This window comes from Zingiber officinale, chromosome 1B (assembly GCF_018446385.1).
Source record: "Zingiber officinale cultivar Zhangliang chromosome 1B, Zo_v1.1, whole genome shotgun sequence".
NCBI lineage: Eukaryota > Viridiplantae > Streptophyta > Magnoliopsida > Zingiberales > Zingiberaceae > Zingiber > Zingiber officinale.
In genome coordinates, this window is record NC_055986.1 from 161,407,224 (window position 1) to 161,464,792 (window position 57,569).

At 37.0% G+C, this 57,569-nt stretch overlaps 1 protein-coding gene across 3 annotated transcripts; it reads right to left on the reverse strand.

Moving 5' to 3' along the window:
- Nucleotides 1–23,335: 23,335 nt before the first annotated feature.
- LOC121986923 (YLP motif-containing protein 1-like) lies at nucleotides 23,336–53,611 on the reverse strand. 3 transcript variants are annotated; one of them, XM_042540853.1, is made up of 13 exons: nucleotides 51,888–53,600; nucleotides 48,043–48,220; nucleotides 38,990–39,102; nucleotides 38,804–38,908; nucleotides 34,117–34,186; nucleotides 33,572–33,627; nucleotides 29,878–29,928; nucleotides 29,002–29,106; nucleotides 28,842–28,886; nucleotides 28,621–28,729; nucleotides 26,226–26,431; nucleotides 24,630–24,707; nucleotides 23,336–23,853 (listed from the first exon to the last, which is right to left on the reverse strand). In XM_042540853.1, exons 3-13 carry the CDS (start codon nucleotides 39,020–39,022, stop codon nucleotides 23,677–23,679), a joined length of 1,035 nt encoding a protein of 344 aa, XP_042396787.1. In that variant the 5' UTR covers nucleotides 39,023–39,102; nucleotides 48,043–48,220; nucleotides 51,888–53,600; the 3' UTR covers nucleotides 23,336–23,676. The 3 variants fall into 3 exon arrangements, with proteins under 3 accessions (XP_042396787.1, XP_042396793.1, XP_042396783.1); XM_042540859.1 differs by lacking the exon at nucleotides 48,043–48,220; XM_042540849.1 differs by lacking the exons at nucleotides 23,336–23,853; nucleotides 24,630–24,707; nucleotides 26,226–26,431; ... (6 more) ...; nucleotides 38,804–38,908; nucleotides 38,990–39,102 and having other exon boundaries at nucleotides 48,045–48,220; nucleotides 51,888–53,611.
- Between the last annotated feature and the right edge of the window lie 3,958 nt (nucleotides 53,612–57,569).

Sequence of the window (57,569 nt, forward strand, 5' to 3'; positions counted from 1 at the left end):
GAAGAACCAGAGCCATATGTCCAACACCAAGGCACAAGCAAATGTTGTGACTGCTAGTGACGGCACCAGCGATAGGTTTGTGTAACGACCCGCCTTCTACTACTAGGCTGTAAGGCGAATCGTCACAATAATTGCTAAACTATACTGTGCGGAAAGCTGGGCTAATGAAAATTTTTCTACTAAACTGATCAAAACATAATGCTCTGGGTGTACCTAGGAGTTGTACACTTGCTAGGGGAGACAACCTATGCCTCCCGGATGACCTGCTAGCTGTAATCATGCATTTCAATCGATCCACAGATCGATTGAGCTGTCGGATCGATCACGGGATCGATCCAGCTTGATACTGGCACGGAAGAAGTCTCTGGATCGGTCAGCAGACCGATCCAAAAGCTTTCTCTTCTTCTTTCGCTTCTGTACGCACCTGGATCGGTCGACCGATCCAGGACCTCACTGATCGGTCGGACTGACCGATCAGTGAGCCTCCGTGCGTCTGATGTGTTGGGCGCAGCTGGATCGGTCTACCGACCGATCCAGGAGCACCCTGATCGGTCGGTAGACCGATCAGTTCACCTCCCATGTCTCTGTTCGCCTCTGGATCGGTCGGCTGACCGATCCATGAGGATACAGTAGCATACTGTATCTGTCTGGATCGGTCGGCTGACCGATCCAGTGACACAGCCAGGCCCTGATCGGTCTGGAGACCGATCAGAGTTCTGATTTCGAATCTGAACTCTGATTTCAGCCCCTGGGTTGTGCCAAGACTCCACCTATCAACTATCCCATGCATGATAACTATTCTAACAACATGTAATAACAATTTTAGACTTAAGCTAGAGTAAGGTTCACTGGTTCATGACATTTTAAGTTACTAAACACATTTAACAATTGAAAGTGTATGAAAGTAAAAATTTCTAGAGTTCTAATTGGTTAAACTTGCTAAGTCCCCTAAGGACCTTTGATTCTAGTTCCTGCCACACACACCATCTTTGCATTGCCCTCCAGCTTCCTCTGTTAGTCCATCTTTCCTTTACCTTTATCTGCAGTATAAGGAAAAGTAGAATCTGTAAGCTTAAAGCTTAGTAAGAAACCATCTACCTCACAAATCAAGCATTCGATGCAATATGTTTTTAAATCATGCTATTTGAAAATATGCGCTGAACTTGCTAAGACATGGCATACTGAAATCGTAAGGCATAACATATAAGCATGGCATAAGCACTGAATCATGGCAAAGCAACCAAATAAACACTGAACTGAATATAGGCTAAACTAACTGGAACTAAATCTGTAACTGGAAACAAACTCAACTAGCATCACTGATTTTGAGTTTTGAAATCTAATACATAATAAGTGAAAATACTAAACATGTTGTTGGGCCCGGCAACTGTACTTGCTGTGCGCGCATCCCTATTAGACCCGGGGTTGCAAGTCCCGAATTTAGCAGGGTTGTCTAGGCTATCTGAACCTAGGGACGACTGTGGGAGTCCAACCCAATGGATATCTAATCCAGTACAGTGCCACTGAAAATAAAATACTGATATCTATAGCTAACTGATATAACATGCTGTTTCTAGGTTATCTGAACCTAGAGCTAGGTTATCTGAACCTAGAGGCGACTGTGGGAGCCCACCCATTGGACCGTAGTCCCATAAAACTGAACTAAACTAATGTGCTGGTTTAAATGCCTCTAATGCATCTAACTGAGCTATTAAACAAACTGAGGTGGTATTTAGCTACACTAACATTTTACCAAACACTTGGTGTGCTCCAACTCTCTCCTCTAATAGGGAGATCACCTCTAGGCACCCGACAACGTCTAGAATCTCCAACTAAAGGAGAACAACGTGTCCGGCCCGTCTAGAGGTGTTCAACTAGATCCCTAAATCCTCGAGGAGGGTTAAAACACACCCTATGTGCCGAAAAACCTGCATATAGCTAAATCTAACAGTATGCAATCAAACGAAAGCTATTATACTGCAGGTGAGGGGTTTCTTACCTCTTGATCGTAATTTCTTACGATTCTATTCGCTAGAGTTCCGGTGGAGGTGATCCTCTCGACGATCCGATCACGTCTTCGCGTTCCTCTCCCGGAGAAGAACCTCTTTCGTGTTGGAGTCGTCGCCGGATGGTGAACCGATGGACCTTGGGCTTGGTGTGCCGTGCGTGAGGAAGAGGAGAAGAAGAGGTGTGGGCGGCGGTGAAGTTTTGAAAGAGGAATAGGTTACGGTGAAAATAAAACCAAATAACTCTTCACCCTATTAATCTTCCTATTTAAATCAAGTGATTAATTCGTCCAACCCAACTATAAATATACATGATCCTCTTTCCTTTCAGCACGGCCCTGCTGGGTTCAACCGGTTACTAACATTATCCCGAAACCATAGGTCTCGGGTTCGATTCCCGCCTAAGCTATTTTGCGGTTCTAATTGTTTTTGCTACCTCCGATACTCGGAAAATTCCGGAAAAATATCTAAAAATTCCAGAAAAAATTCTAAAATAGTTTTGAGAATTTTCGGGCGTTACAATTTGTTACCTTCAAACCCGAACTAAACTTGATCTATCAACCCAATGAATGGTTAGTTGATACAAGTGCTAATGTGCATTGTTGTGCTGATCGCTCTGCCTTCCTTACTTATCAGGTAATTGAAGGCACTTCCGTGACCATGGGGAACCATTCTGCAGCCAGGGTGTTTGGGATATGACAAGTTGACCTGAGGTTCACCTCTGGAAAAGTCCTGTCACTGCATGAGGTGCATCATGTTCCAGCGGTCCGTCGGAATTTGATTAGCGGATCAAAGTTAGTCCGCGCTATTTATGAGTTGAACTTTAAATGTAATAAAGTTGTAATATTACATTTAGGAACCTTTATTGGAAAAGGTTAGCTTAATGAAGGTTTATTTAAACTCAATGTAGAAAATACTATCTTAAATAAATCTACTGATATTGGTTGTTCATATAACATTGAGTCTTATGATATATGGCATGATATATTAGGACATGTCAATTTTAATACCGTAAAAAGAATGATGAATCTAGACATGATTCCTAAGCATGCTATAAATGATAAGAAAAAATGTGAAGTTTGTGTGCAATATAAACAACCCCGTAAACCTTTCAAATCAGTTGATAGAAATTCTGATATTTTAGAATTGATTCATACTGATTGTTGTGAGTTTAACGGTGTAATAACGAGAGACCATAAACGGTATTTCATTACCTTCATTGATGATCACTCTCGTTATTGTTATGTTTATTTGCTAAAAACTAAGGATGAAGCTTTAGATAAATTTATGATTTTTAAATCTGAAGCTGAGAATCAAACAAATAAATCTATTAAGAGGTTAAGGTCTGATAGGGGTGGAGAGTTTACCTCAAACTTGTTTCAAAAATTTTGTCAAGATGCAGGTATAATTCACGAGGTAACTGCTCTATATAGTCCTCAATCCAACGGTTTAGCAGAACGAAAAAATCGAAACCTTGAAGATATGATTAATTCCATGTTAGGCAGTTCTGGGTTACCCAACTTCATGTGGGGGGAGGCTCTATATACTGCATGTCATGTGTTAAATAGAGTCCCCATGAGGTCTAGGGATAAAAGCCCATATGAGCTTTGGAAAGGCCGGAGGACAAGTTTGAAATACCTTAAAGTGTGGGGGTGCCTTGCAAAGGTACTAGTACCTGAACACAGAAGGAAAAAACTTGGTCCAAAGACCATAGATGATATCTTCTTGGGTTATGCTCAAAATAATATTGTATATATGTTTCTGATTATTAAATCTGAAATTTCTGGAATAGAAGCAAATACTATTGTAGAACTTCGTGATGCTACATTTTTGAGGATATATTTCCTATGAAGACGAGAACACCTCAGTCTATATCTGGTATTCCTACTAGAGATATGTCTGCTTCCGTAGAGGGCCCATTATCCGTAGAAGGTACACCTTCCTCAAGTCACTCTAGACTAGATGAATCTAGTGAGCATACAGAACTAAGAAGGAGCAAGAGGCAATGTGTGTCTACGGATTTAGGCCAGGACTTTATCACCTATAATATAAAAGGTGACCCTGTGACATATAGAGATGCTATGACTTCTCCTGAAGCTAAACACTGAAAAGAGGTCATTAAAAGTGAAATGGATTCTATTATCTCTAATGCCACTTGGGAGTTGGTAGATTTACCTCTTGGGTGTACCACTATAGGATGTAAATGGGTGTTTAAGAGAAAACTAAAACCTGATGGGTCAGTAGATAAATTCAAAACCCGCCTAGTTGCTAAGGGATTCAAACAGAAAGAAGGGATTGACTATTTTGACACTTATTCTCCTGTTACCAGAATTACTACAATCCGAGTGTTAATAGTATTGACATCCATATATCATCTTGAGGTCCATCAAATGGATGTTAAAACGGCATTCCTAAATGGAGATCTTGAAGATGAAATATATATGGATCAACCTGAGGGACATATAGCCTCTGGAAATGAGAATAAAGTCTGTAGGTTAGTCAAATCTCTTTATGGTTTGAAGCAAGCCCCAAAGCAGTGACACGAAAAATTTGATAGAGCTATGCTATCGTTTGACTTTGAAATGAATGACTCTGATAAATGTGTGTATGCTAAAATGAAAGCTGATAATTGTATTATCTTATGTTTATATGTATATGATATTCTACTTTTTGGTTCTTGTAACGACCCAATTTTCCCTATTTCAAGTTTTAAAAGTCCATAAAAATATTTGGAAATGCTTTTAAATTATTCTAGAGATTTTTAGGAATTTTTAGAGTATTTTTACGTAATTTTTGGAGGTCGTTTAGTAGGTTTACAAAAAGAAAGAAGTTTGGACAAAAAAAACGTGGAAGTTGAGACTCAAACCCAAGACCTCCGGCCGAACTCGACTTAACCGAACGCAGCCAACCAACTGGGCTGCGCGTGATTTGTTAACTAAGTATGTAGCGAGATTTATTTAAGTTATTGTAAGGGGCAAAAATAAAACCTAGGTTATAAAGGGTTAAGTGTTTTTCCCCGAACCCTAAATCCCGTTTCCTCTCCTCTTCTGCGCGGCGTCGCGATTTCTGCTCGGGCGAAAGAGGCGGCGGAGCTTCTCTCCAGCAGCCGGCGAAGGCTTCTTCCGGCGAATCTTGCGGATCCGAGCTCTCCTCGTCAAGGGGAACACGCGGAAAGGAAGGAATCACCGAGATCTTCATCTTCACCCGAAACCTAGAAGCTTTAGAGTTCTCTTTTCCGGTTGTAAGTTCAAAACAGCGAGGTGAGTTGCTACTCACCTGCAGTAGGATAGCTCCGAGTTTTTGTTTTCCTTGCTGCCGTGATAAAGGATTTTGGTTTTATGATTTTGCCGTGAGATAGAGTTCTGAAGCATGTGGTAGGAGGGGATTTCGGATTTTGTTCTTCTTGATTTTGAATCATGCTGTAAAGATTATGCTTGTGTCTTTTGAATTTTGAAGTATGCTGTGAAATCACTTGTGTGTTTGCTGCCGTGCACTTTAAAGAAGGGAAATAATTGTATGAACTAGGCATTCTTGTTCCTTTAGATATAGGGCAGTTGACATTGAATAGGGGAAGAGTTGTAGTTTCGGGTTGCTTGTGTTGGGTGCTGCCAAGTTGTTCCCTTTTGATTAGGGTTCTGTTTAATTGAAGTTTAGTAGCATGCATTCTTGGTTTTCTTCCTTTTAAATTCTGTGGCAGCTAGAATTAGTATCCTATTGCTAGATATGGGTTTTGATTTTGGAACGAAACAAGCTTTATATAGGTTCCAAGTTTCCAACAGGTTTAGTGGAAGAATTTAGCAAGTTTGATTCAAGTATCCTGTTTCAAGTATTCTATTGATGTTGCTAGTATTCTGTTCCAAGTGTTCTGTTGCAAGAATTCAGCAAGCTTGATTCTTTTATGTTGCAATTTATTATGCAGTTTTTAATTGCTATAAGTTGAGCATGATCAGTTTTCTTTATTACTAGATACACATGAGCAGTTTCTTTAGTTTTCATTTGCTATTTTAATAAGCATGAACAACCATGTATGCTAGTGGGAAAATAAGAGTTCTATCAAATTCTTTTAGAAGCATTAACAAGTAAAAAGAAAGAAAAAGAAAAGAAAGAAAAGGCCAAGGCCTTAAGTAAATCCCAAAGTCAAGACTTTAGGGATTTTGGCACATAAGATGCTATTAAAATGCCAAGGTATTTAAAGAAGAAGTAATTAAGATAATAAGTATTTTACTTTTAAGAAGAGGCTAGTACCCGACTTCCAAGGTTGTCGTTAAACAAATCCAGTGTCCAATTCCAAGGTCTTGGCACAAGGCCTAGAAGTCTCTTGTAGTTTCGGGATTCGCTACCCCAACCTATTAGGAAGCGCAAATTGGTACTAAGCCGGGCCCAAGAGAAGTTGATTATTATTTTCAAGTATTAAAGTATAAATTTTAAACAAGTGAAATAAAAGAATAAGTTTACAGTAAAAGAAGTAAGTTTCACTTTGTTTTAAAGATCAGCAAGTTTAGCTTTCTTTTATGCTAGCAGCTTTTACATGTTTAGTTTCTTACATGTTTTTTTATTTGCTAGTTGATGAGCATGTTTTGCTTTATATGTTAGCATACCAGTTAGTTTGCTTTCTTTATTAGTTTATGAGCATGAGTAGTTATACTTGTTATCTTTTCTGTTAGTTGATTTCTTTGCTATTTATGAGCATGAGTAGCTTTACATATTAGCATTCAGTTTTAGCATGTTTTTATTTGCATACATGCATATCGAGTTTTTGTGAGTTAGATAGCGCTCACTAAGCTTTATGCTTATAGACTGCACTTTCTCCTACTGAAAAAGGAAAGCTAATATGAAGGAAGGCGACAAGGAGATGCAAGAGGGGTGTGTGATGTCTGCACTATGGAAGTTCTAGGGATCCTTGCGAATAAGATGAATTATGATTTGTTCTTTGAGTTAATTAAGTTTTTATGTGTTAAGGAAATTTGATAACTGTTTATAAGGACACTTGATACTGTGTTTGCTATTCAGTTGTGGTTGTGGATTAGTTTTCCTTTATTATTGCTGAGTTAGATTTATTATACTGCGTGGTTGTTAGTTATGTGTTCCAGCCGCTTGTGGCTGAGTATATATATATTGCATGTATTGTTGAATATGGTCACCGGTACAGGGGAGATTCTGCCGAAATTTTTCGGTAGGGTTTCCATGTGGTTTTTAATCACACCGGTTAAGTAGAGTTAGTAGTTAAGTAACGGTCATCTTTAGAGAATAGTAGTAGTAAGAAGGGTGGTCGTTACAGTTGGTATCAGAGCAGGTCCCATTCTCCAGCATCACACACATCAGCATCATCCTTGCCGTCTTCAAGTAAGAAAGTATTTAAATTCTTTCTTTATTCTGCTTTCCTTATTATTAATTGTAATATAGAGTATTTGCTTGTATGCGCTTTAGTAAGATAGAAGTTTGTTTTCCTTTTATTCATATACCTAAGTTTGGTTAGAAAGGATAAAGAATATATCAAGTCTTTCTTTTCTTTGCATAATTAGATGTCAAGAAGAGGACGCCCCCGTACCGCTCGTACTGAGGACCAGGCTCAGGAGAACGAAGAGCCCAGAGCAGCTGAACCAAATCTCTCTGAAGTTGTTGCTCAACTCCAGAGACAAGTAGCAGAGCAGCAGCAAGTGATCGTCAATCTGATGGCGAATCAGCAGCCAGTCCCTCCCACTCCTCCAACAGTAACTGTGGAGACTCCAGGGGTAACCGAGGTTCCACCAGCTGCCCTGGGAGTCGTCACAGCACCTAGAAGACAAGAAGCCTACCTGATACAGTGGCTGAAACTGAAACCAGAGAGCTTCTCAGGCACGACTGAGCCCTGGGATGCCCAGGCTTGGTTCAAGACACTGGAGAGCACCATGGAACTTCTTGACTGGCCAGAAGTTGAGAAGGTCAAGTGTGCCTCATTCTGCCTATCTGGAGATGCTCGTATGTGGTGGGAGAGAGTTAAAAGCAAAAGAGCAGTTAATCAGATGAGCTGGGCTGACTTTGAAGCAGAGTTTTATGAAGAATTCTTCCGTCAGCGGATTACCAATAAGCATTATGAGGAGTTCATAGAATTCAGACAAGGTGACCTGTCAGTGAAAGAAGCAGTAAAGAAATTCAATAGGCTAGCTCGTCTCTGCCCAGAGCTAGTAAGCACGGAGAAAGAACGAGTCAGACTGATGCTCAGGATGCTGAGGCCAGTGATAGCACTTAACGTGAGTAGTGGAGCTCATCAGGCTCAGACTGGCGAAGAGCTGGTTAGTAGAGCATTAGTTGCTGAGCACTATCTGGACAGCATCAGAGCACAACGAGCGCAGCAAAAGTCAGTCAAGATCGAAGATAAGACAGCTGGGAGTCAGAAACCTCAGGCAAATAAGCAGAACTGGAAAGGCAAGGGTAACAAAAGAAAGCAGTGGAACTCAGGAGGTAACCAGAAAGAAGGACCAGCAAATAAGCAGACCAAGATCCCTCTCTGTCCTAAATGTGGGAGAACACATCCAGGAGCCTGTCTGTTGGGTAAGACTGGATGCTTTGCATGTGGGCAGGAAGGACACATGGCTAGAGAATGTCCTAACAAGCTCAAAGCACCTCAGCCACAGCCAATACAATATGGAGGCAAACCTCAGCTACATTATATGCCTGCAACTCTAGAAGGACCTCAGATCAGTCAGGGAAGGTTGGAAGCCCCACCAGTTCCAGCCAGTGCCAGAGTATTCTCCCTCACCAAAGAAGAAGCTGCTAGTGCCTCCACGGTCGTAACAGGTCAAGTAGTTATTTTTCAGCATATAGCTACTGCACTATTTGATACTGGGGCGACCCATTCTTTTGTATCCATACCTTTTGCCAAAGAATTACAGGTACCTACAGAAAACATGAACTCCAAGTTCCTGACGACCCTACCTTGGGAAGTCATGGAATCCGACCAGTGGCTTCGGGCATTTCAGACCGTGAGCTATGTATAAATCTGGTGGTCCTCGCCATGCGGATTTCGATATCATTTTGGGTATGGATTTCCTCAACAAGTACAGTGCTTCATGGATGCCGCAGAAGGAAAGTGATCTTTAGTCCGAAGGTGAATCATCCTTTGAGTTCACAGGGGTGCCAAGAAGGAAGACCCGAGTTCCTTTCTTCTTCACTCATCGGATGTTAGCTAAAGGGTGTGCTGGTTTTCTTGCACACATAGTATGGAAGAACAAGAAAGACCCAAGCGGGAGGAAGTTCGAGTAGTCTGTGAGTATCCAGGTATTCGGAAGAACTACCGGACTACCTCCCAGAGAAGTGGAGTTTGAGATTGAACTGGTTCTGGTACAGGTCCAATTTCAAAAGCTCCATCTCGCAGCAGAGCTGAAAGAACTACAGAACAACTTCGTGCTTGACAAAGGCTTCATCCGCCTAGTCATTCACCATGGGGAGCTCCCGTGTTGTTCGTCAAGAAGAAAGACGGATCTATGCGGATGTGCATAGATTATAGAGCTCTAAATCAAGTGACAATCAAGAACAAGTACCCCTCCCGGGATCGACGACCTATTTGATCAGTTGAGAGGGGCGACAGTATTCTCAAAGATAGACCTGCGCTCTGGGTACCATCAGCTAAAAGTGAAAGAAAGAGACATACCCAGAACGGCTTTCAGGACCAGATACGGACACTACGAGTTCGTAGTCATGCCTTTTGGTGTGACTAATGCACCTGCAGTTTTCATGGACCTGATGAACAGAGTGTTCAGAGAATACCTTGACAAATTTGTCATTGTGTTCATCGATGACATTCTAATCTATTCCAGAACCCCAGAGGAGCATGACACGCATTTGAGGATAGTACTGCAGACTCTTCAGCAAAAGCAACTTTACGCTAAGTTCTCAAAGTGCGAGTTCTGGTTAGATCAGGTGGCATTTCTAGGTCACATAATTTCTAAAGAAGGCATTCAAGTGGATCCAGCAAAAATAGAAGCAGTCAACAACTGGAGTAGACCCAAGAACGCCAGGGAGATCAGAAGCTTCCTGGGTTTAGCTGGGTACTACAGGAAATTTGTGGAGGACTTTTCCAGGATAGCCTCTCCACTAACAGCCCTCACCAGAAAGAATAAGAAGTTTGAATGGTCAGATAAATGTGAGCAGAGTTTCCAAGAGCTCAAGAAGAGACTGACCAGTGCTCCTATTCTGACTGTTCCAGAAAGTGACAGGAGTTTTGACATCTACAGTGATGCTTCCAAGATGGGCTTAGGAGCTGTACTCATGCAGGAAGGAAAAGTGATAGCTTATGCTTCCAGACAACTCAAAGATTATGAAAAGAACTACCCCACTCATGATCTTGAGCTGGCAGCTGTGGTCTTTGCACTAAAACTCTGGCGACATTATTTGTATGGCGTTCAGTGCAGAATTTTCACAGACCATCAGAGTCTTAAGTACTTCTTCACTCAGAAGGACTTAAACATGAGACAGCGTAGGTGGCTAGAGTTGGTCAAAGATTATGACCGTGAAATCCTCTACCATCCAGGCAAAGCTAATAAAGTGGCAGATGCACTAAGCAGAAAATCCAGTGCATCCCTGATGTCTTTGTCATCATTAGCCCTACCACTGCAGAAGGAGTTGTCAGATTTTGGAATGGAAATTATTTATGGGCAACTCTCTACATTGACCTTAGAGTCAACCTTGCTTGAGGATATACAGAGAAAGCAAAGTGAAGATCCAAATATCCAAAAGATCAAGCAAGGGATACAAGAAGAAGGAAATTCGGAGTTTCGAGTATCAGACAGTGGAATTCTTTATCAGGGGAGCCGCCTGTGTGTCCCCAATGATGAAGAGCTGAGAAAGAAAATTTTAGAAGAAGCTCATAGTACACCCTACTCCATGCATCCTGGTTCTACCAAGATGTATCAAGACGTGAAGCAGAGATTTTGGTGGTCTGGACTCAAAAGAGATGTAGCTAAATATGTCAGTACCTGCTTGACATGTCAGAGGGTCAAGGCAGAACACCAGAGACCAGGAGGAGTTCTTCAGCCTCTTCCAATACCAGAATGAAAATGGGAAGATATATCCATGGACTTCATAACAGGTCTTCCAAGAACCATAAACGGATATGATGCGATATGGGTGATAGTGGACAGATTGACCAAGTCTGCTCATTTTCTAGCCATCAAGGTGTCTCACTCTATAGAGCAGTTGTCACAGCTGTATGTTAAAGAAGTGATCAGACTTCACGGAGTTCCTAAATCTATTGTTTCTGATAGAGATGGGCGCTTCACCTCTCACTTCTGGGAGTGTGTTCAGACTGCACTAGGCACCAAACTCAAGTTCAGCACAGCCTTCCATCCTCAGACTGATGGACAGACAGAGCGAGTAAATCAGATCCTAGAAGATATGCTCAGGGCTAGTGCACTAGATTTCAAAGGAAGTTGGTGCAAGTATCTATGCTTAGCTGAGTTTGCCTACAACAACAGCTACCAAGCCACCATCAGGATGGCACCATATGAGGCGTTGTATGGCAGAAAGTGCAGATCACCTATATGCTGGCAAGAAGCAGGTGAAAGAAAGGAAATGGAAGTAGAGCTGGGCATTCAGATAGAGCTGATAGAAGAAACCACTCAGGCTATTCAGAAAATCAGACAGAGGATTGAGACTGCCCAGAGTAGACAGAAAAGCTATGCTGACACACGCCGTAGGCCACTTGAATTCCAAGTAGGGGATTCATTCTTTCTCAAGGTCGCTCCTATGAAGGGAGTGATTAGATTTGGCAAGAAGGGCAAATTAAGTCCTCGTTATGTAGGACCTTACCTGATCACAGAAAGGATTGGGAAAGTAGCTTATAAACTGGACTTACCACAAGACATGTCAGCAATTCACAACGTGTTTCATGTCTCCATGTTAAAGAAGTGTCTCCATGACCCTAGCCAAGTGATTGAGCCTCAGTCAGTGCAGATCCAAGAGGATCTTAGTTATGAGAGTAGACCTACACAGATAGTGGACAGAGCAGTTAAGAGATTAAGAAATAAAGAAGTACCACTAGTGAAGGTCATCTGGCAGAACCAGAAGCACGAGGAAGTCACTTGGGAGCGGGAGGACAGTATGAGACAGAAGTATCCAGAACTATTCTAAGTTCGAGGACGAACTTTTTATAAGGTATGGGGAATTGTAACGACCCAATTTTCCCTATTTCAAGTTTTAAAAGTCCATAAAAATATTTGGAAATGCTTTTAAAATATTCTAGAGATTTTTAGGAATTTTTAGAGTATTTTTACGTAATTTTTGGAGGTCGTTTAGTAGGTTTACAAAAAGAAAGAAGTTTGGACAAAAAAAACGTGGAAGTTGAGACTCGAACCCAAGACCTCCGGCCGAACTCGACTTAACCGAACGCAGCCAACCAACTGGGCTGCGCGTGATTTGTTAACTAAGTATGTAGCGAGATTTATTTAAGTTATTGTAAGGGGCAAAAATAAAACCTAGGTTATAAAGGGTTAAGTGTTTTTCCCCGAACCCTAAATCCCGTTTCCTCTCCTCTTCTGCGCGGCGTCGCGATTTCTGCTCGGGCGAAAGAGGCGGCGGAGCTTCTCTCCAGCAGCCGGCGAAGGCTTCTTCCGGCGAATCTTGCGGATCCGAGCTCTCCTCGTCAAGGGGAACACGCGGAAAGGAAGGAATCACCGAGATCTTCATCTTCACCCGAAACCTAGAAGCTTTAGAGTTCTCTTTTCCGGTTGTAAGTTCAAAACAGCGAGGTGAGTTGCTACTCACCTGCAGTAGGATAGCTCCGAGTTTTTGTTTTCCTTGCTGCCGTGATAAAGGATTTTGGTTTTATGATTTTGCCGTGAGATAGAGTTCTGAAGCATGTGGTAGGAGGGGATTTCGGATTTTGTTCTTCTTGATTTTGAATCATGCTGTAAAGATTATGCTTGTGTCTTTTGAATTTTGAAGTATGCTGTGAAATCACTTGTGTGTTTGCTGCCGTGCACTTTAAAGAAGGGAAATAATTGTATGAACTAGGCATTCTTGTTCCTTTAGATATAGGGCAGTTGACATTGAATAGGGAAGAGTTGTAGTTTCGGGTTGCTTGTGTTGGTTGCTGCCATTATTCCCGCCAAGTTGTTCCCTTTTGATTAGGGTTCTGTTTAATTGAAGTTTAGTAGCATGCATTCTTGGTTTTCTTCCTTTTAAATTCTGTGGCAGCTAGAATTAGTATCCTATTGCTAGATATGGGTTTTGATTTTGGAACGAAACAAGCTTTATATAGGTTCCAAGTTTCCAACAGGTTTAGTGGAAGAATTTAGCAAGTTTGATTCAAGTATCCTGTTTCAAGTATTCTATTGATGTTGCTAGTATTCTGTTCCAAGTGTTCTGTTGCAAGAATTCAGCAAGCTTGATTCTTTTATGTTGCAATTTATTATGCAGTTTTTAATTGCTATAAGTTGAGCATGATCAGTTTTCTTTATTACTAGATACACATGAGCAGTTTCTTTAGTTTTCATTTGCTATTTTAATAAGCATGAACAACCATGTATGCTAGTGGGAAAATAAGAGTTCTATCAAATTCTTTTAGAAGCATTAACAAGTAAAAAGAAAGAAAAAGAAAAGAAAGAAAAGGCCAAGGCCTTAAGTAAATCCCAAAGTCAAGACTTTAGGGATTTTGGCACATAAGATGCTATTAAAATGCCAAGGTATTTAAAGAAGAAGTAATTAAGATAATAAGTATTTTACTTTTAAGAAGAGGCTAGTACCCGACTTCCAAGGTTGTCGTTAAACAAATCCAGGTGTCCAATTCCAAGGTCTTGGCCCTGGTAGACCAAGGTCTGCTCTTTTAGGATTGGCGGCTCGCTACCCCAACCTATTAGGGAACGCGCATAATTGGTACTAAGCCTGGGCCCAAGAGAAGTTGATTATTATTTTCAAGTATTAAAGTATAAATTTTAAACAAGTGAAATAAAAGAATAAGTTTACAGTAAAAGAAGTAAGTTTCACTTTGTTTTAAAGATCAGCAAGTTTAGCTTTCTTTTATGCTAGCAGCTTTTACATGTTTAGTTTCTTACATGTTTTTTTATTTGCTAGTTGATGAGCATGTTTTGCTTTATATGTTAGCATACCAGTTAGTTTGCTTTCTTTATTAGTTTATGAGCATGAGTAGTTATACCTGTTATCTTTTCTGTTAGTTGATTTCTTTGCTATTTATGAGCATGAGTAGCTTTACATATTAGCATTCAGTTTTAGCATGTTTTTATTTGCATACATGCATATCGAGTTTTTGTGAGTTAGATAGCGCTCACTAAGCTTTATGCTTATAGACTGCACTTTCTCCTACTGCAGATAAAGAAAAAGGAAAGCTAATATGAAGGAAGGCGACAAGGAGATGCAAGAGGGGTGTGTGATGTCTGCACTATGGAAGTTCTAGGGATCCTTGCGAATAAGATGAATTATGATTTGTTCTTTGAGTTAATTAAGTTTTTATGTGTTAAGGAAATTTGATAACTGTTTATAAGGACACTTGATACTGTGTTTGCTATTCAGTTGTGGTTGTGGATTAGTTTTCCTTTATTATTGCTGAGTTAGATTTATTATACTGCGTGGTTGTTAGTTATGTGTTCCAGCCGCTTGTGGCTGAGTATATATATATTGCATGTATTGTTGAATATGGTCACCGGTACAGGGGAGATTCTGCCGAAATTTTTCGGTAGGATTTCCATGTGGTTTTTAATCACACCGGTTAAGTAGAGTTAGTAGTTAAGTAACGGTCATCTTTAGAGAATAGTAGTAGTAAGAAGGGTGGTCGTTACAGTTCTAACCTTTCTATTATTAATGAGACTAAGGCCCTTTTATGTGGTAAGTTTGATATGAAGGATATGAGTTGTGCTGACATAATTTTAGGGCTGAAGTTGACTCGTTCATCTGATGGAATAGCAATTTCTCAGTCACTCTATGTTGAGAGAGTATTAGAGAAATATGGCTATAGCCAAGTTAAATATGTCGTCACACCCTATGATCCTTCAAAAAACTCTCCACAAGAATAAGAGTGGTGTGGCAGTGTCTCAATTAAGATACCCACAAATCATAGGTAGTCTAATGTATTTAGCAAATTGTTCTAGACCTGATATTTCTTTTGCTATAATGAAATTGAGCAGGTTTACCAGCTGTCCAGACAGAACGCATTGAGATGCATTAGACAGAGTACTCAGATACCTAAAAGGTACTATATCCTTGGGTTTGTGGTATGGGAGATTCCCTGTAGTCTTGGAAGGATATAGTGATGCTATTTGGATAGCTGACACTGCTGAGTGTAAAGACGTTACTAGTTATGTCTTTACACTTGGAGGTGGTGCGGTTGCTTGGAGGTCTGTTAAACAGACGATTATAACCCGTTCTACATCTGAGGTAGAATTGTGTGCTTTGGATACCACAGTAACTGAAGTTGATTGGCTTAAGAGTCTTCTTTATGAAATTCCCTTGATAATGAAGCCAATACCTTCTATTTCAGTACACTGTGATAATCAAACAACAATAGCTCAGATTAGAAGCTCCAAGTATAACCAGAAACTGAAGAGACATGTACGAATAAGATTAAAGTCTATTCGTGAGTTAGTGTCTCTTGGAGTGGTGTCATTGGACTTTGTAAGTTCAAAAGACAATATTGCTGATCCACTCACTAAAGGACTTGATTCTGAGAAAATCAAGAGATCCAGTAAGGGAATGGAACTGAGGCCTATCCTGGATTCACCTATAGCGGCAACCCAACCTATCTGATTGGAGATCCCAAGAAGTAGGTTAAATGTGGTATAAACAAGTTATAAGAGTGAATCGTAAGTATCAAATTGATTGAGATGTAATCTCATAATCTCTTCCCTGGATAGATGCTTGATTGCTAGTAAGGATGAGCTTAGGAGCTCTTAATGAGTTCAAGGTCTTAATGACATGATGCTCGCAGTACATCCTTGGAGAACTCACCTATGTAAATGTAACTGTGTGGCTGCAGTGCGGGGGGTCTAGGCAACTCTCCTTAGCACTTATGAAACAAGATTCGGTGGCATGGCCGTAATGCACCAACCCAGAAGGATTCAACCATCGCCCGTGATGAGTTGTTACCAATTGATTTTCACATATAAAAGGTTTAAGTTCAAGACTGAGTTCACTTCAAGCCTATGTGAATAAGATTGGTGTACTTAGGTGAAAATTCAAATCGAAAGGTATTTTCACTAAAAGCTTATTGCAACCAAGCCTCAAGACAAGTCTTTGTTTTTCGACCAAAATAATTTGAATTAGTGGGGGATTGTTGAGTTTTGAGTTTAATTCAAACTATTTCTTTGCTTATTGTAATGCATAGATGTATGCATTTAGTCCCACATTGCTAAGCAAAGAAAGGTTGGAAGGCCTTATATATGGAGCCCTTCCATCCTTGCTTAGCAATGTTAAGGGGACCTACACGCATGCGCGGGCCGAGCCCAAATCAGGTGGTTTCGGGGGGTTCGAGCCGGAAATCTATAAGCCGGGCGCGACGCACGCGATCACCGCGCGCAAGGGGGTGCAAATCCCCAGCTCGTGGGCCTCGCGCTTACAGGCAGTCTGGTTTGTTTTTGCCAGTCTCTGGTTTGATCTGGTTTTGTCCCAAGTGTGAGAAACCGTACTTGGGTTTGGTCCGCGCATGAGGAAGCATCGCGCGTCAAGAAACGGAAGCGACGCACGCTTTGCTTCGTGCATTGCTTCAGAGTGTATAAATACACTGCCTCTGTTCCTAGTTCAAAACACACTAAAGTAGTCTACTTTCTCTCCTTCCCTCTCTCTGTATTCTTCTTCCTTGCCGAGAGTTTGTCCTGAGGCTTGGTTTATAGCGATCTGAGGTTGAGTCCGAGTGCGACGTTCGTCTTGGAGTGCACCTACGGACGACGCGAGTGGTTGTCGGATCTTGGGAGAATTTTGCCGGAGAGCCTCTACACCGTGGGCGGCAATAAATTCTCTAAAGACAGTCGGCACGCCGACGCTTCAACCGGAGATACATTTTCTCGACCTCTCTTTTATTTACCTGTTTACTGCATGCTTGCTGTTTTGGTGCAATTTTACTACTGTTAGTGCTCTCATTATTTACAACAAATTCTCCTGATAGAAGAGTGATCTTCTCAAAATGTTTAGTGAAAATAGAAGCCTTTAGAGGAGAAATTTCTCGAACCTTAAAAGTAATTGTATTGGTATTTCCTTGTGTTTCGGATGTCAAATTCGGAAGATGCTCGATCTCATCATCGGTGGATTGAATATTGAAGTCCTTGTGCGGATTCACTATTTCCTTTCCCTTTCGAGCTCAAGATGATGCACTTCCACGACCTCCTTCCATTGTAATTGAAAATTGAAAACGAAAGTGCATAAAAATGAAGATGAAAACGTATAGAGAATATGAAATTAAAATTAAGAGTAGAGAAGAAGTGTGTGAAAATGATGAAATGAACTCTAAATTTATAGAGTTTGGATAGTTATGGATATTTAATCATAGTCATTCATCAAAAAATGGTCAAATAATCTTAATCATTGAAAAAAATACCCAGAAAAATCCTCTACCCCTCTCTCAGCGACTAGGAACCGTCGGTTAACCGGTGGTTCCAACAGCTAGGAACTGATGGTTCCAACAGCTAGGAACCGCCAGTTGGTTCCAACAAAAAAAAAATTAGGTGAACCGAGCGGATGAACCGACGGTCCATTAGTTTTTGACTTATGGGCGATCGTGGGCGACATCAAGGGTGATGAGCTGACGCATCTAGCATCCTTCTCTCTTCTACAATTATGCATGCAATCTCTCTCTGCAATTCTGCATGGCGTGGTGTTGTTTTGAAAAAAAACAGCACCGCCCTAAAAAACAACACTATGTGGTACTATTTTTATAAAAATGTCACGTTGAAAAAAAATAGCACCACGTGGTACTTTTTTTTGTGTTATTTTCATAAAATAGCGTCACGTTGAAAAACAACACATAGTGTTGTTTTCAAAAAAAAATAGCGCCAAGTTGGTGCTTTTTGTATGGCAGCGCCACGTTTAAAAATCAACACTAATTGGCGCTGTTTTTATGATAGCACCACGTTGAAAAAAATAGTACCACGTAGTACTGTTTTAAAAAAAATAGCACTACATGGTGTTGTTTTGAAAAAAAAAATAGCACTATGCGGTGTTGTTTTTTTTTAAAAAGCGTCACATTGATGTTGTTTTTTCAACGTGACATTGGTGCTGTTTTTTTCAACATGGTGTTATTTTAAAAAAAAAATAGCACCAACATAGGAGAGAGATTGCATGCAAAATTGTAGGAGAGAGATTGCATGCAGAATTGTAAAAGAGAGAGAGACGCGTCGGGTCGCCACATCTACTGTCGCCCGTGATCACCCATATAAGGATGGGCATGCTAAGATTCTATTTTATATATGATATATAAATATATATACACCAACGTAGGAGAGAGATTGCATGCAAATTTGTAGGAGAGAGATTGCATGCAGAATTATAGAAGAGAGAGGGACACATCGACTCGCAACATCTATTGTCACCCATGATCACCCATATAAGGATGTATAGACTAAGATTCTATATATATATATATATATAGCTTCTCAAGTACTGTAGCACCCCAAGCTAGCTCAGTCATCTTGTTGAGTCATCACTATCCAAGTCACACTTGGCCGAACTGCCACTAGTGCAATCTCACAAGCTCCCGTTGGTCTAACCTGCCAAGTGCCTACTCGGGTACCCAAGTGTCGAGCATCCAAGCACCCTGAGTCCGAATGAGTTGTGATCCCAAGCTTGGATACGAGAATTCTCTATTTGAAGGCAATTTGATGTGTCGATTATCATGGCGCCAATTGAAAAAAGATGTGTCTCTTGGGATTTTCTCTATGAGGTGTGTCTCGTAAGTTTCTCTCCATATATAAAAGAGGTGATGTTATTCCCACAAGGAAGATTGACTACTATCTCATCTGTTTTATTCAATTCCTTTTTATTTTTCTCTTTATTATATTATTTGAGGTTCTATGATCACTTAGATATCATAAAGACCTCGTTAGTAATTCTTGACGAGCCCTTTGATGTGTGTTATTCTTTGTAGAATCAACTACGTTATGAGGAGAAGACTTCAACGTTATCGCTTCGTGGTGCGAGATAAATTTATGCCGCATCAATATACAATATTTAATAAGATAGTTTGAGATTAATTATATATGTATTTTAATTTCAATCCCTTATATCATGTTTTAGAATCTCAATGCCCCAAGGATTGATTGAGTTGGTACCTAAGTAATAGACTTGTATCAATGAATAAGAGTTCAAGTCGCAACTGCGATAAATAACCCTCCCACTTAGGGAGAGGTTCATTACATAATTTATACCTTTCATCTCACCGTGAAACCGACAATGAATTATCAAATTTTTTATAACAAGGTTTTGGAATCTCAATGAAATATGATAACTTGTAATCATTCAATCTTTTTTCAAAAGAAAAAATATATATAATACTAAATATGAACTCTAGAATAAACTAACATTTAGCTATTTTGTCGGTGTCGATCAACATTTTAATGGGGATAAACAGTGAAAAGATCTCTTATCAAGATCCTTTTCTTTCAAATTCAAATTGCCTAATCAATTATAGTCAAACAAATAATCTTAAATAGATTCTTGCTTCTTTTTTTTTTGTTCCTTTTCCTCTCCAAAACTTCCAAGAAACTTTTTATCCCTAAATTCTTCCTATGTAAGCCTATTCAATAGTCGGCAAAGACATTTTTAGGGCACTTTTGCCCCCTTTCAGTTTGAGGTTAAAATTAAAGGATACAGTGAGTTTATTCACCATCGAGCAATGAATCAATATAAAATCAAGTATACTAAGAATTAGGAGCAAGTGTGTTTTTGAAGTGGTGAAAGCTAAAAGGTGGCGACTTGGCCATTGTTTGCATTAAGTCACTTTGAAAAAACAGAGAAATAAAATTTTAATTCTCTAGTGATGTGATTGTTCACTAATACAATGGTTGAATTCCACATGGCAATTGATAAGACAGTCTCTTAGGTGGTCATCTAGGGGTGCAATGCTTTAGGAGAGGGACTAGAAGTCGACACAAGAGAGATCGAGTATAGTGATCGGTTTAGGATGGTTGAAAAGGATGACTAATTAATACCAAGGATGACAATCTCTTTGTGATGAATATCATTTTATTGGAAGATCTCAATCATTAATTTACTAATTTCAAAAACTAATTTTTCTTTGATTCACTTAACATAGTGATATTAACAAGGTTGTTAAAGAAAGATGACTAATATTGAGGTAAAAACTAATAGGAAAGTCTCTTCATAATCTTTTATGTGAATCATTTCATAACCACTATATGCGACAACACGAATTTATTTTAATCTTAGATTTACTCTGAATCAATGGTTATAACATAAGTTTTCACACAAAACATGATAAAGAATCCCTTCCTATTAATTAATTTGAAAGAAATTAAAGATGAATCCAAATGAGAAATATTCATTTTAATATATATTTTTCATTCATTTGTCCTAATATGTTTTGGATTTCATATTTGTTGTTGTATTTATTATAGTTATTATTTCATACTTATGTACTCAAAATAAAGAAAAAAAATCTTGAGCACTTATATATTTTTTTTTGTATATCACATTGAAATTAAAAAAAAACAATAGGTCAAATTTTAAAATGTAAATTACAAATTGGCAAAATCACAATTCAATATATAAACTGAATTGATGAATTATCCTAAAAGCTTCCTTGCTTGTTGTCTAAGCATTATTTGGCCTACTCATCAAATCATTACATGGATAACCATCCATTTCTTTAAGAAAACCTGAATATTAAATTAGTTGCCATTAAATTATTGGCCCCAAAGTTACCAATTTTGCTTTGTCCAAAAGTCCTTTGAGAGAAAAAGGCATCACACTTGTTCATGTTATTATCTTATCTATTTTCTTTTTTCAAATGGAAAAGAAAATTGGAAGATAATATGATAAGAGAAAGGACTGCTCATCCATCATTGAAAAAATTGACCCTAATTGAGGAGCATGATGAGTCACTTGTATCAATTAATTTGGAAGAATGGTTAAGTGACATGTGTGGCAAGAGAACAAAATGTTTGTTCAATCATTTGATTTTGCTTGTTCCTAATTGTTTTGCTTAAAGGATCCCTAAATCCAAGGGAAAAGACCCTTCAAATAAAAGACTTGAATAAATAAAAGATTTGAATGATTTAGAAGGATTTGTTCATTTTGTTTCTGAAGATTGATTTTTTTTTTTTTAAAAAAAAAGAGAAATGTTTAAATTAGTGTAATATGTACTTCGATATGCACATGTAAAGATAAATAGGATTTAGTATTGGTGTGGAAGTTTGAATCTCAAAGTATAGAATGTAGGTTCTATTTTTATAGTAAAAGGTGATTCGTTCGTCCCAGCGCTCCTACCAATTCGTCTAGGGGGAGGCATGCTCAGACACGTTGAGTTTTTATCCGAAAGAATTAGGTTCTACTTTGGACTAAAGGACAAGCATAGATCTAACATTGTGACAAAAGACGAATACGTTCACCCTCAGCGCCCTCGCCAATCCGTCCCAAGACCAACACGGAGGAGGTAAATCACGGACGGCTACTAGCCTTTGGAATAGTGACTAACATATAAGGGAGGTATTTACCTCGGCTTTGCCGAGATTCAAACCCCAAATCTCATTGCGACAACACCTCATGCGCTAACTACTATACCCATCCGAGGGGACAACATAGATCTAACATCGATTATAGTGATAAGAGTTGATAGAAGTATAAATAATTGGCGATACTTACCATAATTCGATATTAATAACAACCGTAATAACATGATAATATTTATTACATGGAGTATTGTCATCAAGAGGAATGGAGATCAATCCTGTCCTCCCTCGTACAATGATCATTATTCAAAGGCAAAATTATCCATGATTTACCTTTATACTGATGAGTTTGGGACTAATCGTGTAGGACATCCAAAGTCAATGTATAATCTTTTGCCACCATAATAACATCTATTATTTAAAAAAAGAATGATAACATGTATTGTTAACATTGAACCTAGATCCGCATTAAAGAATATTTAAGAATTAATATTTGTATGATGTAATTCTTATCGAAAATCTAATCTTCGAGTTAAGTGTCCAACCACAATAACCTAACAAAGTTTATGTCAATTCATATGACTAAAGGGCAGTCAAAAAGGAAAAAAAAAATTATTTATATGATCCTCTTTTATAGTGGAAAATCGTTCGTGTTAATTGTTTTTTAAATATATGAAGTTTACCAAAGTATCCTTCATGGAGAACAATTGTCAGAAATAGGCAGGTTTTTGAGTTTTAGATAAATATCCTAATCAAGTTGCACCTGTCAATTTGATTTCGTTCTCTCTTCTCTCTGTTTTTGGGATCCGATTTAAGTTTAAAAATTGAAAAGAAAAAAAGAAAAAGTAAAGAATGGATCAAATATAATAAAGGCAGTCAAAATACAATGAAACAAGCACAATTAGAATCATGATAAAGCTGATGGACAATCAATTGTGAGATTAGTTACGCCGCCAATTGTCATGCAGTGCATGGATTGGATTGTCCACGTAGTCCAATTCAGTCAAATACGACAAAAATTAAGAGTGTCCTGGTTACCTGAATAGCAGTTAGGTTTTTTTTAATGATTGATTAGGTATTGAAGGGTGGAATTCTAATTAAGAATACTTCCGTGAGTGATTTTTGATTCTCTGAAGACTATAAAATTTTTTTTTATAGAATCAGTCACTTTTAAAATTAATAAATTCAAAAAATTAGATACCTAAATTAAAAAAAAAAAAAAAATCCTACTATTAGAGTTGAAGTGACATCCTCTCATAAGATTACATAGGTACTTTTAAGTGCATTGTTGAATCTATTTTGACTTTTTAATAGTGGATTTTAAGTTTAAAATCATAAATTTCTATTATTACAGTAAAAATGATATCATAGTACAATAACCCTTTTATAGAAGAGATTAGACATCCACATTTTACATCTGTTAAAATTGATTTCAAAAATTATTAAAGTACAAATTGTGTCCACCCATGGGACAACAAATTCACATGAACATGATATTGTTGAATAGCATAAATTCATATGGTAACAACTAAATTATTACCACATGAATGCTAATTGAAGAGATTAAAAGTCAAGTCCATCAGATCGATTCAAGATTTGAATTCGAAATCAATTTATCAAAAAAATCAAAATCGATTGTACTTAAAACAGCAATGTAATATTTACGAATGACCGATGAGGTTTGAAGTCCTTTTGATAAAAAATGAAAAAGAAATGCCACTGTCATAATTCCAAAAAAAACACTTATTTAATTTTTGCCATATATTAAAGACCTTTTCTCATACAAAATACGAACTGGAACCTTAGACTAACATCGGTTCTTCTTACACAGGAACGTACAACACTGATAAAAAAAATATGGGAAATTCCATGCTATAACACGGAATGCTATCATTTGCATCGGGTTGCTTGAATCTGTAGTTGAATACAGCCATTTTCAGGTATGACAAAGCTGATGCTGCCTCAATGTTTCCTCTCCCAACCAGATGCCATTCAAGAAAATAAGGACCTTGGAGGATCAGGAACATGGGGGTTGTGTTCTTGCTTAGCAAATAACCAAGGCTGCATTAGTCATCGTCAGTGTCAAAAAATCCTCCAATCCGTTGCCGCCTTTTGCTCAAAAGGGCTCTGATTGATTCGTGCTCAGCACGAAGTTTTTCGCTGAACCGCCTCTTTGATTCACTTGTATTGCTAGTCTTAGCTGCCTCTGTAATGTCTTGGTTTTCACCTACTGGATTTGATGCCTGCAAGAAAGTAACATTGTCATTCAATGCTTACTGAAGCAAACCATTTAACCATGAAGCCAAAAGTGCCAGAAATAGCCATCGTCATCCTCAATTACTCTGCAAAATTCAGAAGGCCAAATATAGCAGAAGAACCGTCATTCCTTGTCCTCAATTTGGAGCAACATACTACAATAACATTAACCAAGTCTTATCCACTAGTGGAATCAGCTATATGAATCCTTCTAGGCCATTGGATTCTATCATCTACTATATCATCATCTATATTTAAATAAATTTTATCTTATTTTATTGTTACTAACCAAGTCATTTTTGGTCTTCTTCTTTCTCATTTGATGTGCATATTTGTCATAGTTTCAAATCACTGGAACAGTCATTGATTATCTAAGTACATGTCTGCACCATTTTAAATGTGTCTCTCGGATTTTTTTTCCTCAATAGATGCAACCCTGACTTTCTCTCTAATGTTTTCATTTTTTATCATATTCATCCTCGTATCACCTTAACATCCTCATCTCTGCAATTCTCATTTTCTACTTATGTTTTCGAGTCATATCCTAACATTCAACTCCAATGGGATGGTGCAACATACTCTGATGCAAAAATAACAGGAAAACTAAAATCCAATGGGATGGAATAACCAACAGAATCATCAAAATTCGTGTTTAATAATAATATCTTCACACACATGCACTTGAATTTATTCCACTTACCACATACATAAAAGAAACATTCAATTGAAGCACAAAAATAGAAAGCCAATAGAAAATTCTTACCAAATTGTACCCCGATCCTGGACCAATGATCAAGGAGTGTTTCTTCACAGTGCCGATTGAAAATCCTCTTTTGTTGAGCTGTAAAAAAAGAAACAAAGCAAGTTTAGCCAACTATCCAGCATGACCGCAGTAAGATAGTTTGAAGATACATGAACTTTTATAATCTGTTCATACTTTAATAATTCCAGCACTGTGATTAGGTGTGGAAAAGGATGACAATAATGGCTAACGCTGAGACAGATAATTCTTGCAAGAGTAAAATACCACGGCTAAATCCACAAATGCCCTTAATGTGAATATGCAATTCTCTTAAGCTGCGTTTGGTAGGGTGTAATCTGCCTTGTAATGTAATCCAGATTACATTACAAGGCTGATTATTTTGTTTGATTTCATTTTTAACTTGTAATGTAATGTAATCTGGATTATAAAATGTAATGAAGTTTTGTAATCTGGATTACAAAACAAACTCATTGTAATCCGATTACATTACCAGGTCACCTTTTAACAAAAATTTGAATGTCAAATATACCCCTAGTCTGTCGCCGCCCATCTTCGCCCGCCGCCATTGCCACCGCCCACCAACGGCTGACGACCGGCGGGCGCCGGCGACCGGCGGCGACCGACGACCGACGATCGCCGACGGCCGACAATCGGCGACAGCCGGCGGCGACCGACCGACAGCCGGCGATGCCCGGCAACCAGCGGCGACCAGCGACCGGCGGCAGCGGCCACCGCAAGCTCCGACAGAGATGTAGCGCCCGCCGGTAGAAGTCGTAGGATATTTTTGTCATTTTATAATAATACGAATTACATTCCTTATAAAAATAATGGACACCAAACAAAAGAATGTAATCACCTTTGTAATCAAAGATTACATACATTTCATTACCAAACGTAGTAATGTAATCAAGATTACATTACATTACATTACAAATTTGATTACATTACAAACTCAATTACATTACGCCCAACCAAACGTAGCCTTAGCAATTACATTTGTTCTTCTAACTGAACAGATAGAAACACAGTTCAAAAGAAATGGAAACATCACATATTAGGCACAAAAGGACAGCCCGGTGCACGAACCTCCCGTTATACGGGGTCCTGGGGAAGGATCCATTGTACGCAGTCTTACCCTACTTTTTGCAAGAGGCTATTTCCAGGATTCAAACCTGACCTTTTGGTCACAAAGCAACAATTTTACCGTTGCACCAAGGCTCCCCTTCATAGATTAGGCACAACAAATACAAAATTATCACAAGGAGAGCTTACAGATATACTAGCGAGTTATGTTATCCATAGTAATATAGGAATACCAGGACGAATCATAGCATAAACAATACCAGATAACTGATGCTCTAGAAATGATTGCAGATACTAGGACAGTATGGCTCAATTAAATTGCCACCAGATATACCTTTCATGATAAACACAATATACAGACATGTGACAAAGGAAAAGTAATTAATGATTGATAGTGACACGGATTTTACCTTCAATAGAAGGATCTAAAATTATTCTAAATGAAGCAACCAGCATAATTTGGATACCGCATTGCCCTTTGGGGTATCAAAATCAAATAAATATATTATATACCTGATCACCCCAGTGAACTGATTTTCCACTCTTGGTATAAGCATCAATAAGGCCAGAAAGTGCATTTATATTTTTTCCAACACCTTCAAGCTTTTTGTCTTCCTCATCTAAATCCTTCGACCATTTACTGCTACCCAATTCTTTGATTCTTGTTTGCCACTCTTCCCCTTCATCAAATTCCCACTTCTCTACATGTTTTGATGAATCTAGATAAAGAAGGATTAGAAAAATGAAATATCAACCACAAATTGTACAAGTCATAGTAAGGAAGGATCCAATCCCCATACATGAACTGAAAATAAAATGAGAAAAAAATACTTCATAGGATTCATTAACTTAAAACATCAACAAATAGCGGATCTACATTTTTTTAAAACATCAACAAATAACCTTCTCATGAATAAAATCATCCCAACATGATTACCATCCAATTTTAACATGCATCATTTGCATGTTCATCATCTAAACTAAACTAAATATGGTTAACTCACATGTCAGTTTATATTATGAAAGGAAATTCTCCCAGACCACCAGTTTAAACTACAAAACATTTAGTCTACCATTCTCATGGACAAGATCCATTTCAACCAAACTCACTATCCAAATTTATTTACAGTTTAGGTGTCTGAAAAATATTTTCTAAAACTATACATTAAGAATATTTTCTTCCCATTTTGGTTTCAACCATAACCTCCTCCACTAGCAGAAACTATAACATCACTACCATTGTCACCTGATAGGTAATTAGGTATTAAAAACCTACACCAAGTATCATTGTACAGAACCATGAGTCCAATCAGTGGTTGTATGATTGCTTTTATGATGACTGACAACATATTAATCACTGAAAACTGCATAATAAATGCATTAAAAATACAAGCGAAAACTTTCCTGATCATTAATCATTCAACATGCACAAAGAATAAGGGTAAAACACTATGCCTTACTTTCCTACTCAACTTCCATTTGATTCTTAGGCAGCAGCAACACTTGCTCCCTATTAGCCCCACTTTTTCCATGAAATGTAAGACCTATGATAATATTTGGAGAAAAATAATTGGATATACCAGCAGTTCTTAAACTCAGACATAAAGCATGACACTGATGTCACATCATTGAAATTAATATTCTTGTACCCACTCCATTTGCAACCAATGTGCTAGAAAGTAAATATCAAATAAATTATTTCAAAGTGAAAGGTGGAAGATCCAGTCTGGCATCACATTCTAAGGAAACAAGATATGAGAAAAATATGTTCAATGTAACTGGGAAACAAGAAGTCAGATATAATCTTTAGTGATGGCAATCAAGTAAATTCAACTTTTCTGAGTAAATTTGAAGATATTGCATTCAAGATTTTTTTTTCAAATAAAATCAAATGCAAATTTAAAATTTTTTATGCTTTCAATTGAATTGGATAGATATTTTTTATCAAAAAAAAACAACTTTAATTTGAACCAATTAGTACTCATCTATTGCAATCATGTATAAAGGGCAATTGATGCACGAAGCTCCCGCCAATGCGGAGTCTCGGGAAAGGGTCTTTTGTATGCAGTCTTATCCTACATTGCAAAATTGATTTCCACGACTCAAACCACCTCCAAGTCACACGACAACAAATTTATCATTGTGCCATGACTCCCCTTCCTATTACAATTTGCAATCATGTATCTTTAATGATATTCTAATAAAATGAAATAAAAATTAATAATAATAAAATATTTCTCAATTAATTAAATAAATTTTATTTAATCTAAATGTTGTGATAAACATTAGTTGTTCTTCAACACTCAAACTAAAGTTGAGGGGAAGATGCACAGGAGGAAAAGAAGTTCAACACAATCTTACTCTTACAAAAACCTAATTTTTGAGTTACTTGCTCACATGATATCTCTCAGTCTCTCTTGACAAAGAAGAAGCCCACTAATGTAAGAAATTGAATTTTAACCCATTTAAATTGTTTGCATCTTAAATTATTCTTTTTTAAATTTGAGCGACTATCTATCTTTCCAAACCTACTCTCCTCACTCCTCTCTCCTAATTCATCTCTTCCTCTATCGTGACCGCCACCAACCGCTCACCACATGTGTCATTTGTTGGCAAACATTGGTCCCCTTCTCTCTCCTCCAGCAATGCTTCTCTCTCCCTCAATCTTTCTCTTAGCCTCCCTCCCTCGTCTCTCTTTTTTTACGTTGTGCATGCTGCCATCGCTAAGAAATTCTTGCGTGAAGTCAGCTCATGACTTTAGTGTCGATATCAAATTCGTTTCATGTGTTGTCCAGTAGGTGGAATGATAATCCCAGCATGGGTTGGCATTTTAATCCACGGATTGAGAACAAAATGTTTTTACATATATGTATAAAGACCAAGAATAGGAACAACCAAATACCAATACCTTTTCTATGTACAAAATTCTCTCTTTTTGGTTCTGGATATTTGAGGCTTTCCTCCAGCAACTTAGCCTTATTGTTGTCACAGTCTGAGTCATTGATGTCCATGTCAACCTGAAAGTTAATTTCACTATGATTGATAGGAACAGGATCTTATTGTTGCAAGTTAAAAAACAGGCACACTCAAAAAAAGATGCATAGAAAGTTGATGCTCATGCAAATTTACCTCTTGAATGGACTGCTCATTCAGATCATCCCCATGAAATAATGACTGCACGTTCAGATATAGCAGTAAATAATTAGTAAATTATTTTATTTACCAAATTAACGTAATATAAAAATTAGTAGAAACAAAATCAATTTTATGCATGCACCCATTATGAGACCTGAATATCAATTTGCATGTATAAAGGTGGAGATTCTTCCCATTTTTCTGCCATCTTCCGTGTATCTTCTAGTGTAAAACCATGCACATTCCTAGCTGCACAGCCCTATCATTTGCAGAAAGGATAGAACTTATAATGATTGACAATAACATGAGCTATCAAAAGTTCAAAATTCTCTGATTTGAGATTGAGAAAATAAAATGAAACAGAGATGATTCACTTACAGCAACATGAGATAGCAATAAAGATCAACTATATCTAAAGTCCCCTCACAATTTAGACATCCATCAATAGGATGTTAAGCTTAATTGGTTTAATGAAATAACCTCAATTTATGCCACATATATGGCACAAGTCACTATGCACACTAGCCAAAATGGTGTTATGAATCAAAAATCCACTTGATTTCCTACATTTTGGAACTAAAAAGTTGTAATAAGCATACATAGCATACAATTATCTGACAAAATAATTCTTGCAATAAGTTATTCCACTGTAGTGATGTTATTTAAGAGATTCAAATAAAGTAATGAGGATATCGATGAGCACCCATATGAATGAGAACGTGATATTTTGAAACTTCTTAAAGAAGGCACACAATTATGCTTAAATGACTTTTTTTGAGAAAATAGCTAAAAACTAAGTAGAAGAATTTCTTGACAAATGAAATAAGTGAAATACCAATTTAATAAGGATGAGAAACACAAAATTGGTATTACAATCTCTAACAAAATTAGGAAGAATATGTATTTACGCAGTTATATATATGAGAATCCTAAGGACAATAATTGGATTTTGGAAGGAATGTTTAGAGAATGAAAAACTATAAAAACAAGTATTGACCTACATAAATCAGAATGCTAGATACAATCTCACCATTGGATCCTTGTATGGAGCTTCCAGCAAGTATACCTCATACCCTGATCTCTGCTCAAGAAAATGACGACAATGAGAAGCATGAAACCACCAAGGAAATTTAATTTACTTTTCGCAATTTTAAAAGAAACTTGTCTTCCAACCATAGGTGTTTCATCAATTAAATAGACTTCAACTATGTCAACCTAGATTTCTCATTAGACTTCATTGTAGTGACTTGTGAGTGATTCACCTTCATTCACCAAAATTTGAGCAGAGACATGGTAACACTGAACACTGTCATATCCTAGACATAAAGGTTGGAGCAATGCCGATAGCATTATTGTACTGATTGAATGAGTTGTTATTGCAGTTGCATTCATTTGTAACAGTTGACAGGTTTGGTGGGTTTTTTGCAACTCGCCGATCTTGTGCATCAATTTTATTTGTTGCATTCTACAGTGTTTGTTGCATTCTTGTTTCTTCAAATTTGTGCAGATAGATCATTAGTAGAGTATAGAAGTTTTGGCAAGTGCTACGAAGTTGATAGTGTTCACACCAAGGTTTCAAGGTTTCTTGAATTAAGGTTTATATTCATGTTGTTACTTTGTATTGTTCGGGTGTCAGTAGTTTTGTCCACTCTATCTCGAGTAGTTAATCTTGTCGATAAATCACCACTACGTGCCACTGCCACTTATTATGGAGGTCAGCCTTTGCGGCCCTACTCATCCACAACCCCCTACTGGCAGGCTCCTTATGCCTAAATCTAACTGGAGTAGATGAGGGCTGGCTACCGCACAACTACCTTCCTCTGCCTCAACCAAAGGCAATTCCAACTTGCACTCCAGTCAAAGTGGTCCGCCGTTGCTCACCTTGTCAATGCCCAACTCCACTGCCCATCCACCTGAAGAAGGGGAGAGAGTAAGGGGCAAGCAACTGTAAGCCCTTCCTCTCCCTCAACTTCTTATATACTTGCCAACTCTCTACTCGTGATATTGATGGAAGTCCAATCTTCATTGGAGGGAATCTACACTTTGCACAATTGTGAGAGAACAACCATGTAACTTTCTCTGTATTATTTTACCCAATCTCTGAATGAGTTAAATCCAATATACCTCTAAATTAAACTACAAAAGTAAAGAAAAAGTTTGAAAACAAGTCAACCCCAAGTTTAATTTTTCTCATACTCTGGCTTTATTTGACTTGAGTCATACCTTAAACGTGATTTGGCCCAACTCAACCCGATCCGGTTTGACCCAAATTGCCACAATTTTACGCAGTTGATTATTGATGACAATAATATCAAAAATCAATCTCATCTACCATAGGATCAAATTGGATCCGACTCCCCACCCCCCCGCGCACACAATACGATAGTAAGAGGTAGGTCAAACTCTCATGCTCGTGATCGTGATGTTGGGCAGTCCACCAGACCCATTTGCGCTACCGTAGTGGCCAATGGAAAACTTCCGTGGGGTCAAGTCAGTGGATTAATTAGTTCCAAGAGTTGGATACCTGGATTACCCCAAAAAAATGGGATCCACATCCTAAATTTACAAAAAACACAATATAATGTTAATATAGATAAATTATCACATTATATCCTCTAATAAATTAACAATAAACCAAACCAAATTGTAACATAAAAAATTACAAACGACTTAAACTTTATGAGAATTTTGGAAAATTAATAATTTTTTCCTTCGAATAATGTATACTACTCAAGGTCTAATAACCCTTTACCCTTAGCCTTAGCCTTAACCTCCAATGCACATATTTTAAATCAAAACATATAAAAATGCTATAAGAATAAGGAACATAACAATTAATAAATCCAACTTGACCAATCTTAAGCATGCTTGGCAAAACTAAAAGAATTACATATTTAAAAATTAAATTAAATTAAGATAATAGTTCTAAAATTTAAATATAAAAGTAGCAATAGATATGTATACCATAGAATCAAATGTCGTTCCGTGCCATCCGGCACGGACGGTTTTTACCGTTCCGCCAGACGGCCGAAACCGGCACAGGAGACGTCCTTGTCTCGGCAGTTCAGGGGGAGTCGCGAACGCCTCCGGATGTACCGGAGGAGTCGCGGGATGCCTTCGGAGGCACCAGAAGCATCGGGACACCTCTTGTAGTGCCGAAAGCATTGCCGGAAAAGCATGCGATAGCTATATCATATTAAAAGAAACAAAACTTAATTAAAATGGAAAAGACTTGACACATGCTGAATCATAATTGCTCATGAATTATCATATTATTTTAATAGCAACCAGACATATAAAAACAGGGGGAAAAGTGACATTTTGAAAATGTTTTTCTCTTATATACGGTGTTTCATGTGAACTAAACCTCCCCTCTGCAACCCCCTCTTCTCACAGCAGCTGAAATGGAATAGTATTGCATAATAACTTAGCAATTTCTATTTTTTTTTCCTTAAAAATTTGTAAATCTGACAATTTTCTAACACATGTTCAATTTCTAGACTCTTTGGTGATTTCAAATGTCAAACTGAGTTGTTAACAAATTTTTTCTTGTTCTCAGTGTATCAAAACCTAACTTTACAAATACGTATCCAAATTGACTTGATCGGAAAGCTATATAAATAATAACACATTTTGCATAACTGCCTACCAAATGGAATAATAAATTGTCGCCAAAAATAAATCCCATATAAATAAGAATTATAGACTAGGCCCTTTAAATATGTATTAGTTAGAGCAATGATTTATGAGCCCTCGAACTCAAGACCTGCAGAAAATTAGCATTACTCTGGCACTAACAAAACTCATATTGCATGTAACTCGACCTTTATTATTTAATAGTAATACTGATTAATTAACAATATTGTATAAAATGCTTGGATAAATAAAAAAAGTTATTCTCTTGTGCATGATCAAGTGTAAAAAAGTTAATTTTGCTGCAAAAACCCATGCAAGAGACTTAACTCCTAAGGTGTTTAATTAATTTCTTGGTATACTTGGCAAGCAAACGTGTTGTTGAATAAACAGTACTTGTTTCCCTAGTTTCTTGTCATTTAAGCTTTAAATAAAAACATACAATCTCCATCAAGCTAAATATGTTGCCGTGATTTAGTTGTCCTACATATCCCACATCAAACTTGATCATCAGAGACAATATCATATAAAAATTTATCAAGGTTAAACAACTTTTCCAGACAAGTGAGACCAATAAATCCTTAGACTCACCCAAGGTTGGAAAGAGAATCTTGGTAACATATTAAAAAATCAAAAACCAACAGATACTTCTCCGAACATTTACATGCTCGTCACCATGATCAAAATACTATATTGCCATAACCATGAGGAAGAAACATGGTCTCATGTGTGCGTTATGTGCTAACATGTACAGCTGTAACTTGGGTTATTTCATCAACCACATGGATCTCTCTAGTAAGATAGTTTAGGTGCTTAAAAAGTGCAGCATCTCCCAAATAGGAAACAGAAAAGAAGCATGTATCCATAAACATTGAACGGATACAATAGAACAGCATGTGCAGGATTATAAAACAACCAAGAAGGGGTCATAATATACATACATGTGTTGCGTGTAAATCCAGTTATAAAGGAATCGAAAATGCCATTATATTAACCTCATAGTTACCAGGCAAGGTCTCAACAATCCCTCAACCAGCATGAAAAGTTCAAATATAAAGACTCGTATGGTTTTCTGAAGAAAGAGAATATACCTTCGCAATTGCCCAAAACTGAGCAAAATCAGCTACCCGCAGATTGTGGTCATCCACTAAACGAGGCAAACATACCAGCAATAAACGAGTCAGTTGCCGAACAATACTGCATTAGTGATTAGCAAAAATTGAAGGTAGCGTAGAATGCTTAGCACAGCATCCATCACTTCATCTAGTACCAATGAAAATGCCTTAATGCGTCCACAGTACCCAACATACTGGAACACAGTTCAGTCACATCTTTCATAGGTTAGCTCAATTCTTTCAACATTCAAAAACATAACATGTTCCCAACATTTGTATGACAAACAGCACACAAACAAAATGACAGTGCAGAACAAGCCATAACAATATCAGGCTGCAGCTAATGGAGCAAAGAAATGCAAGAAGCAAAAACTTTAAACGTTAATAGAGAAAGCATTAAAAAAGCCAATAACGATGGTAAAACAATACTGACAACCAAGTTAAAAGGAATAAAGCTTGAAAGACAATAGAACCTCTGGATTCCAAGAAACAAAAGCAGCAATTCAGCAGTTACTTCATACCAATTATAAATGTGAATATGCCTTCTTCAAGTGTCTTCTTAAATGCCTTTAACATGCTTGACCGATATGCCTATCAAATAGCCAATCACTTGAGCTCTAATAACCAAATTAATAATACATACACTATTCTGGGATTAAATAAAATACACGTACAAATGAGTGTGCATATAAACAGAATAAAAACAAGAAACATACTCAGCATTCAGGAAAGAGTCTGCATGACCAAGAAAGAAAGAATATCAATTTGAATTATAATGTCCATGTCTATGATTATACTGAAACAGCAGATCATTTCAAAAGAGTTAATTAAATGAAATTTAGTTGTACACCTCAAGAAGGGCTAGCTCAAACTTATCACCATTTGTACTCCAAAAATCGACATTAACCTCAAAAGGTGAGAATTAACTTAGAACAATATTTATGGGTTTTATTTGATACGACAAGAAGATTGAAATCAATTTTAAAAGCAACAAAACAGAGTAAAATTGGGATACAGATTGACAGGCAAGAAGTTGTGTAGATCAAAAACTACACAAAGAAAACACTTTTTGTTAAACCCCGTGGTTGTTTTGATGTGATCAACCAAGTTGGTTAGATCCTGCTTTGTGTTTGATCCCTGTATCCGAGTGTACAGGAACTTAGGAGCGCAGGAAGTCGAGCGGAAGACGCAGCTAGCGAGAAGGACGGCACGAGAAGGGAGCCGACGGGCTCGGTGCATCCGAAGGACGAGAGAGCTGCGGAAGATTACACCGGTGGACGAGAAGAACGTGCGCGGCGTTCGAGGGACGTTAAGCCGGGGAGGAAGGCTGCTCGAGGAGAAGGTCGGAAATTGGATTCAGGTGAGCCCTATTTCGATTGGCCGCGATCACCCAAGTTTATCGGAGCTTTGGAAGCTGAAACAAAGTCAAAAGGAGCTAAAAAGCTAGCTGTAGGCGCCTTAAAGGGAGTTGAGATCCTCTGTCCCCAAAATGGTGTGTCCCCATGTCCCCTCGCCGATCGGACGGTCATGATGACCTCGTGATGTGCACTGCATCCTTGAAATATGATTTAACCCGTCTGATCGGCGAGGAGACATGGGGACACACCATTTTGGGGACAGAGGATCTCAACTCCTTAAAGGAAGTGCTGGAGGGTGCCTGCGCAGTCCTCCATCTTGGAGGCGCCTTCAACACTGTTGGAGGCGCCTCCGAGCTGGTCAAATTGACCGTTCGAGCACAGGATAGAATTCTATCCACTCATCGAGTTGGAGGCGCCTTGAAACTCATTGGAGGCGCCTTGGACCCTCGGGATAGACTTTCCAGGCGCTATATAAAGGCTCCTGGAGTTAGGAATTAGAAATCAACTCAGTAACCAATTCTGTATTCATTCCTAGCAACTAGTGAGCGCTCTAAATGTGTAAAAAAAAAGCTTCTCCGCCTACAGTGAAGGAGACTCTGCTAGTGCGATTTCCGAACGCCTTGGATTAACAACCCCTGAGTTGTAACCAAGTTAAAAGTCTGTCTCTCTTCTATTTATTTTTATTATTATTGCTATCTGTTTGAGTTGAAAGACGAGGAGGGTATAGTTTTTATTTTTCAGACAATTTACCCTCCTCTTGCCGGCCTTCGCTGCACCAACATTTTTTACAAAACACAACTACCAGTTAAGAACACTAGATTAGGTAATAACTTATAAGGAAACTTACAAATAATCCAGGATCACATTTATATGTCTTGAATGTGGTGCAACTTTTATTTGAACTCAGCTACAACTGACAATATCAACATGAAAACCTTGTAGAACTTGGGTTATAAAATATTTTCCATCTCTACCTTTAGCTTGTAGCTTTCTTTCATCAGTAATAAAGTAATTTCAATTGACCAAAAAGAGTCTATTATGAGTTGCACATACATGGATGTGATGGCCTTACAAGAACAATATAGGATTGGCTCTTGTCCTTCAAAATTAGGGATAGAGTTCAAACTTAGCACCCACTGATTAAAAATAAAAATCCCTACAAAGAATGAATGCTCAATTGCAATCTTGTTGAAACTTTGTGCACAGTTGTGAAATCATTATAAACATAAAAATAGAACAAGCATTTTATACTTAGCAAGATGATCAAGATTATTTGATTCAAGTTTAAAATATGATTCTGTATCAGAGTTTTGATCTCTGGCCGAAACAGTATGACTTTAATAATATGTCATGCTAACCCTCGTCCCCGGGGCTATGGTGCGTCGGTAGGATATCTAGGTTGTCACCCAGGCACCCACGGTTTGATCCCCAGCTATGACGTATTTGCAGAAATTTTTCCTCCAAATGGGGGACGTAATCAAAAGATGTTGGGCTTCTGGGCTGCCTCAGCGTGCGCTTCCCGATTTACCCTGGTAGTCGGTGGAAAACTTCCGTGGGGTCGGGCCGATCATCCCAGGGATAGTCAATGAGGCTAACTAGGATTATCATTTTTTTTTGTTAACCTCCAATATAAGCTTATATAATTATATAATCAATTGAATTAAAATTTTAGAATAACAAGTTACAAAAAAATGTAAGTATCTCAACTAATGATTATACCTTTTCAATACCAAAATAAGACCATGCATCTAATGGAAGCATTGGTTCAAAACGCATATTAAATAATGCTCTTAGGTCATAATGTTGGAATTAGTTTCTCTACATGTCCATTAATATATCTCGGCTAACCATTGGAAGATAAGCTTTGAGTGACAATATTAAAATTAGGATAGAGATAGGTATAGGATATAGATACATCTTACCATTGTCTGTACTAATGATATCGTTGCTAGATTCCTTTTAGATAAAATTGAGTTTTATTTGCAAGGTATGCATTTAGCATTGCAATTACATAGGTAATATGAAACCAGAGTTTGATCATGTGAAGATATATTCTACATTAGGATTAAATGATAAAAAATTAACAATTAATGAAAAAAAAAGTGATAGAGGAAGAGGGAGAGCATTAGGGAAGAGAATAAAAGATCGAAAATATAAGATGTTCAAACATTGTAAGTAATTAGTGCACATTGCCAACATCAGGTGGAAAAGTAAAAGTAAAAATTGTGGGGTGGGAAGCTCGGGCATACTTGGTGGACTAATGAGGAGAATTAGGGTTAATTTTAACTTCAAATAAACCATCAGTTTATTAAAAAAATTCATAGATATGCCTGGACCGCTTAGACCACTTTATAAAAAATTGTGTAACAAAGATTGTCTTGCAACTAAACAAAGCATTCCTTGCCAAAACCATGCTAAGTGGATTTTACAAAAAATAAATGATTAGATGTATGATTGTTTGATCACTTAAATAGGAGATCTTTGTCATTATCAATACCATCACAATTCACAACGCATTATAAGAATATTACAATACATTACAAGAATATTAGCACTCTGAGAAGTGTTATAATTTGTATCTATATATTTTAATTTAATTTTTTAAAAATTATATAAGTTATGACAATGGAATTATATATGTTGGGTTGAAAGTTTGTTGTTGCATTTATACGGTGCCGCCTACTTGGAAGAATATCCTAAATTCTGCCCGCACTATATCAAGAATCGTGATAAGATTTAATTTAAATAAGTAGCATCTATTTGCACAAGTAGATTTTCCATTATTATCCATGTTAAGATGGTAACAATTGTCAAAATGATCAGTGCTCACACTTATATATATATATAATATACATATTGCTACAGTAGAATTCCACAATATTTCACTCCACACGGAACCAAATTATGAAAGAGGTACCAGACCACCTATTAACATTGTGTAAAAATCAATTGCAAGAATTCAAAAATGTGAGGATACTTTTCTTGATTTTGAACTTAGATTACTCATAATTCAACAATTTCAAGTTGTACAAAGTTGAGTTTTACAGCTAATGGTGTTCGTACATGATAGGCCTCCTCTTATAGTCTCTAAATGAGGCACATAATAAAGATGTCAATTGGGTATAGTTGTCTGTTACATGGGCCCACCCAGCATGGCGTGGGGCATGCCAAGAATAGCCCAATAACATATAGGTCAGGCGGAGTGGCAACTAAACAACCCGTTGGCTCAGCCTAAACAACCCGTTGGCTCAACCTAACATGGCACATAGGCCCACTTATATACCTAAATATTAGCGATAGTATTTATTGTAATTTTATGGGATATTTTAGGATTTCTAAAAAAAAAAAATTTAAAATTTTAGATATTGACAAGAAACAAGCTGAGCCCAACTTAACTTGTGCCCATGCTTGTGTTGTGTCAAACCTAGGGAAATTTGGGACATAACTAGCACAGCTTAAATTGGCATAGACCAGGCCTAGTTTGACATGGCTCTCACATGCCTAAGATTAGCCCAGCATGACTTGCACAAGACCGGACAGTGTTGATACAACGTTGTTCACCTTCACACATTGTGTAGAAATTAAAAAGGAGTAACAAAAAAAAAATTGTGCAGTGTGGGTAACTAGGTTAATCTCTACTTGTCTCACACTTCTAATAGAAGAATTGGTCAGTAGGACAGTCAGTTATACTAATATCTTCCTTTTACCTTAAAACTCCATGGGACTACCTAAAGTCAAATAGCTCTAGCAAACCACACCACAAGAAAAAAAATGAAATTCAGTAGTACTACAAACAAAATAACAAAATATATCAAGATCTAATAATAAAAATCTAAGGCAGTGGCATCACCTCTTCCATTTCTGGCTCATAACAATACTCAATCACTTTCTTAGTGGTCTGTTTTTTTGCTCTGGATGAACCAGTGGATTTAGAACCATCATTGTCGTCAATGTTCTAAAAATAAGAAGAAAACAAATAATTATCAATACTATCTTCGAGATAGTCATCTAAAAAACTGGTTAATGGTAAAGACACCTTCTCAACTTCAACCATAAAATAATCATCCATTGCATGAATTCTGGGAGCATTTCCACCATTCTCGATCTCAATCTCACGCAATGCTTTAGCCAAATAGCTCTTTCCACTACCTAAAATGACAGACAAACAGCTATTATATCAATCAGCATGAACATGGTAAGGATCAAAAAAGGAAATTAAGTATTTGGAAATTGCTACAAGTGATTTGTGTAACTCCAATCTATTGCTACTGATGTTTCACCTTAGCAGTGAACCAGTATTTGTAGGATTTGGTGAAAATATAAAAGAAAGGGCAATGAAGTAAATGAAGAAGAAGATAAAATAGGATGCACAAGCTAAAGCAAGCTTGTATTAGAGGAGTTAACACAAACAACATTCCTAGTTATTTCGAGGCTGGACTGTTGTAGTCATGATTGTGATCTGGAATTTAGTATTTTTATGATTTTATAACACAAAGTTGACTAAACGAATGACATTCCAAGTAGGATCTGAATTAAACTGGAACATACAGACTTCTGATCCAATCCAAGGCATCGTATAAAATACCAAGTCGTGCCGGTGGGCATAAGCAGAATTTACCGTTCCGCTTGCCCACGGCATGGAGTTGTGACCTCGCAGTGGCTGCATCATGTTTTTTTTCTTTCCAATTTTTAAATTGTTTAATTTTTAAAAAGTTAATTCCAATTCCTTTCCCTCAATGTTTTTCGTCCATCCATTTTTTTCCTCTTTCGTTGTTAAATTTTTCCCCCCTCCATTCGTCCACGAGATAAAAGATTAAAAAAAGTTCTAAAAGGATGGTTAATATTTTTCCCCTTTTTCATCTGTTCACAAGGTAAATAGAAAAATATATATAAATATAAATATAATATAATTTATAATCTTATAAAATATATTATTATGAATTAAATTATTGTATATATAATTTTGATTTAATTTTAAACTGATCGAAATAACTCCAAATTAAATCGAGTTTAAACCTACATGATCATGTTATGTCCACTTGTTGGACTTCAACTATCCCTAAATTGATATTTACTCAATAAGTATCAAAGACTTCATATCAAAATTTAAAATCACCTTTCAACATCTCGAATATAACTCAATAATAAATATTTATAACAATCAAATATCAATAAAAATATTTTTGAATTAATATATTTATATTTAAAAATGTACCATTACCAAAACCTTATAAGCATGGCTTGATACTATTCTAAAACCATATTGTTCCGGTCATAAATCAAAACTTCACAATTCGAAATTTTAAACCTTGGTTTAGTGTCGTATCTTTTGAGAATTTCCTCTATTATTTTTGGGAATTATTTTTTCTAGTTATCATATATCATATATATTATGATTCATCTTGTAAAAATTGTTACTTGCTATATAAAACTGCAACACTTCAAAAATTATATTACATTTATTACATACTTTTAATTATGCTTCATGATATCCCAATCAAATGTTCATATTAATATTATATATTGAACTTAGAATGACAAAAGCTTAAAATGTTAATTTGAAAGATCCTATATATAATTTTCAAATACAGTTCTAAAAATAATTTCAATTAACTTATTGGATCTAACAATCCTATGCTCCAACCAAATCTAAGGACCTCTTTGTTCCTAGATAGGATTTTGATCTTAAATAACCTTCTGCAAGCCGGCACTTCTACAAGACAACAAATTAGAAGTGATGCAACATGATTAGTATATTTACATTTGAAGGACCTTTTTCCTTCCTTCCAGTGGGTCGGCGTCTCTAGGACAGGGGAGGCCCCTTTAGATTTTTTTAAAAAAATAATATTATATATAATATATATATTTTAAAAAAATAGTAGTAATTAAAACCAAAATATGTCTGATTCATATCCATTTCTCTAGGTATGGTTTCAATACCTAGAGTGCGATTTCAGAGGCTATGATACGCGGTGAGTGGAAGTGGAACCCCAACTCACTTTTCGATTATTGGTTCGATTTTTGCGCATTTAGGTCGAAAATTTTGAGCTTTGGTTGATTAATTGAGTTGTGTTCTTGAATAGGTGTTGAAGAAAATAGCTCCAGGAATCGACGGATCGTTGTTTCAACTAGAACTAAGGGCTAAGATCAAAATTTTCAAATTTAAGAACATTTTGATTGTGAAAATCGACCTACACTAATATTTGAAATTTTCAAAAAATTCAACTTATATTTTTAAATATTATCAAGTTTTCAGAGTTGGATAATTCGATTTTGAAAGTGTTGATACATTATAATTGTGAAATATTATTTTTGAAAATTATTGTGCACAGTTGTGAAGTACCATGCAAAGTTTGAAACTTTTAGGAAATTTTGTTTGCTATTTGTTTCTAAATGGTTGAAAAAAATAGTCATTAAATTAAGTGATCATGTTTCTAAAATATTATATTAATAATAAATTAGGTGAAATAGCGATGTTGAGGTATTTTAAGAATATGCGAGATAAACCTAATTCAAACAAGGCATTTCCCCCTCCATCGCTGCCTCTACTACCTCCTGATGCTGATTCGAATGAGTATCCTACTGATCCTGGGCTAAGAAAGAGCATTCTCGAGTATAATGTGAATAAAAGGGAGATTGTTCAATGTTGCTATTTGCAAAAATGTTTGTTTCAGCTTAAGAATCATAAATTACCTTGGCATTTTATCCAAAGGAGAAATGAAGATTTCGAGCTATATGATTTAGTAATCATCTTAATTGGCCGGAGTACAACATTGCAAAAGATGAGGCTTTCTATCTTTATTGTTATTTATTCAAAGTTGATCATCGGTGGTCAAAATGGAGGTGATTATTTTCTAGGGATTTAAAATTAAAGAAAGAAAGAAAAATTACATGAACATGTTCGAAATCAGAGCAACATTCACAACAAGTGTATGATAGCGGCTTATGACAATGAATCAAAAATAACATATTGAAACTTGTTTGGTAGCTACCAATTATTATGTTCGTTTGATAGCATCAATTGATTGCATAAAATTTCTTGTGCGTCAAGGATTACCATTTCGTGGTCATGATGAATCCACATACTTACTTAATCATGGTAATTTTCTTGAGCGATTAAGATTTCTTGTCAACCATAATGAGGATATCAATAAAGTTGCACTGGACAATGCTCCCTCAAACCTCAAACTGATGTCGCCTAATATTCAACAAGATATTTTCAAATCCATTACCTATTTAACCACTAATTCTATTCTTAGAGATCTTGGTGATGAATTATTTACTATATTGGCTTATGAAGCTCATGATGCATATATTAAAGAGCAAATGACAGTTGCTTTATGGTTTGTAGATGAAAGGAAAATATTGTTGAATGCTTTCTAGGTATTGTACATGTAAGTGGCATTACTGTCTTATCACTTAAGATTGTTATTGATTCTTTATTGCGCCAACATGGGTTATCTATATCTAATTTACGGGGGCAAAGATATGATGGAGCTAGCAATATGAGAGGAGAATTCAATGGCTTAAAAAGCTCAATTATGATGAAGACTGTGTTGTTAAAGGCGCACCCAAGGCGTGAGGCGCACAAAGCATTGGTAAAAGCGCCTTTTCCCACGCGAGGCGGGCACTGTTCATTAGGCGCGCACTTGGGCACGCTTAGGGTGCCTTTGCACCTCAACTGAGGCGCGCTCGAGACACGCCTCATAAACAATTTCTGAATTTTTAACCAAAAAAAAACATTTCATTTGGTTTGGAATTAGGGCACGGAGAAGAAAAAGATAAAAGGGAAGAAGGAAAGAACGCAAGAAAAAGACACCTGAACCCGAGCCTACCCAGAGCATTTCCGTCCGCCACCGCCATTGCCTAAGTCGCGCCGCCATACCTAGGTATGTGTTTTTTCCATTTTTTCTTTTTTGTTCTTCTTCTCTTCTTCTTTTTCTTCTGTTATCTTCTTCTTCTCTTCTTTTGTTATCTTCTTTTCTTCGTTTTCAGTTTTTCTTCTTTTCTTCTCTTTGTTCTGGCCTTCTGGCCTAGTTGCTGATTCATGTTCTTGTTGCTATACGATTTTGCATTTTTTTTTTCCTTTGTCTATTTTTTTATCCCTTTTTCTATTTTTTGTCCTGTTTTTGACTTTTTATCCTGTTTTGCTTTTTTATCCTTTCTTTCTCCGTCTTTTTTTTTTCTTGTTCAATTATCATGGAAGGTAGTAGTGATGCTCCAACATATGCATCAAAAGATTTGGCATGGAATTATTTTCAAAGAGTTGATCCGGATAACAAAAATGATTTGATTTGTAACTTTTGTCAAAAAGTTACAAAATAGGGTATCTATCGTGCAAAACATCTTGTTGGGGGTTTCGAAATACTACGGCTTGCAAAAGATGTCCGCCTCATATACATGAAGAAATTAAAATTTTCAAGGAGAAAAAGACGAAGAAAAGTAATCTTTCTAAACTTATGACATTAGACTTTGAGGATGTAGACCCTCTTAGTGATGATATTGATATGGATGATATTAGAACTAAAGTTATGCCGGTACAAGTTCTAGATTAGTGAATATGCAAAAAAGGCAAAGACAAATAGGTCCAATGGATACATATTTTGCTCCTAATGTGCAAAAAAAAATGTTGAAAGTAGAAAGGGTAAAAAGAGGCAAACTACGATAAATGAGGCATACAAGAAAGAATTGAGAGAAAAAACTTGTATGGTCATAACTGAGTAGATGTATGATGCGGTAATTCCTTTTAATGATGTTAACTATTCAAGCTTTAAAAGGATATTGGACTTGGTTAGCAAATATGGTGTAGGTCTAAAAGGACCTAGTTATCATACGATGTGGGTTCCTTTTCTAAAAAAGTTTGTTGATAGTGTGACAAATGATTACATTAAGTCGTGTGAAACAGAATGAGCCAAGTATAGTTGTAGTTTGATGACAGATGGGTGAACAGACAAAAGGTAGAGGACATTAATTAATTTTTTAGTAAATTCTCCTAAAGGTTCAATTTTCATCGAATCAGTTGATGCTTCTGATTATGCAAACCCCGCAGAGAAAATATTCCTTTTACTTGATCGATTTGTGGAGCGTGCAAGAGAAGCAAATGTTGTTCAAGTTGTTACGGATAGTGCAAGTAACAATGTGCTTGCCGATAAGAATCTATTTAATTCTTTCTTATCAATATGTTTTTTCTTATATTAAATATGTTGAGCCAATTCACAAGTGTCACAAGCTTTTCTCACTATTGGAAGGATGCACTAAGCAAAATTTAAGAAAAATGTTCATTTCAAAGGATTGGACAAAGTAAATGGGCAAAAGAAGCTGCGGGGAAGAAGGTAGCTAAAATCATCATGACACCTAGATTTTGGAGCAATGTTGTGCATATTTTAAAGATATATGGTCCTTTAGTCCATGCTCTGAGGCTAGTTGATGGATAGGGCAAAAGAAACAATTATGAAGGCCTTTGAGCAGAAAGAAGAGAAATATAAAGAAGTATTTGAGATCATTGATAAGAGATGGGAATGCCAACTTCATCGACCTTTGCATGCTGGAGGACATTATTTGAATCAAAATATTTTTATTCATATACGGATTCAAATATTTGTGGAGAAGTGGTGAATGGTTTGTTTGAAACTGTGGAGAGATTGGTTTCAAGCGCTGCTAAGCAAGATAAAATCACTACCCAACTCTCTATATATCGAAAGGCAATTTGGGAGAAATGTGGAAATTAGACATAAAAGAGCATTATCTCCAGCAGAATGGTGCGAATGCTACGGAGCAAATACCCCAGAATTGCAAAGTTTGCTATTAAAGTGCTTAGCCTCACTTGTGGTGCTTCCAACTGTGAGCACAATTGGAGTGTATTTGAGCAGGTATATAATAAATATAAATATATAATACTATTAGTATGTTACTTTTATAAGTAGAAAATATTCTTTACTATTTTATTATACTTATTGTGATTTTTGGCATTCTGTAGATTCATAGCAAAAAAAGGAATAGACTAGCTCAGCAACGCTTAAATGATTTGGTATTTGTGAAATACAATCGTGCCTTAACTTTGGTATGATGCACGTGATTAGATTGACCTCATCTCTTCAACAGATATTGATGACAATAATGTTGATGGGAGGAATGGATGGAGAAAGTGATAATGAAGAAGATGAGTTGGTTTTTTAAAGGTGATAACTTGACATGAGATGTCGTTGCTAGGGCTAGTGAAGCTGAAGAGCATGAATATTGTACTAGAGGAAAAAACATTGCATCCATGGTCTCTAGTTCACATGCTAGGCCTAAACAACTTACATGCTTTGCTTATTATGTTCATTGGTTTACTCATCAACTACAACTTACACTTGTAGTTGTTGCTGAAAATCACATGAGGGTTTCTATTTTTTTGTGGTTGCACAGTTGAATAATATTATTAAAACGTTATACAAGAGAAGAGACATACTTCGTGAGAAACAATTTGAAAAAGTTATTGAATGAATTTACAATGGTGATATCTTCACTGGACGAGGTATGAATCAATAGAAGACATTGAAAAGAGCTGGAAGTACACGTTGGGTTCACATTATAATACATTGTTGAGTTTAATAGGCTTGTATCTTCAGTTATTGATGTCGTTTTAATTGTTGAAGAAGGAAAAGATCACAAGCAAAGGGCGCAAGCAAATAATCTGTTGAAATTGATGGGAAAATATGAATTCATATTTCAGATGTACTTGCATGAAGATTGAAGAATATATTGGGAGTCACGAATGATTTGTCGCAAGCTTTGCAAAGAGATCAAGATATCGTAAGCGTCATGATTCTTGTAAGATCGAGGAAACATCAAATGCAAACAAATGATGGTTGAGATTTGTTATTGAATCATTTGTTTGAGATTTGTTATTGAATGAAGTTTATTTATTTTGTGTTAAATATGAGGTAGTCACCCCCACACGTGGAAGACATGTTCGCCTTTCATTGGAGATCACGATGAAATATTGAAGGAAGGACAAATCTTCACTATTATGGCGTTGAAAACATTTTATGAAGTAATAAATTTGCAACTTCAAGTGTTGAACAATCATTTTAACAAGGTGAACACAAGGTTATTGTTATGTATGACTTATCTTGATCCATCAAATTCATTCTCTATATCATAAAATTGTTTTAGTTTGCTCAGGTTTATCCGTCCAACTTCTCCCCTATCTTAAGCATCAACTTGATAACTTTATTTTTCACATGCGAAGTAGCAATCAATTCTCTGAGGTTGTGGGATTAGCGAGTTTGCTAAAAAGGGTTCAATTGAAGAATCATCGATTGTATTCATTTGAATATTTACTTTTGAAATAGCATTGAAAGTGTTTTCAGCAATAAAAATAATCAAAACCTCACTTTGTAATCGGTTAGGAGATGATATGTAAATGATTGTTTGATACTATATATGAAGCAAGATAGGTTTCGTAAAGCTATTATTCAACATTTTCAAAGCCTGAAATCTCGCACAGTGTTATGGTAAGAACATACTAAGTTAACATACGACTTTTAAAATACATTTTGTGTTATATTAGTTTTTTAAATTTATTGAATTTGTCTCCCCTAGTTGAAAATCCTAGCTATGTCATTGCTTCCTTCCGTCTTTTTCCAACAAAGGGAAAAAAAAGTTCCACTCGGACCTAAACCATAAACACTAAAACCCTAAAACCCTAAAAACCTAAACCCTAAAATCCTAAACCATCAACCCTAAATCTAAACCTTAAAATCAAAACCCTAAGCCCTAAAAACAAAACCCTAATCTCTAAGCCCTAAAAACCTTTAGCCCTAACCCTAAACCATAACCTTAAAACCCTAAACCCTCAACTCGAAATCTCAACCTAAAACCAGAAAACCTAAACCCTAAGCCCTAAAAACCTAAACCCTATACCCTAAACTTCTAATATCCTAAACCCTAAACCCTAATCTCAAAGCCCTAAAACCCTAAACCTAAACCCTAATCTCTAAACCCTAAACCTAAACCCTAATCTCTAAACCCTAAACCCTAAACACCCTACTGAAAACACCCTATGGGAACACTTTCTATCACCTTGTTTCAAAATTTTAATCAAGTCAATGCAGTTAATCGATGGGCATTATTCACCAAACAAAAATATGAAATCACTTCACTCCATGCTTGGCCATGTGATATTTTGATCTCTGTATCTAAAGTACAAAATTTAGTTCTACTAATCATTCATTAACATCAACAATTATTTACAAAAGCTTATCCAAATGTCTCAAACAAGGCAAAGAAAGAAAATTTTTAATGTGGGTAAATTTCCTTGCAAGCAACTACAATTTTGACTTTCACCTTAACACCATAACACAAACTAGCCTATCATAATTAAGATTCAACATTAGTTAAAAATCAAAAGCAAGAGAAAAAAAAATCCTTTTAAGAGACCGTGAAAGGCTAACACTCCTTTTCATATAATGTAAAGAGTAAGATTTCCTTCCACCTAACCTCAAATGTTTATGTGAAAGGGGAAAAAAATGTTCTATAGAAATTGATAATCGGTAAGTGACACATGGTCCTCTAATAAGGCAACAGGTGTATAAAGCTCCCGTCAATATAGGTCGAGGAAGGTTGGACCACATTGGGTCCATTGTACGCAGTCTTACCTGCGTTACAAGAGGTTGTTTCCATGACACAAACTCATGATCACATGGTCACACGGCAATAACTTTACCATTGCGCCATGAATCCCCTTCACAATGTCCTCTAATTTTCAAGTGTAGACAACTTAAGCAATGTCCCTCTTGCATTTTACTTTTTCCATAGGCATGTTTTTTTTTCAAGAACTTGTTAATATTTTTTGGCTTTAAAAAAACAAAAAAAAATATTAGCAGGTCCTATAAATATTTTTTTGGTTTTTTTTAAAGCCAAAAAATATTAACAAGTTCACAAGGAAAAAAAAACATGTCTAAGGAAAAAGTAAAAAGCAAGAGGGGCATAGCTTAAGTTGTTTACACTTAAAAAAATTTAAAACATCATAAAAAATCTATTCATAGTTCCTCTTAAGTATTTTAACATACAGAAAAACAAAAAATTGTAGAGAAAATGTTAAACCTGGGAGTCCGCGAAGGATGATGACAATATGATCAGGTCGAGATGCGCGTAGAGGTTGCTTAAACAAATCACAAGCATTGACAATTGTTGGTTTAGCATTGATAGAATGATTGATTGAAACTATTGGCACCCCATCAGGAAAATGTTTCAGTGGTACTTGATGGATGAGAGGTAAATCCTACATTGTATGATGATTTCATGAGGTAAAAAATATAGAATCACTTAGAGAATCTTGCAAGGTCTAAGACTAATAGTACTATAAGCCAAACCAATACATAACATAGAAAGACGATAAGACCACAACATTTAATACAGAACCAAGATGCACAATAAACTTGCCCATATATTGTTAAATAACTGATGATATCAGCCAAAAATATATGAGATCAACATATACTAATGCAGATTTTTAAACATTAAATCAAAGCAATAGAGGCGGACAAGAAAACTCAAGGACCTAGGTAACTGACTGATAAAATAATGTATTCAATAAACAAAAAGTTATTGTTATTATTTTGCTGGAACTTGATTGGGGTCTTGAGTAGGACTCAGGTTGGTTAGCTTCAAGTTTCAGCCCTACTTTCTGATAATCTTACCTGACTTCGATTTAGAATAAAATGCATATATATTGAAAACTTATAAAGCCAATAACCCTAAGTCCCCATGCCTAACTATTCCTCTTGCCCTAGTGACCTAATCTCTAGCCTCTTCCCTTTCCACCTCCAGATTCAAATAAGTGAGATCAAAGCACATTCTATTCAAACAAATCTAGGTCAAAACAATCTTAGATAGGCCCATCCAAGTCAAACTTGTCTTCATGATTAGCTAATATTTCCTAGTTGGTAATGTGGTTGAAGCCAGCAAACGAGAGACATCAAGAATCGGCATCAAAGTCAATTTAAGAATAAATCAAGGTTCTTTTCCAAATAAATAAGAGAAGAATAAAATTAAAAATAATTAATATATTCCTCTAGCACAAGATAGATAATTCTACAGTCCTTCACAGTTAGCTTATTTTCAAAGCATAATTGAAAACTTTAAGCACTAACATCTTTGTCTATCACTAATTAGGGGCATATACTAGAAATTAAATCTATATCCCCGCAATTTCTCCTTTTTTCCCTCTTAGAGTATAAGTTAAGAGAACTTGTTAGAACCCAATCTCTCTTTTAGTTTCACTACATATTCCACAATCAATTCTTTCACAGTGAATGAAAGAGGACATGTGGATTAGTCACTCTTCCTCTTCTCTTGAGTAAGTACAAAAACCTCTCTTCTGACATGTATATCTTTCTAAGACTTGTTGTCATAATTTTATTCATATTTCCTCACATTTTTTTTTCTTGTTCTCTTTTTAAGAATGCAGTGTGGACTCCAAGCTCTCATTTGCAATCTTTACTCCTACATCTTCCACAAACTTCACAGCACTATGATATCTTTAATTTACAGGGATTTAACCGAGGAGATTAAATTTTTGTAAAGCAAGGTTTAAAATATTGTTCAGCACAGGAGTTTTAGTCTCAGGCCAAGATGATACACTTTTGATACCATGTCTTGTTGAAATGAATTCAAATGAGTTAATCTTATAATATGCAATTTTGAAGTGGAAAATATGCAAACTTACAAATTATAATAGATTATAAATGCATAAGCTATTGATATTATAATTAGTTTTAACTTTGAAAGTTAATTAAAACAACACAATTTTTTATCTAATGCATAAATATTAATACTAAAGAATTAATATATGTTATGAATAAAATAATAATTTACAATACCGATATTAATAAGTGTATTATTTTATCTCATAACTATTCAAAATCTATAATATTTAATCTAATTTATGTTATGTTATTTTATCTACAAAAGTAGTTAAATTCTATATATTTAATCAAATTTATGCTTCACCATATTTATTAACTATAAAACAATAATATATGATAACAAAATCTAATCAACAACATATTATATATAAATTTATAATATAATTATCATTTTTTTTCTTTTGGAATAAAAATTATATAACTTATAGTTACTAATAGAAGAAAATTTTATCTTTCTAAACATACCCATATTATAAATTTAAAAATTATTAATAGTTTATCTCATCATTATTAATAACTTATCTTTATTCATATTTTTCACTTAATTCCTCCAACCCACTAACTGTTCTCACCCCTATAAGATGTTAATATCTATTTACTAACCCCATTCACATAAAAACCCGCTGATAAATTCACCCATATATGTGATTTATATCATCTTAAATAACCCCACCCACTCATGGACACACCTCCTGTTTCACAATGCTCTCCCAATACTCTCACTTCTATTTCACCCACGTCCCATTGTATCCTCACTACCAACTTTCACCACCATTGCTCAAACAACTCAACACACCATACCAGTTTCACAACCTCTATGCTCTTGACCTCATCGCTCTCACTTCTTCTGTTCCACCCATGCGCCATTGAAGCCTCGCCACCAACTTTCGCCGCCATTGTTTAGACAATGCAACACACAATACCAGTAGCACAACCTCTTATCCTCATGGCCTCATATCCTCTTCTAATATATGAATCTACATCACATGGTTCCTATGTTGCCCCACTCCTTGCAAATTGGCACCAAAAGGTTCTAAGATATCATGCGACACCACACAAAAATAGTTGGCACATCTTATTCAACTAGAAAATGCTTGTCGACATCATATCCATTTTGGTTGATGAGCAAATCAATAGGTCCTGCTAGTGTCAATCAAACAATATGAGAATTCAATCCTTGTTCTAAAGAACAATTAAGCCATTGTCCCAACTTTGCAGCATTGCACAAACAATTCTTTCTTTGGCTATACTATGTTTTGTCTTCTCCAAACTAAGAATTATCAATATCTTTATCAACAATCAAACAACTCAATGGGGCATTCCCCTTTTTTGTGTGGCAAACTAGCATAACTGAAATATAATGTTGGTGCTTGCTTCTTTTGTGTTATTATCCTTCAATCTAACATGTATCAATATTCTCTTTTACAATGAAAGATATTTTTCTTTTACTCATTTTTTTATTGTGACCCCAATTAACCCATACTAAGAGGGTGAATGCAAAGATGGATTGGACTTCACTAGTCAAGCTGTAATTTTGGGGATTTATTTACTTGAGCACATAGGTGATAGGTCAATGGTAGATCAGGAGTGAAGAATAAGCCAACAAATGGATCATCTATCATTTGTTTCCTTTGATAGCTAAGAGGGGGCATGGATACTTCAAGGGATGAATTTGAACATTTTGCATCGTAACTCATCCGTCTAATATCCTTCATGAATAGTTTGGGAATAGCCAATGTGTAGCGTGATTGGAGTATTTCAAGAAAACCTGGAATCAACATTTTTGAGGTATGACGGTGCGGAAGGGTACATATTATGGTATTGTCTTGTGCGTCTTAGCGACTATGTATTGGGATCTAGAAATATACAATCAATATAAAGGCAAACTTCATTTGGATTTAACTAAGATCTTTAGAATTCATTTGTGTCTCGAGATTGGTTTGGTTTGGCTTCAGAAGGATTAGTAATTAACACTACTTGAGTATAGAAAATTATTCATCCTCTATATATGCACTCATCAAGGAAGCAACTCAAAGGATAATTCTTTCTCATCCCTCCCATTTATTCTTCCATCTCTATTATGTATCAATCTTTGCAGTTCATCACCCACCATTCAAGGCACAGTTAGCCATTAGCAACTAAACAAATAAAGAGCTCAAAATATAAAGAATCTAAATTCAAAACAAAAAAAAAGGGTTCAAAAAATAATAATTGTAAATGCATATGAATCATCCAGAGAACCTGTGCAATCTCAACCGGAGGAGGTTGCTATATATAGTCACTAGACTGTGGTAAAGCATGCGGATCAGGATATTTTCTATTCGTAGGAATGGATGTGATTGGTAGGACAGGAAACAATGCTAGCGGTGGTGCAGTCAGTGGTGAAGTCTCTGGAACATGAGTAGCTGGAAGAGATGGTGGCAAAGAAAGTTGTACTCCAGGTGTATGCATTCGACCCATATTTTTTGACATGCCATTACCATCAATAGTAGAAAAGTTAGAGAAACCTCCTTGCACAACAAAGTTCTCTGAACCAGACTCTTCTGACAATGGATAATTTAGTGGTTTTAGTGGTCTTTGAGTATCACATATATCTGGAACTTTAATTTCATAGGGAAATCCAAGTGCATCTGTTTGTTGGATGACTAGATCAAATCTGCTTTCTGTAGGGCCTCCAAATGCTGGATAGGAACTTTTCTCTCGTGCAAGTTGATAACTTGCTTGTTCAGGATTTTTAGCATTTGGCAGCGCATAAGGGTAATCTTTTGGTGCATGAATCTCTGGGAAATCATTGCGAGCATTCTGTTCAAATTGGTCTCGTGGTAAGTAATTTAATGTATTGTGTGTAGCTTGCTGCCTCTTCACAGAAAAAGGAAGTTTGTCAGTGACATGAGCTGCATTGTACCTAGTATTGGGCATAGAGACATCATCCCTATAGCTGCCGCTCTGCTGAAAAGAAACATCGTGCCTATCGTGTATTACATTTGGGGAACTATCGAATTGATTATGTCTTGTATTTGCATAGTCCTGGACGTCTGAGCCACCAGCCAAATATCTTTTCTCGCAACGACCAATCCTGTTCTCACCCAAATGTGTATCATAGACCTCCATTCTTTCAAAATCTAGTCTTTCACGGAACGCATACCGCTCAACCCCATAGGAAGTCGAAGGTTCTTTAAAACTCTGATGCCCTTCAAATTGACTTGGCCGCGACACTTTATTTGGGGAGAAAGAAATTGTTTCTAGGGGTAAAAGTAAACCACTTTTTCCAACCGAGTTAAACTTCGAGCCATCAGGGACGCGATCTACCCTGACATCCCCTGGTTGACTCTGTGATCCAGCACGGGCAAATCGATCTGGCAGAAATTCGCCTTTAGATTGCATCAACTCTTCATTCAGTTTCCCATGATCTCGAATCAGATTAAGCCTGCGTGCATCCTCCACCGATATCCTCCCTGAAACAAACCCGTTGCGATCGAATAATGGATGAAGGTGGGGAGTCCCCACTGGTGGTTCTTCGACTCGCATCCTTTTATATGAGGTCTCTCCTCCCAAAAACTCATCTTGCGGAAACCGCTGTGGCGGATCAATAAAAGGGCGGAAGATCTCCCCCTCCATGGCACGATTCACGCCCCAGGTTTCTGGCGGGTGCAGCCTCGGAGGCTGCAGCGGCGGTCGGTGGTCCCATAAAGGAGGCCGGTGCGAGAACGGCGGAGCGGGACCTGGAGGAAATCGGCGAAATTCAGGATGGTAATGGTCGAATGCATGGGGCGCCAGTGGCATCTGGATCGGCATTTGGCAGAAAGGGAAGTGGGGGGTCGAACAGATGGGGCAAAGGTGCCCTTGCGGCGGCCGAAACCTCGAAGATCCATCCATGGCGAGCTCGATTTTTTGAAGGATTAGGTCAGGAATGGTTGGGTTTTGCAAGAACTCTCATTCTCTTCATTTTTAGTGAATTATTTAAATATTATCATATTCATATGCACTAGGTGTTCATGTTTAACACTGATCATGTCCCACGGGATTGGCCTGGGAAGGAAAAACAAAAATCCTTCCACCCATAGTTAATTTAACTTATAATTTACCTCCTTTCCTATGATTTAGGAATGAACTCTCATAATATTTTTTACTACAATGTTTAATATTGTAATTTTGATGCAATAGATGTTGGGTGAATTCGACAGATGAGAAAATGGCATGTTGGATATTTGATCATCTTAATACAAAGGGTCACTAAATTAGGATAAATATCCTTCTTTCATTTATCCTTTTTTAGAATGTGTACAATCATCTTGGAGGAACCATTAACATGACATCTTTTGATGCAATATTTAATATTGTAAAAAATGGAAAGAACTCTCAAACGTAGTACAAATTTGATTCAAGGTGGCAAAAAGTGAATACATTCACTCTCGTTAATTCGTCTCAGGACCAACACAAAAGAGGTAAATCACGGACGGCTACTAGCCTTTGGAATAGTAACTAGCACATAAGGGAAGAATTTACCTTGGCTTTGCCTAGATTCGAATCTCAAACCTCATTAGCCGCTAAACAGTTCAAATTTGATTCAAAGAGTATTCATAGGGTGCTTAATGTTGGTGCACCGGAGCCAACAAGAGGAGAGAAGTGAATTGTCTGCAAAATAAAATATGCCCTCCTCGTTCTTTCAACTCTAAAACAACAACAATAATAAAATAAAATACACATAAAAGAAGAGACAAGAAATTTAACTTGGTTACAACCTACGTGGTTGTTAATCCAAGGCAGTTGAAAAGCTCCACTAGAAATATCTCCATCACTGTAGGTGAAAAAGCCTTTTACACACTAAGAAAGCTCTAAGAGTTGCTAGGAATTTAATACTGAGTTGAATGAATAATTCCTAGCTCCAGGGGTCTTTATATAGCTCATTAAAATCCTATCTTGAGTCTTGAAGCCGCCTCCAAAGGGGTTGAGGGTGCCTCTAAGTGGATAAACGGATAAAGTTTTATCCGCTCATTAACGGGCAGTTTGACCCAGCTGAGGGCACTCTCAAGGGCATTGAGGGCGCCCTCAATGCTGTTAAGGGCACCCCTAAACCCTCAATGCAGTTGAGGGCGGAGGTGCCTCCAACGAATGTTGAGGGCGCCCCCAGCTGATTTTACAACATTTCTTCATCTTCATTTTAGCTTCCGAAGTTCTGATTGCTTGGGCGATTGCGACCAATCGAAATAGGGCTCACCCGAACCCAATTTCCAGCCTTCTCCTCGAGCAGGCTTTCGCCTCGGCTTCTCGTCCCTTGAACGTCGTGCACGTTCTTCTCGTCCACCGGTGTACTCTTCCGCAGCTCTTTCGTCCTTCGGATGCACCGAGCCCGTCGACTCCCTTCCCGTGTTGTCCTTCTCGCTAGCTGCGTCTTCCGCTCGACTTCCTACACTCCTAAGCTCCTGCACACTTAGACACATGGATCAAAACCAAACAGGACCTAACCTAACTTGGTTGATTACATCAAAATAATCACGGGGACCAACAATCTCCCCCTTTTTGATGTGCATCAACCCAAGTTCAAGTTAGGGGAAAAAATAAACAAGAAGTAATTTAAAAAAATTACTAAACTAACATTTTAAACATAAAGATTGCAATAATAGAATTTACAATTTTCTAGGTAAAAAAAATAACTTGTTCCTATCTAAAAAAAATTAATTACCAATTTTAAAAAAATATTAACTCCCCCTAAACTTGTTCCTATCTCTCCCCCTTTGATCACAGGAAAAACGGGGTAGGAATTTTTCAAAATAAATTCTAAGTTAACAAAGAACTTTAACCTTTAGGCAATTTAAACAACATATTTTTGAGAAATTTCCAAAAAAATGTTTAAAAAAATTATTAAATCATTATCCAATTTCTATTTTCATGCTTTATCAGTAAGTTAATTAAACATTTTTATTTCAATATTTTGGTTTCCAGGCAGTGGCGAGACACTAGACCTTCTTGGTTATTCAAGCAACAACCACTTTCTTAAACAAAGCCTCATAAAGAAATTAACTATTTAATTTTTCTTGCTGAAAGCGCTAACTTACAAAAATTTAATCTAGAAAAGATTTTGGAACCCAATAGAGGTTCCTTCCTACTGGGTTAGTTAAAAACTTAGGGAGTACATAATTTTTTGGTATCCTTCTTAGTTGTCCTTGATGTTGTTTAATATACCAATTTAATTTACCATAAATTCTAAGTTTTGATTTTTTGAAATTTATTTAAGCATGCATGGTCATTTTTCAATTTCCAATTTTAACTTTTAATTTTCTGAGTTCAAATTATCTAATAGTATTTTTAAATCAGCAATTTCTTTTTCTGATTCGACTAAGTCTTTAGTAAGTACTTTGATAAAGCGAAAAGACTATTTAGGGGTTAGCGCACGTACCTGACTTACCTCTATTTTTGATGCTCCCCCTTCATCATAGCTTTCTTCTTCTGATCCTTCCCCTTCATCTATGCTCATTTCTGAGCTGGTTTCTTCTTCAATTTGATGGTTGCCTATCAGTGCTAATCCCGAGAAGGCTTCGACTTCAGATTCGGAGGATGATGATTCATCCCATGTAGCCTTCAGACTCTTGCGTTTAGAGGGCGTCGATCTTTGAGACTTCTCCTTGTCCCTTTTCTTTAATTTTGGGCAGTCATCCTTGATGTGTCCTTCCTCATTGCAGTTGTAGCATCGGACCGTCCTTTTATTGCGTTGATGCTTTCTCGTCTGCGATCTGAATTTATTAGTCTTAATAAACTTATTTAACTTTCTTACCAATAGCGTCATTTCAGTTTCGTCGATTGACGCTTCAGAGTCGGGATCACCCATCTCGGCTTGTAGGGCAACATTGTGATATGACTTCTCTATTTGTTTAGGTTCTGCAATTCGAGGTTCATGATGCTCAAATGTAGAAAATAAATTTTCTAGCGTACTTACCTCAAAATCCTTAGAGATGTAGTATGTTGTTGGATTGAGACGCGCTAGAGAGGGGGTGAATAGTGCTCGTGGCTATTTCATTCGATAAAAAACGTTTTAAGAGTAAGGTAGCGGAAATAAGTAAAGTAACTACACAGAGGACACCAGGGGTTTACTTGGTTCGGAGCCTGTGGTGACTCCTACTCCAAGGTTCGCGATCGAAGATCGCTTTCAATGGGCAATCACTATCAATATGAAAAACTTTTACAATTGAGGATTACAAGTGTTGAATAAAATAAAGGATACCGACAATACAGAAGAATTGAATAAACGAGATTGTCAGTTGTCGGAGTAGCAGCGCTTGGTGGAAGCATTCAGAGAGCGTTCAACAACACCAGTAGTTCTGTTCGAGATTGATGTACGGCTGCTTCCCGAGGCTCCCTTTTATAGGCTCTGCAAGACTAATCCAAATCCCCAAGTCTCAGGATCAGGTTTGACCTGAGGCGGATCGGTCAACCGATCAGGCGATCTCCTCATCCGATCCGCCCGATCCGCTCGCTCCGCTTCGATCTGGTCAAGTCTTATCCCGGGTTCGGTCGACCGATCTGCTTCTATGACCCGATCAACCTGGCCTGATCCAATCATCGCTGATCCTTAGTTCGATCGACCGACCCCAAGGTTCGGTCGACCGATCCTCTGGTCGAGTCTGGTCCAATCTCTGGGATTCTAATCTGCTGGCTTGGGGGTTCGGTCGACCGATCCCAAGGTTCGGTCGGCCGATCTCGGTCAATTCTATCCCTGCACAAAACTGTTAGTTTCCTGTAAAACAGAGTTAGACCAAACACAGAATATAAGAAGCTCAAGTTTAATAGTCTTCGGACTGTCCGGTTCTGACTTCGGATTTCCGACCGGAAACCCTAGGTCGAACCGACACCTACTGTTCCCTCTTCAGGGGAACGCGTCCTCACCTACTCCCCTCAGGAGAGATTACCTGATACCAGTCCGGTCCT

Excerpts from the sequence above, each read along its gene's own strand:
- LOC121986923 (XM_042540849.1), bottom strand. The coding sequence starts at position 53,522 with ATGGATGGATCTTCGAGGTTTCGGCCGCCGCAAGGGCACCTTTGCCCC.